Below are 69,828 nucleotides of genomic sequence, written 5' to 3'. Positions count from 1 at the left end.
CCTTTATTAATTCAGCGGCCTTTACTGCGCTTTTGGATGACTCTAGGTTTGTGCTGTCAGTGCAACTCAGAGAATAAATAAATTAAAAGCAGCTACAACTGGAGCTCCAGACACTGATGACTGCAACAGTTCAGCCTCAAATTCCCTTTTCTCCTCCTCAACAGTGAATTTAGCTCTTATTTTTAAATGCATGTGTATAAGCACACGTGTGTTTTCATTTGATCTTCAATGCGGAAAAACAGCCATTGGACACAACCATATCTACATGAATGGTGACAGTTACATGCCAGATATGTTTCTGAAATTTTATAGTAGAAAACTGCATCCAGGATTAAAAAAAAAAAAAAAAAAAAAAAAAAAACAGCAACGTGTAGGGCACACATTTCATCTGCGGGTCTAATGCATCCTGATTTACCTCTAATGGATCAGAGTCTGAGTCAGTGAATGAACTGCAGTCATACCTTTTACATTAATGCGGGTGAAACAAAATGAAACTGTCTGCCATATCCATCACTTTGAGCCCATCAACATCAGTACAAGCCTTCAACCCACCTGATGGCCAGTAAGTGACACTCTTACTTCCTGTTTTACTAAAAGCCACAGAAGAAATTCAAGCTGCTGTAACAAGTTGGCAGCCTCGTGATTTGGAGTCAGTCACAAAAACAGAACAAATGCAAAAGAGCCATATCTAGTTTCTGCATATAGTGTGGTTCACTGTCCTCCATGTGGATAGAAACTGTGCACTATATATCGACTTGAGTCAGCATCTTGCAAGATGTGGTTTAATGAGCAGAGATTTACAATGGCCCAAAGGTTAGAGAAGCAGGCATCTGGGGGAGTGAGTGAACACTTGTTGGCCCTCGCTCATTACACACCTTTGAGGTGCCCTTGAGCAAGGAGCTTAATCCTGTTCAGCAGCTGAGACTGAGGCAGTGGTTGTGCTGGGAAGCTCCCAGGTGTGACTGTGTTGAGTTGTTTGTTTGTGCAGCAGGACATGACCGGAAAATAGCTGCTGTGCTCTGCGAACCTATAAATGAAGGTTAAACGTGTGGCTCGAAAATGTAACGTTGTGTTGTGTGTTATTGTCTTGTCAAGCTGAATTGTCTTTTTGTAGTTTCACTTTCAGAAAAATGAAATGTTTTTCCTTTTCCTTTCAGTGTTTGAATTTATTTTGTTAAAGTTGTGTCAATTAGGATTGGAGAAACTTCTAAACACGTTTAGTTTTCATCTAAACGTGATCTATTTTGATGTTTTAACACTCCAATGTGTAGGGTTTAAACATTTCTGACTCTAGCACTCCCCGGTGGTAGGATCAAAAATCTACCTTTCACAGAGACATGTTTCACACAGTGAGATGTATTTTCTTGTCTCTCTCTATGGACACAAAACAAATTTCTCCAAAACAAATGTGAGTTTCAAATCTTCATTAGGCCAATCGGTGTAAATACTCAGACGCTGGAACAAAGTCCATAAACAAGAATCATTGTCTTTGTAGATACACTTAGCAAATGGCCGTATCACATTTCACTTACAGGCTTGTGACAAACACACACACACACCACCAATCATTAGGCATCAGATGGGCATCCTAACAAATTAGTAAACTGGTTGTTTTGTTTCCTCTTCCAGAGAAATCCCTTTAGTCATTCACCTCAGCCTCCGCCACACTCGACCTATGTGACTTGGCTAAATTAGTCAAATAAAACGGGCAGGCAGCGTTGGCTTTCCAGACTGATTCTTGTGTGAATAGTCATTTGTAGCCCAGAGCACAGCTGAAGTTGTACTTTTAATGGCACTGCTCCGTAGCTATGGTGTCTGGTAGCTATCCCACAACAACAAAAACACTGTAACTCCTGCTACTATAGCAACTTGTTTTCAATACTGATCTTATCCTGTAATGATTACAGCTCACTAGATTTTCTATAAAGGTTTCACTGTGTTGTTCCTGAGGTAAAAGTATTGAGATTCATCTGATGTGTGACTGTGTTGTTATTCTGGCAATTTTCCATTCTTACTACCCAACAGCAATTGATAAGAAAGGGCGACAGATAGTGATAACAGGATCAACTCTTAATCTGTTCAAATACTTCTGGCAGAAGTACAAAAGGGTCTGTGGCTCTTTAACAGTTCATTTGATATGGCTGAAAATCCCCTCCAGCGCTCAAAGCTGACAACGTGAACTCTTAACATCACAGTCATTGTCTCATTTCACAGTCAAAGTACAAAGAGAATGAGGCCAAAAACCTCATGATGTTACACAGTCTGAATACTCACAGAGCTCTGTGCGGATGCCTTTGCAGATGTTTGCCTGAATCCACACAGTTTTTCAACCGGAACTATAGAAGTGCTGAACGAAGACCTGACCTTAGTCATGTCAAACAGTTAGCTGCCATTGTTCCTCTTCTCAAGGAGAAAATGAAATACTAACACGTGTATATTAGTAGGCTTTATGGTACCAGGCATCTCTGAGGACTGTTGTTTAGCTTTAAGCTGTGCAGGAGGTTTGAGAGGATTCTTGTATTTTACTGTAACAACACTCAGGCTGCAGAGCTTTAGGTGCCAGTAGCTTTGGCAGCATGAAACGGTAGAGATGGACTCTCCTGCTACAGAACATTTGCTACTGAATGTGCAGTCCTGTCTGCTCATGTCTTATATTAGGCCTGATGGCCAATATCACAGAACATGTACAAGATATATTTTGTAAGGACAAAAAAAAATGTGATTTCTTTTGTTACAATAGAAAATGATAGTTCAAACATTCAAATCATGAGTGATTTTATGAGTGATATTTAATTTATCAAACAACAAAATGTGTAAATTTAACATTTTTAAAATCAAGACAGACTAAAGAGAGTTTTAAAAATGAATATGAATTTGAATAAATTTGCACTAGATGTTTAAAATTAAAACTCTGCAGTGGTGAAAGAAGTGTTTAGATCCCATGTGAAAGTAAAAGTAGCAGCACCACTATGCAAAAGTACTTCTTTATAAGTAAAGGCTCTACATAACATGGAAAATGGTGCTAGTGGGAGTGATATTATAGTATGTTACATTCATTATAACATCATTACAGATGTGTATCATTTTGGCGTTACAGTTGGTAGAGGGGGAGATAATTTGAATTTATACTGTTCGTAGTTTTAGTTGTATAACAACATTTTTATACACTTATTTTATACTCTATGTAATGTGTCTGTAAAAGTATGGAAAGCACCTCATATATGTCCTTAAGGACAGTTCTTGAATAATTGTACTCCGTAATATTCTACCACTGAAAATCTGTGTGTCATAATATAAAATTACCTGTTCAATATTGAGATTTTTCTTCCCGCACTTCATTAACTCCTGTCTATTTACTAGCAAGATTTCAAATGCGCTATTTGTCATTTGTTGATTTATTTTCACATACATTAGTTGCTAAACTGGTTCTTGGTGCTCAGCAGTTCATCATACACTCATGCAGTTCGGTACATGATCAGTGTAATCTGAGGATCCGTGAATATATCAGCTCTCTTTAAATCAGTCGCTCTCAAATAGGCATGAGGAGGATTGATCGGGTCTTTGAAGGTGTCCAGGCAACATGTATTATCTGGACAAATGAAACAACCACCATAAGACCCTGTTTCCGGCCGCTGCTTCAGTATGTGCACATCTGCGACGCCCCAGGAGACTTTCACAAATGATCGTGCTACAGATCCCTAGGCTACTGCCCTGTGCACCCACCTCCCTCTAGGTGGTCCACCTCCCCAGGGAGAGGTGCCCTGCATGCCTGCTCAGTTAATCCAGGCCTGCCAGGAGACTGCAGGGTTTGTGGAGAGACATCTGTGTGACCTTCCTTGATGAGCACATACTGTGTACATCACTCCTAGCTGTGCCGTCAAGCCTTGATACTCTGTCACCTTCTCATCAGTGGGTCTCCTCTGGCCAGTTCTCCTGGGACAAAGTCAGCTCACTTCAAATACCTGTGCTGATATTTTAGACAGCAGCACAATGTTTGGACTGTGCACAGTCACAGTGATGTGGATTTGAGCTGAAAATACTCCTACACTTTGAACTGTCTGTCTTAAACTGCTCCGTTGACCCTCTCGGCTGTGGCTTCTCTCCTGCTTTGATGGAAGTGGAGCCACGCCATGCTGGTTGGAGTATCTCGCCTTCAGCACCTGGCTGTCACACCAGTGATGACTCTCTCCTCCCAGTGCTTAGAGCATAAGATGTCCCACAGTCTTTCTTTTCTGAGGCACAGAAGGTATAATAGTCACCCAGCAGAAGAAGTTGGAGAGGCAGAGAAAGACAAAATAAACTGACTGAAACATGAACTTGACACATTGAAGCCTGGCCTTTCAGTGCTAAGAGCAAGAGCTCCTATGGCCCATCGCCTGCTTCCATCCAGTCCATGCAGCTTGCTGCTTTATTCCTACCATCTTACCGGTGCTTAGCTCTTGCATTGCTGCTGGCTCTTCCTCCCTGACCAGTTGTCAGTTGCTGTTTTCTGTCTATCCAATGCTGCAGTACAGTTCTGGTTCAACAACTTTACCTAAATGTGTCCAGATTCCTCTCCTCTCTCTGAACTCTGTGCATTAGAGGCTTTATCTAAGTAAAGACAAAATTAACACAGAGCGCAGCTTTGTGTTGTTCTTGTCATCGTGTTCGATCCCGAGACCCCGAAAGTCCTCGACAGTAGAAAGCAGGATTTTGCTGACAAATCCAGGTCTTGAACTCACTTGAAAGCCTTGATTTCCTCACTGCCACCAAATATGGCTCTAACACCAAACCTAATCATCACGATGGATGCTACGTCCTTCACGTTACAGTCATGGGATGGATTGGATGATGGATGAAACCAGTGAAAATGCTTCTCATCTTCAGCAGCAGAGAGCTTGTTTCATTGAAGATTATCTTCGCCCAGGTGATGTGAATCTTGAGGCCCTAGATCACCAGTTTTTTTGAGGCAACTCCATAATATGCTTTTTACTCCTCTCAGGCACAACCCCTTTTTATATATCAGACAAATATATAATTGAGCTTCATATCGATCTTTTGTGATGCTATTTCTAAACCTACAGCTGTACTTTCAATTACATTTCTACCATTTGCATGTGTGAAGAAGAAGTGTTAAAAGACATGGCACTACCCTCAAGCGTTTGTACATAAAGTCATCTTTCTCCATCGAGAGAGAGGGAGAAAAAATCACACACACATAAATAATGCATTGTTTTGAGTTGTTGCAGAGCACTCAGAGAGAGGAGAGAAAAGCAAACGCGACATATTAGAAATATTCCAGTTTGTTCTTGTTCTTGCTCGCCTCTCACAACATGGAGACTACTTTCACACATCTGCTGCTGCACAAGAGGCTTCTGTCAGAGTTATGATAGCAAACAAGTTCAGGAAAAACCGTTGTGAGATACAGTAGGATAATTGTGTCCAAATATGCTGCTCAGTATTCACAAGCAGAGATTCTTCCTGTTTCATACCTCATCTTGATGCAGCTTCTTGATCTGAATCAATACACCATCACAGCCAGCCTCTGACAGTGTGCAAAAAGTACATAAAACAGAAAAATGCCATTACTTAGCCTTGATAGTTATAGCCTATAGCCTGTATATAATCAGAGATGGCTTTAGGCATTTTGAATCAGGGGGTCAGACTGGGGCACAGATTCAACAGAGGAGGACTCATTTGGGAAATGCGAAAAATGTGTTAGGACCAAAGTCCTGGTTCTTGGTGATAATAAGCTGTACGTTATTAATAGTTTATACACTATTAGTAATTATAGTTTATTCAGTGTAAAAAAGAAAGGCCAAATAAACAACTTTCTAATATCAAATAATGTCAATAGATAGCTGCTATTTGTCACTCCAAATAGCCTTCAGTCATGGACAGATTGTGAGACAAGGGGCCACTGGGCACAAAAATTTAAGAGGACCCCAACAAGAACCATACACTCAATAAAATGTATAATTATAGTTAAAGACAGAATGCAAGCAGCCTAAGGAAGATGTGGGGATGAAGTTCGGGGTCCTAAATTTCATGTACCTCATCCCAACATATAGTATGCTCTGCCTACCAATTATTAAAACAACTAATGGTAGATAAAAATATTAAGACAAAAGTTGAGTCTCAATGTACCTTGTCAGACTGTGTTTTGGTCGAAACAGAAGTATGCCGGCTGTGCTGCGCGCAGAGCTTTTAAACATTTGTCTGGATTTCTAGTCACAGCAGTTTAAGATCAGGGCAGGGAGCCGCAGCCACAGTGTTTGTAATGGATGCAGTTTCATCCACATGCTATAAAGTGGATACTCACTCACTGGTTTATTGCAGCATTTGCCGCTTTCTCAAAGGGTGCATCGAATGAAGGAACACTCTGTGTGAGTTAGATTTGCTCAGTGACCCTCTTCATAACGCTAATGTTCATTACTGGCTAATGTGAAACTTTGAAGTTCCCCAGATGGTGTTGGTTGTTATTATTCATGCTCAGTGTTCAGGCTTCATGACCTGTAAATAATACTCTAAACTGTGTTGTTTTCAAAGCTGAAAGTACATATGGGAGCCTCGCTTTTGAAATTTCCAAGTGTCATTCACTGGCTCTTTTAAATACATGACCACACTGGTTTTTTTCTTTTTCTTTGGCAAATTGTGTTTAGTGTTTCATCCACAACGTTTATTTTTTTAGGCTGGTGAAATTTAATGTGTTTAATGATCCCACACTGGATCATGGCAGAAATCTGCAGTCACATTACAACAGTGTGCAAACAACAGAGCATTTATACATTAATAAACAAGTGCACCAGCAAGCCCACATAATGTAATAAAGGGAACACATTGCATTAATAAAGGAAGCTGGTGATAATGCAACTGAAACAATAATTCAAAAATTAATTTTTCAACCTGCAAAGGTCACTACAAATAAAAGAAGACCCATAATAGCGGCAGCTACAAATAACATGACTTCATCATATTTGCTTGGTTTTATTAATCAATATAAGGCAACATATTTACTAAGGTCATATTTGAAAGAATAAAAATATTTTAAGTGATGATCGTGCCAGACATCATGCAAAAATTGGGTGAAATCCAAGTGGTTTTTCTTAAAATAACATCAGTCTTTGGGTTTTGCTTTTATTTGCTTAATAGAAATAGGATCTGAGTTGACTGTGAGACCCTCCTGTTTAAGATGCCAGCAAAATTCAAATAGACCAAGTCTGTGTATTTGGATTTTTCTGAAGAGGATAAAGGTTGAGAGTCAGAACTCATTTCTTATCAGGGCTCATTGGTCATGCTATCCTCTACCACCTTGGATCTTGTCTGGCCTGTTAAATGGATTACTGATAAATCAGTTATGTTTTGGGTGGCGCATTTAGCTTATCACTCACTGCAAATTTGAGCTGTGTAAGTGATATTTTTGGATTCCTCTGCACAGTAATTTGGGTGAATAAAAGAGTCTCTTTAGTATGCAGGTATAGTTATGGTGGCTATTAGAGTAGCTTTACACCTCAGGAATCAGAAAGAGAGCTCCTGATCCTGACTGATCCTGTGCTCAGGGCAGGCCTCTGCTACCAGCACAATGATTCATCCTTTCATAAGATACATTTATGTAAAGGACAATATTTGAAGACATAAATCCACTTTCATTGTCTTTAAACCTACAGTATATTCTGCAAAGGCCAGTCTTCTCTTTTTTATCTTCAAATAACAATTTTATCTGCCATTTTATTGTCTGTTCGTAGTGTTTCACACAAATTCTCAGCTTTACAACTGAAATATATGATCACACACAGTCTGTAAATCTGGTAAGCCTGGTTTGTAGAAGTCTACAGCCGAAAAAAATTCTTGTTCCAGTGAAAATAATCATCTTTTTGATGAAGATGTTACAAACCTCCCTCTTCCCCAACTATACTAAAATCTCATCTCGCTCTACACACACATAAATACATGCACACACAGACACACAGAGACACACACACACAAAAGGAGAAATTATCGTTAAACACGGAGGTTACAAGGGCTGACATCAACAAACAAAGGGGCGGATTCAATTCTCATGTTATGTTTAAAAAATAATTACATCCATTATTAAATGGGTCAGATTGACCCACAATATTTAAATGCACTCACAAACCAGAAAAATCATCAGTACAAATCAGTGAATTTTATTAGACCTTACTGGAGAATTTTTTAAAGAACAAATTATGGCCTTTTGACAATTGTGTTGATGTCTCTGTGCAACTATTTACATATATGAAAGCAGATAAACAAAATAAGAAACACTTGGATAAGGCACTTGGATTTCCTTATGTCCCACCATGATCCTCATAACAAAAGAACTCAAATGCTCACAGCACTAGTAGCTTGTCCTCAAGAATACTGACTGAAGTTTCAAATAAAAAATCTGTTTTACCTCTTGAGTTCACAACAAAAATCATTTTTATTCCTAATTAAGGTAATTAACTCATTAATTAGAAGAGACAATCATGTTCACAAGAATGTGTCTCAGGAGATACAGAGCAACAGAGTCACAGAGTCAGAGTCTCAGATTCTCAGAGTCACAGATTAACAGAGTCACAGAATCACAGATGCCAGCATGACAACATAATGTCCCCCATAACATGTACCGTGGTGGGGAGGCATGATGAAAAGACAAAGCGAGAGAGTCTTTTGAAACTGGGGAAACAACATGAAGCAGGCTGAGTCCCCAGAGTGGTCTAATTCTGTTTCAAGCTATGTGAAAACACTGTAAAGCCAGACAGACAGGATGATGTTTTCACAATTACCACTGAGTAACCCACTTCTGAGAGGGTGTAGTATATTTGGAGCTGCAAGTGTTGACTTATGACTTAAATTACAAACAAAAAAGGGGGTGCTGCATGTCCAGGCTGGCTGCTGGGTGTAGGCTGATAAATCTCTTGTGTAAACTGTCTGACAGGAAAAACAACACCAAAATATGTTCAAAACTATAAAGCCAGTTAAAGCCTGTCTGTTGAACCAAACCAGTGGGTTGGTGAGCTGAATTTGTTCAGTTATTCCATTGTAACACAAATGAATCTCTCCAGCTCACAGATTCTTCATTCATTATGCCTGACCACCTGCTACATGAAATAAGGCTGATTTCAATCTCTCCAGGTTCAGAACACCAACAATTAGTGTCATACCCCCAATTCATCCTTCCCTCCATCTATTGTCTGTACCTGCTGTCTTCTGTTCAGGCAGAGAAAAGGGAAGAGGAAAAAGGCAGGGAGACACCCTGGACAGGTCAGCAGTCCATCACTGGCTAACACACTTTCACACTCGCATTCACACGTGGGGAAGTCTGAGGCTGCGGTCAAGCTGACCTGCACGTCTTTGGACTGCAGGAGGAAAACCGGAGTGCCCAGAGGGGAAGCCTTGTGAAGTCAAGTCAAGTCAAATTTATTTGTACAGCCCAATATCATATAAAATGTCTCAATGCGCTTTACAGACTCACAACGGTGCCCGACCCAGTCTGAGCTCTCCAAGAAGACAAGGAAAAACTCAGCTGAAAAGATGAGAACTGAAGGGGAAAAAAAGAAACCTCAGGAGAAACAACTCAAAGAGAGATCCACCTTCCTCTCACAGCTGGAGGTGCAGTGGGAGCTACAGGTGAGAAAACAGTGTAAAAGTTGTAAATAACAAAGTTGTAAATAAATGCAAAAACAAAAAAAAAAGAAAAAAAAAGAAAAAGAAAGGGAAGAATGAGATTTATGCAAACACCTCTCAGAAAGCCTCAGAGTCTGATCGTCTGGATGTTCTCTTTGTATTACGTAGTCTGAGGTGATAAGAGTCTTTTTAAAAAGTTGAATCAAAAGTTGATTGACCCCCACTGTCGTGACTGAATATTCATCTGTGTGATTATGCCCATTTATAAAGCTGATTTATGGGTTGTTTTGCTCACCAGGAATCAGTTCTTCTGAGAAACTTGTGATCACCTGGCTGCATGATGAAAAACTAAAATGAAAAATTTGTAAAAATCTGTGATTTGTGTGGTAAAGGCTTTACATATTCAGCACAAAGGTCAGGATATCAGCAGTTTATATTTGAGGCATTAATTTGTTTTTGTTTTTTAGTGTGTAGGATTTAGTGACATCAACCCTCCTTGACCCACACGGAAAACAAAAGAGTATATTTTGCCATTCCAATTCTGAACATCGTTGTCCAGTCTGATTTCAGTCAGATTGAAAATGTTAATTTTTTTTTTTTTCAAACTGTAGTCCCTGTAATGCATTCTTATAGGCTCCGGGATGGTTTGCCCCAACGTGCTTTCGTCATACGCACTGAGGAAGTCACGTGGTCCCCTGACGACAAAGCACAGTGCGCATACGCATCGTGTTCACGTTCAAGATCAACATGGCTAGCATTGCAACTCAGTGGAGCAACCCTGTTGTGTCATTGCAGGAATTACCATTCTGTCGTCAGAGCAATCAAGATAAATTGGTTATCAAAGAATTAGGACCACCCAGACCAAATTTAAATATCAAGCAGGTGTCTTCAAAGGGGGGGGGGGAAACCTACAGCCGCGGATTTTCACGGAGCTGGTATGAGCGGAAAACGTGGCTAGCATGATGAGAAGTAGCTAACGCGCTGTTCTGCTACCCCTGCTTTCTGATTCACCGGGATGGAAACACAGACACTGGGCCTGGGACATGGATAATCTCTCGCAGAAGGTGAGAAAACATGAAAACTTCGAAGATGCCTGAAACTTTCGTCTTTTGGAAGAGTTAACATCGCCACACAGTTGGATGAGAGCTACATGATAGCTGTGTGTCATCGCAACGATGAGGTGAGTAAGAACCGCCATATTCAAGGCCGCCTTGTTGACTGTGTCACATTCTGTGGCGTGTTTGAGTTAGCTTTGCGAGGCAAGGATGAAATCGAGGGGTCCAGCAACCCCGGGATTTTTCGTGGACTGGTCGACTTAGTGGCGTCGCAAGACGAGGTGTTTGAGGAGCACTTAAAAACGGCTTTGTTATTGTACTCTCTAAATGTGGAATTGTAAATAGTTGTATTGATTGCACATTGCAAGCTGAATATCACTGTATATACTGAATATGCTCTGTGATGATTTGATTTTAGTATGATTTGTTTTAATTTTCAATATGGCATCATTCTAAGTATGTTGCCATGGTTACTGTGATGATGCCAGTACATAGAGTAAATAGTAGGTTATGCCAGCATTGATTTCATTAATTGAAACCACTGCTACACTTAAAATAAAATGTTGTCAGATGAAGACAATGAGATTGTTGTGATTAATTGTAAAGCAGGTCTTTTTTCACTTTCAGAGGTATAATTGAGGGCAAACTAGTAGATGACAATGCATCTGTTGATGGCCACAGTGGAAGTGTTTCATCGTAGAACCAAAATCCAAGCAGAGGGAGCAGCATTTTTTGGATGTTTGCATACACACATTGTGGATAATCCTGGGATCTTTGATGGATGACTAACTATAGCTATCTACATTTAAGTGTGCTTGTTAAGCTACCCTCGAATCAGCTTCCACTGTTCTGAGATCAGTTGTGATGTGGCACACATCATTATACACATGCACAGATGTGTGTGGAAGTTGTATGTGAGCATTAGAAAATTGCTTCAACAGTCTTTTTTCCCTAAGCGTTAAGAGGTTGCAAGAGAAAGTAAATGAGCAAATTACACTGTGATTTATAATCTTAAGTTTGTATAAGTTGTCTTACCCATCACCTTGGTCAACGTGTGTGACAGCAAAGAGTAAGGTATATTGTGGAGCAGCTTTTAACAACTCTTTTTGCAAAAGAACCTTTCACAGACACATTTATTCAATTTACATACTATATTTAGAGTTCATCACATAATGCCCAAGCCTTCTAAGTCTGTTCTGCTTCGTAGTTATCATAATAATATCTTTTCTTTTCTGTTAATCAAGGTGGAGGCTTCTCTGTGCAAAATCTGCATAATGGAGAATATTTGTGATGTTCCATTTCAATTTATATAAAATGTTTTTCCATAGACACATATTTGTGATGTTGTAATTGCTTTTTAATGACTCTTTTTGCCCCCTGTTGTCTTTTTAAATACCACCCACCTGTTTGTGTTTGATATTTACATCTTTTGTGCCCCATTTTTTAAAACTTTGTGCAAGATTTGCATCTCCTAGCACATGTGAACGTGAAGACATGATTATGTCATTGCTCATTTTGCTATGTGGACGCTTCATTTCCTTCCTCTGGTTGTTTCCCAGAGGAAAGTCTGTAGTTGGTTGAAACATGGCCATCGGAATTAAAGCAGTTATCAATGCAATGATCTGTGCGGTTTTAGTTTTTCTGAACTCTGACAACATTTTTGTTGTTTTTTATTCAACGTAAATACACCAGGTATACATAGAGTGTGGCCACTTATATTTCTCCTACTATATATTTGTAACTAATAAATGGATGTTGCCGGCAGTGTGGGGTTTCAGGTATCAGAAACCACACTGCCTGCTGTGGATTTTAGCAAGTAGAGATGGTTCCTTAGAGGCAGTCAGAAAAACAGTGATTCTTTTGTTGAAATGCAACTGCAGAGAAAATCATTTTACTCATTCTTTTTACACCATGTTTTGTTTGGGTAAAACTATACTTTCTGATTACATTGTTGATTGTTCTTATTAGCATAAGCAGTGGCTTTGGAACAACAGTGTTATCAACATTAGACTCGAACATTACCAGGATGCTGATGTTCCATTCGCAATCAATGTGTTTGCCTTGCATTGCTGGAGGTGATATACAGTATACAGTATAGGAGAAAAATAGGAATTCCAGGAAAGCAGTTTGGTGTAAGGAAATATGGTATTTCTTCACTTTGTGTTCAGTATCCAATGTGTGTATTGAGTGGATATTGATGAAACTAGTCATTTCATGCTTCCGGATACCACAGCAAAGCAAAATGCTTTAACCTGTATTCTATGGCTTGACAGCACAGCTGGCATAAGATATTCATTTGGACACAACTCTCATTATGGGAGAGCAGGTAGAAAAAATGAGTCTGCAAAAACCTGCTTTGAAAAGAAGAACACTATATTCATCATCATTTTAACCGTTAATGTTATTTTTCATTCTTTTGAGTTTATTTTCTTGCTGTACAATGTTTATTTGCTACAGATTCCTAACAGTCCTTTGAGTGCATGCGGGACACATTCGTCGATCTGCTATGCCTCTGCAGCACAGTTAAATTTAATGTATTTCTTAAGGTACATGCAATTCCACATACAGCTGTGTGGTAGAGACAAGAACAGAATATCTTCTGCAGATTTGTTTGTCAGAACTTTTGAATGTGTGCTTTGTACCACTACAATTCACTCTCAACTGTTTTTCAAATATTTCTGATTTTTAAGCCTTTGAATTATGTGATCAAACTGTTGTCACACCCAAATCTGACTAAATGGCAGCAGTTTTGATGTAGATGATGATGTGACATTTGTGCTTGGCAGGTTGAAGACCCAGCAGATGAAAAGCAGGGCATCAGTGATGTCCTGATTTACTAGAGGCAGCACTTTAAATCAAAACCATACATATAGGCCAAAGCAACAGTGTGCTTATTACATTTAATTATTCATATCTCACCTATAATATTCTTTTTTGATAAAAAAAAATATATGTACAGCTAATGAAAAAACCTTTCCCAGCTTGCCTTCATCAGGACCTGTGAGACCCACAGGAGTCCTGCAATTATGCAGGCTGTCAGGTACAATTGAAGTCACATGGGGATACATGTACAAAATGATTGACATGGCCTCACTTGGAGTCCTACGGATGTCAACTGCTCTGGATGTAGGAATGTAGGAGGGGGTGGTATTTCTATACATCAAACAGCGCCGCAGCCAAACAACTTACTACAAATTGAAGGTTTAATGGCCAAGCATTTCGATGCAATTAGAAAATAAAATTGATTTGTTAAAGCACCCTATGGATCACTGCGACTGAGAGTAAGACACAGATAAGACAAATATCTCTGGATGAGATTCTTCTTGCTCATGTATTTGAAGGAGCAGAACGAGGTGCCAGGGCTAGCCATTACCTCAAATTACATCCTCGTCTTTTCAGCGAATCACAGCCACTTGAGATAAAGGCAGATGTATCACAGAGTAAGCAGGATTGTTTTAGCAGTCGTCTCTGGAAAAAAAAAATCTACAGCCCTCATCTCTCCTCTGAGGAAGACACTCCTCCAACAAAGCATGTCTAATTTGAAAAAGAATGAAGGGGGGGAAAAAAGGCGATTTCAATGAGCCAGGAAATGTAATGCATCTGGCCCAGCAGCTTTGATGGGAGTCTATCAACTCCAATATTAATGCGAGGATTTGCGTGGCCATTCATGTGTTGTGTTCTCCAGCTGAGAGAGAACACAGTTGTTCTATTACATGGGTTAGCACTTCTATAGAGATCACCTGAGACCTGCTGGACATTTTCCCTCCATATCCTCTCCCTCATTGTCAGTGCTGTGCTGAGTGAAGTGAAGTCAAACAAATAACACTTGCAATATGCACATGAGACAAGCCTGGAAATGGCCAATACACTGTTTATTTGATTCACTTAAGAGATTTCATGATGTCATCAAAAGGCAAATTATGGAGCTCTTTCACGGCCAGTGAATGGGAGACTGATTTGTAGACATGGTAACAGCACCCCGGTTGATTTTACAGAAAATATGGGGATATTTGCTGCTTCATAACAGGTACAATAAAATGAAGCAAATAGAAAAACTAAACAAAAACGAAAATAAAAAGAAACCCGTCTTGTGCTGTTTATTTATATAAATTAAATATTTTGGCCCTTTTTTGGATTTTAGAGTTGATCGTAATCATCAGTGCATGAATTCTGTGTTTGTTTCACTTTTAGCTCAGACTGGATTAAAGAAGAGCCTGGCTGTTTCCACCTGTTTCCAGTCTTAATGCTAAACTACAGGCACAGGCACAAGAGTGGTATCAATCTTCTCATGTAGCTCTCAGCAAGTAGTGAATAAGCATATTTCCCAACATACTGAACTATAGATTAAATGGTTTATCAGTAATTCATTCATGGTTAAAAGTCTCTGCTCAAGCATTAACCTGTATTTCCTTGCAATGATCTTTCTAATTCGCACATAGAAATGGGAGTTGGGATAAACCAAGCATTCAAAGATGGTGGCAGCAGTCTGGAAATTCAGGAGTGCAAATGTCAAAGGGCGTTTAGGTGCAGTGAGGAGCCTGCAGAGGTTGGAGCTTATCGAACAAGCAGCAGAGCAGCACGGCAGCAGTGGGAAATGGAGGACATCTTGCCAGGGTTATGACTTAAAACATGTAACAGCCTGAGCAGCTCCAAGCCAAGGGAACAGATTGCCGAAATTACAGCAAGCCTCACGCACCAGAGTCCCCTTGACACATGCAACGGTCTATTGGAGTGGACTTAGGGTAGTGGCATGTTGCTCTGGAGCACTGGGGGCCCACACATCCCACTGCCAATCTGTATTCTATCTGAACCCGCAGACGTCTCCTTTTAACCCTGCTTTCGTTTCAAATTCCGTTCAGACTGGGTGTTTTTGGCTGCCAACACAGGTGATTGGCACCTTCTCTCTGAATTTATAACAAAATCAATTTTCTAACAGCATCCCTGAGCACATCAATCTAAGTGAGATGCTTGCTACCCCCTCATTTTCGGCTTCACAGGCAGAGTGGTTATAGATGAATCCCTCAGTATACTTACCCATATCGGCTCTGAGTGCTGTGGCAGAGCGCTGCTTTAATTGGCAGCGTCAAGTAATGCACAACATGTTAGGAGCCAGCAGCATTGGGAATCACCTTGTTAAATGAGGGCCGCATTTGAGGGATTGACTAATTGATCAAGGCCTTTACAGAGGTAGATAATTCATGGCGGCAACACCACGGGGGGAGGATCCTTGTCAGTGATGATTCATGTGTCTCTTGGAGGAGAGTTGGTCTCCATGGTCTCTTTTGTTCAGCAGACCCGGTACGAAGGGGACTGTATCATCAGCACCTCCGCCCAACCCCTCTCTTCTCCCTCTAAATCAGAATTAAAAAGGTGAGGCCGGTGTTGATAGGTTGCCACAAATGATACAGTGTTGTATGTCTGTATGCTTCCCCAGATGGCTGCTGCACTCCCCAAACACCATCAAGATACAGGGAAGATGTATGGTTGTGTTATAATGAAAGCATGAAGGGACCCAAAGTCACACAGGAAATGTCTCTATCACACAGGTAGAGAGGTAATCATGCCCCTGTGTACTGTACTCTGGGAAAAAAAATGAAATGTGTGGAAACAATGCAAAGCTTATAAATTGAAGGAGAGACTGAAATACCTCTGATCAGATCTGTGGATTGAGGTGGTACACCAATGCTGTGGTGTAAATACTATGTGGAGTTTATTTCTTCCTGTCAAAATATTCATGCTGGGTGTGTGAAAGTGGACAGGATGGTGAGCAGGACTTAGGAATGTAGGGTAAATGTTGCTGTGGTGGGGGGTAATGGAAGATTGTGTTCTAGTTTAAGGGCAGATGGATGAGGCAAAAATGGGAAAAAGAAATAAATGGCAGACATACACATTACAGTAGTCTTTACTCTCAGTATTCAAAAATAGATTAAAGAATAAATCTTATTGTCAACAAATCCATTTAAAAGACCAAAGCCATGTAAAGCGTGCTATACAGGAGCTTCTGACAGAGCAGGTGTTTATGTACAGTATATACAGTATAATGTGCTGACACGGTGCTGACAAAAATGCAATGCAAAGCAATGTTATTTTAACTTGTAGCTCAATCTATGTTAAGTAGCCAGGTGTTAAAAGAGCGTATGCTGGAATGTTTGGCATAACATCCAAGCATTTATTATTGGATTTGTCAAAGGATTTTATATCAATTAGAAAAAAAAATAACTACACATATTTTTGAGGTGAAATTACATCATTTGTTTAAGATAGAAGAAGAAATCAAATCTGGTTGTGTTAAGAATGCTGGTATGTGTTTTGTTTGTTCAGGTCTAGATAGGTATGAGATCTGCATCATTCTTCGTTTTCCTTATGAACAGCCGCTACTGTTTTTATTTTCTCCCAGAATTGAACTCATCTCTTCCAGCTCAAATTGAGTAGGGCTGGAGAGTCTCTATATTTAGAGAGACCATCTCAAGGGAGTAAAAATATAATGTATTTTTGCATAGTGGTGATTCCTAATAGTGACTTGGTGCTAAAATTATGGGCAGAACTTGAAGAACTGTTATATTTATTTTGGGATATGTGTATATTTTACTAGCAAAAGCATGATTTTTTTTTTCTCACTTATTTCCATGTTGCAGATTTCATTTAAAATGGGAAAAATTGCCCAGTCTGCACTTGTTTATCCGTGATGATAAAGTGAAAACATCTTTTCAGAAATGTTTGCAAATTTATTAAAAAACAAAAACTGAAATCTCTCATTTGCAAAAGCGTTCAGACCCTTTGCTGTACTGCTCCAGACAGTGGTCAGGTGCATCCTGTTTGCTTTAATTATCCTTGAGATGTGTCTGGCATTGATTGGAGTCCGCCTGTGGGGTCTGAATACTTTAAGCTCCACATATGGTATGCATGCATGTGTGTAAATGTACAAGTGCGCATTTATGCAATTTGTTTGTTAGTTTGGGTTTTTTTTTTTTTTTTTTCAGTTTTGTGGCTTGTATGAGGAGTTTTGTGTGTCTGTATGATGCATCCGCATTTTAACAGTTATTTTTAATTTACCGTGATAATGCCGGTGACTGAGATGATGATGATGATTATAGTGACCACACATGCTAATGTATCATGTCTGAATAATTACAAAATGACCTTTGGCAGTGGCAAAGTATAATGAAGCTATGTTTCATCTTCCTGTTGTTCAAGTCAGTATGTTTTTAATCTAAAAAAAAAAAAGAAAAGAGTGGTAGTTGTTTTTTTTTCTACTTTTCTGTTTTGGAGGAAGAGTCACCGACTGCAGTGAAAATGACTTTGAGTGAACAGCCTGGACTGTTTTCATCCTTTCACACAGGCTACTCTCAGCTACAATATCCCCATAATGAATCCCAGTATGTCTATGTTTTACTTAGCATTAGCATCAAGATTAGAGGGGTATATCAGGGAGAGAGCTGAGTTTGAGACTCCCAGTCTATTCGAGCTAAAACACAAACTAGTGAGGCTTGCCAAGTTTGCCTGGAGTCAGTGAACTGCCAAAACTCTCACATCCTACAAGCAAAGGCTTCATCTCAGTGTTTCAACAGCAGAAAATGTGGCAACTGGAAATGTTTTCTGTGGCCAGACAGAGAATCAAAGGGTCTTCCCACTCACATTTTAACTGTTTTCATGGATTAAGTCCACCAAATACACTATTGATTACTGCAGAACTGCTAAATCCTCTTTACTTTGCTGAAAATGAAGGTAAATTGTGAATCTTGCTGATAAAAGTCATTCTTTTGGTGAAGAAAATGAATATAGATTTTTTTTGGTGAGAGGGTGTTGACTTCTCACATATGCATTTGAATTGCCAATGTCAAAAATGCAATCACTTTAACATGAAACAAACTGTAAGACCCACAGGCAAGGCGGGACAAATCTCCCCCAAGGCAAATCTTCTCTGAACTAGACAGAAGAAGCTAATGAATTGGCTGGGTTTTATTTCAAAGTAAATATAATAGGCTTATGGAGGACAGCAGTCCTTCAGTCAGTTCAACTGTGTCTCCTAAGTGACACTTTAGACATTTTATTAAATCTGCTTTCAACAGATTTTTTAGAGGATACATTATATGGAAGAACGCAGAGAAAAAAAACTTTGTCTCTGTCAGCATTTAATTAAAGGTGCTCATGGTTTGAGGGACCATATATTTACCACCACTTTTTTGTCATCTACAGCGGCTAGCATGGTACATGGAAGTTGTGGATGGCTGAACAATCTAAAATTTTTAAGGACCGGTGCTACAGCCATTTCAAACAAGACTGCAGTTTCCAAGGTTACCAGCTTTGTTTTCTTTGGGGTTTTTTTTTAGGTTGCAGGACTTGGGAATATATCAATTTGTTTTTGATGAGGAGCAAAAGAGAGAAGAAAAATTTGTAATAGGACATCTGTAAAAGTCTGCTGTGGTGGGTGAAAAAAAAAATAAACGCAGGAAAGATGGCAAGACTGGCCACAATTTGTCTGTTCCTTGTTGAATTGTTCTTTAATGGACAGCCAGAAAGAAAAGTGATGTATTTTTTGGTTTGTTTGTTTGTTTGTTTGTCTACAGTACGGAAATTCTCTGGTGTAAATTTCAGTACAGAAGTGGATACGCCATCCAGACATATTCAGACATATTAAAGATTTATTTAGAGGGGTCAAAGTGTCAAAATGTGAACACAGAACTTGGATGATGGATCAGCACCCATTTGACAGCTGGATGCGATAAGAGCCCTTGGGCATGTTCAGGGATGTGTCCATGTATTTGTTCATCGGTGAGGCAGGTGGTTGAAGGACTGCATTATTTTTCTCTGCTTTATTTATGTTTTGTCTTCCCTTACCCACTCAAAAAAAGTTAAAAAAAAAATAAAATAAAAAGCTGACATATTGTTGGAAAGTTATAATATTTTTGCATTATAATAATAATAATGATGATTATTAAAATCAGTGGAAAATACAAAGACTTTCCATCCATATGGAGCATCTTTGTCACTCACACAGCACTGAGCCAGTGAAAGCTCATTGTTCGGTGTGCAAACTGGAACTCATCAATCTGCTCCTCTGGTTTCCTAAATCAATACCATGTGATGACATTTTGGCATTGCTCTACATACGTCCACCCAAGATTCTTTGGCCAAAAAAGAAAAAAAAAGGCAAGACTCTTCCTCTGAATCTGCCACGATACATTTTCCTCTCCCCTTCCTTATTCACCGAGGCAGTTGTTTGTGACAGAAACAGTGGCAGGTCACAGGTGCCACGAAAATTAACCATCTTCTTCCTTCCACTGCAAACAACTGTGAACATTTACTTTCCCATATACTGAGTTGTAACTCTGTGGATGCATTCACCCGGAGCATTAGATTTCAAGTTGCACACAAATGAAGAATAGACTCCTTTTCACAAGTAGAGGTGACTGCTGACCCAGTTTGAAGCTGGTAACATGTGCCAAGGTCAGACACCCACAGCTTTTATTTGTTCACAAACCGCCAAAAGGCATTCTTGACTCAGGTGGATACACCTTTATGTGCTTTTTTGTGCGTGTTTATTTTCAATTCTGGATGTCATTCTGGTCTTCTGTTGCCATTGTGAAACTATGCAACAAAAAGAAAAGTATAAAGGATGTTTTTGTACCCGAAATTGGTACAAAAACATCAATTCTATATATTTTTTCTTTTCATTTTTTATAAAATCTCTTTTTTTAATACCTCAACTTTAAATTCAACAAATATGGTAACAGGACACAGAGACTTATATTCCAGATGCATTTTATTAATAGGATCGGATTCATTCAACTTGTTGTTGGACATTTCAGTTTTTTCAGTGAGTTTTCTATTGGCCATTTTCTGTCTGTAGCTGTAGCACACCTATTTATTTATCTAAAAAATCATTGCTCTGTAAATTGAAAACTGTTGAAAACACCTTATTTTCTTATAGTGTACATAGCTTATGATTGTTTTCTCTGCCTTGACAGAGGTTTTGAAGTCTCAATCTCTGTTTAACAGACTCTGCCTGTAATATTGGGGATGTCATTCATAAATTTGACTTGATGAAAAGCCTTTGGAGTCAAAACACTGTTAGCGAGGAAAGCATGACATACCTGACTATCTCTGTCTCCTCTTTGCATACTATTAAGCTGTAGTGGGGGAGGACTTTGCTGCCACAATACTGCTCTCTGCTGGTAAATGAACTTCTTATGTCTGACCTTTGCACAGTTCCAGGACAGAGGTGGCGAGGAAAGAGCATTCAGGTTTGCGTTTGTTAAAGGAAAGAATGAGTACCATAAAAAACAGGCCAAAAAAATTAATCTGCAAAAGAAAAAAAAAAAAAAAAATCCACAGGTAGATTCAAATCCCTGGATGACAGTATACTGTTAGCATATTATTAAAAATGCATATACTGTATATTTGCATATGTATGAAGAGAGGTTAATCATTTTCCTGTACCTCAGAAGTGCACCATGTCAGACATGCTCTGCAGAGACTATATTTATATACTTAGAAATGTTCTGTCTTCTCTTCATGCAGCTTTATGATACAGACCCTTCACCTTGTGACTTGCAGATTTGCAGACTGTGTGGGGGGCATGCTGCTCCCAGAATGATTCATAGGCACCCCAGCTGCAGGCACTCCCAAACATCTGAAGTAATATCACTTTGTTGAGATCTACACTCACACCTTGTCAGGAGCTAAGATTTTCTTGCAGAGCCCCTGGAGCTGACCACCCACCCTTTTTTAGCCTTGTTAAAGAACCAAAGGGAAATCATATTTCAAGATGGATACCCTCTCTCTTCATCTGCACTATGCTTATTACTGCATCCAAGAAAGATCAAAGCTACCTAAACTACCCTAAGAGCTTGCAGCCCCCTGAAGATTCTTCACAGTACTAGAATAACGAGGTGAAGACTGCCTCCACTTTTATCTTCGCCTTGCTTAGCAAGTGAGTCATATTTGTCAGAAGTGAGTCTTTTTGGCCAGAAGTGCCATACTCATCTTCTAAAAGGGAGAGTTGAAAACAGGGGATTACTCAAGCAGGCAAACACATTCAGTGTCATTATTACTTCTTTTTTTATTTGTCACTAAAGGGTGAAACCGGGTCTAGATATTGATTCATGTATCAGCATTACCCAAAGCTTGCAGCAATAATCAAATGTGACCAGTATCAAGCGGTGAGTGAGGCAGCAGACTAACCTGGAGACCCTCTCCCTCTATGTCTATCCTGAAACAGCTGTTTGAGCTCTAATTAAAGGGAAGTAGCAGGTGTCACCTGAGCCCCAACTGCAGGGGCACACCTGGTTGCATTAATTTGATCCAAAGTGGTTTTGACGGACTGCCTGCACTCTGGCGTCCCACATTAAGCCACTGGAACTGAGCACCTGCTTGGTGCGAGCAAGCAAGAGCGCTCCACTAACACCGCGCTGTGGAGGTACGCCAAGCTGGCAAGCCCATGTCTTCTTCGCAGGGACCCAGGGGACGGCTCCGTCATCCCTGCCTCTGACTTACCAGCAACATCTGTAAGTGAGCAGTCCTGCGACGCTAACCTGTAGTCTCACTGAGCTGAGGGCTGGGTGTGCCCTAGATAATTGTCTGTGAAACCTCCCACAGGCCGTAAAGGCAGCTTGTTTCAGATCTCCTGATGATTTCACAGGACATTTAACTTTACACCTCTCATTTGTTACCTCTTCAGGGTATTTCCAAATATCCATTACCAGGTTTCCGGGGAATGTAGCAACCTTTAACCTCCACTAGCTTTTATGTATGCATAAATTACCTTGGGGACAAATGTGACTCTGCATTCGGGGGTATTGAAGTGATATGTGTTTGTGTGCAAGCTTAAGAAAAGAGATGACCTTCAAAACGGAGCAGTGACAAAAATGCCCAGAATTTGGAATTAGAGATGCAATATTCTGTCGTCTCTCTAACACTTCAATTGCCTAATGAAATTTACATCACCTGAGAACGAAGCTGCAGCGGTTTAAATAGGTCTTGCCTCGGGTCATGCTGTACTCTCTGTTGCAACAGTTTCTTTGTGCCATGACAATACATTAATTTCATGAGTCAACAGGCTACGACTGGCAGTTTGTGTCGAGCTAAACAGTGTTTAATTGGATTCTGATCCATGGCAACACCACCAGAGGCTTGTTTCCTTCTTTTATTTCAGCAGCACCTGGAGCGTAATGGTGGTGATTACATGCCTCCCGCGGTGTCCCGGTGGTTCAGCCCTCGCAGGCCCCTGGGAATACGCTGCTGACAGTCACGGTCCATGCTGCCCTCCTGCTCTGTCTGGCTGCTGGCAAACCCTGCGCTGCTGCTACCGCCGCTGAGATTTTTTGTTACAGAACTGCTGACACAGACTGAGGTTTGAAGGAAATTATGACAATACAAACCGAATTAATTGTTCACTGCACAAACTCAGGTATGGTATAAAGAAAGGCTCCTATTTGTAAAGACGAAAAATTGAAAAACCATTTAATTCAAACATTTTCTCAGTTGGTCGGAATGGACTGAAATTCATTTCACCACAAGCTTTATTCAGGAGCTACTCTGGAGCTTTCAGACACATCACGTGGTCTTCAGCATGTCAGGCAGCTCCATATGCTGAGAAGGATCATGTGATATGATCAAAAGCTCCAGAACAGCAACTTATGTAAGATTTTTTTGTGAACCGGATTGAATATGTTGAGAAAACACCTTGAAATTCTTTTAATAGAATCTGTTGATTTACCAAATATTGTCACTGATGAGGATGCAGTCAGAGTTTTAAATTGTTGAGATTTTGTTCACATGTAAAATCCTAAATTGGAAAAAAAAAAAGTTAAAAAATATCACACGCACACCATTTTAAAATCAAATCCTTCCTTATTTTCTGAGTGGCACCGGCTAACGAGGCCCTGGGAGGAACAGACAGAGTGATCACCCTCCTCCTCCACTTGAATCAGGGAAAGGTCACTGACCCCTGCCGATGAAGATTTGGGAGGACAGCCTGCACATGAAGTCAGCGCTGACAGCACAGGGAGGAATAACATTGCTGGGCCTTTGACCTTCAGTGTAGCCCCACACTGTCTCACAACCACCGAGTCAGACAAATCTGAATAATACATCGGCCTCTCCTGCTGGGACCACCCCCACCGCTCACACAAGCTGAGGTGCACAAACACAGCATTCACATCATGGTGTGAGGATTTCTCCCTCAGCATCCCATATAATAATGAACACAATGTGTTTGACCAGCTGAGACCTACATCTCATACATAGCTATACATGGACAGGGCTGCTTTAGCTGCAATGCAGATTGACATACAGTAGATTTTTTCCCCCAAAAATGTTATTATTACTGAGCACAATTAATCTTTTTTTTTTTTTTTTAAGTTATACCCAAGGATTTATCCTTAATTCATTTTCTTGTGTAGGTCAAGCCTTCAGCTTATCAAACACCCTAAAGCTTTTGTCTGCTTTCCACACTTTCCTTTATTCTTTCTCATTTAAATTTTTAATTCACGTTTCCTTTAAGTCCCTATATTCCAAAAGCAATAGCAAAAGCTTAAAAGAGAAAAAGAAAAAAACAAAACAGCACGCTGCAGTTTTGGCCTCTACAGTATTTTCTCACCTCCATGCAAGAAAGTGAACAATAGATCGAGCCACGAGAATTCTGCTGTTTACACAGTGAGAATGAACAGAAATGCATGAAACATTTTTAAAATCCCCTGTGATTCCTGGAAAGGCAGGCTGTCTCTCTCTTGTTTCCATCTGCTTTACATACAGGAACAGCTCTGCCGTTTGCACTGAGATTGTTTGAATTTCATAGAGTGTTTCACAACTGATAATAGTGCTGTGTGTTTATAGATTCTAGACTTCCCCGCTGAAGGTTTCCTATCATGTTTGTTCAGCCCCTCCCCCCACCCCCACTCCACCCCTCTCCAAAAAGCAATTGAATACAAAAAACTCAAATATCTCTGTGTGACATCAAAACGACAAACCCAATTATTGTTTTAGCTTCGCATGAGCAGATACATATCAATCAGTCTTCCAGGAATATCTGTATTTACATAAAACTTTCTGAGCAGCAAGAGCAATGGAAAGAGGGGGAAAACAAATGTTTGTGTAACAATTGTGCCATCATTTATTATGATGGAAGATTGTTGTCTCAATGCCACATAATGACTGCACCCACCTGTTCAGACAGATTTATAGTTTATTTAATGTGTCTGTGTGTATGTAAATCAAGCTGTGCTGTCACAGGAGCACTGTTTTATTTTAACTGACTGAGCTTTACTACAGCTGGTTGATAATCTAAAAGGAAAGTACTCTGATGAGAGAGAGAGAAACAGATTTTCATGCAGCTTCAAGGCTGGAGAGGTTGAGGACAGATGTGACTGTGTAGGAGCAGAGTGTGGGAGGGTGTGTGAAAAAAAAAATAGGTGCGTGTGCGTGTGTGTGTGTTTTGGCTTGGGGGTCTCCTATACAGCCCAGTCGCTTAATAGGCTGTCATACAATTCAGTGCCAAGCTGGCATTGTTTCACAGGTTTGAGCAAGAGCAGATGACTACCCTCTACTGGACCAGAGAGTGAATGCAAATCAAAGTTTCCTCTTCATAAATATATTACACATAAAGGGCTGACATTCTTGAAATGCTTGAGCTGTAATACAGGTGCTCTGCAGTATTTTAAAAAACACTTTTAGAGAAGTTTTGTTTTGTTTTAGAATCCTTGAACGCAACATGGAACTAATGTTTTCCGGCGTCCTAGTTCCCCCTCGGTGTGTTTTTGTTGTCCCACCGGCAGCAGAGTCGTGGTTGGGGCAGTGGCAGGACTTTCGATAGTGGTTACAGATTTTTTTTCCACACAATATTTTTACAATAACGATGTAGATGTCATAATAACAGGTGACTATAGCATCTAACGAATTTATCTCAGCTTTATCTCGCAGTGTTTTAAAAACGTGTCGGTTTCCTGCACTCGCTAACACCGTGGGTAAGTATTAGCTTACAAATCAACCCCAGTGTTACACTTGTTACTTTATCTACCAGTTTTTGTAAAATTCATGTAAATGTGTTTTGTTTTTTGTCATATTTAAAATGATTACAGACATGTTAGAGCTGTGCTTGTCATCTCTATATTCTGGAGACAAAAAAGTGAAGAGAAATTGCCTGTTTTATTATTATGTGCAAAATTTGACACCCATTTTCAGATTTGATTTTCATTCTATCTAAATCTGTTTTACAAGTCACAGATTTGTGTATCGTATTTTATTCAGATTTCAAATTTAACTTGAATTTTGCGTTTGAAATATCTAATGTTATTGTTATGATCCAGCCTTGCAGCAACGAAGCTGACATCAGGCTCTTCAGAGCATCTCATTATGTTTTTATTTTTGTTCTTTTTTAATTTTTCTTTTTTGTGAGATTGTGTTTGAAACATGATCATACAGTGGTTTGTATGTTTATGGACTGAGTCCAGGTTTTCAGAAGAATATCATTAGCTTCCTCCCACTGCTTTATTTAAAAAAGAGGCGATGCACTTGCAGTGACGCTTCACTCCACCTTCTTTAATGACTTCCTTATTAACATTTGATAGTGAAACTTTATTTCCTCACACATCCTAAACAGTTCTGTTTGTTTTCTAATTTTTGAAAAATGTGCATAAAGTAATGAGTGCACTTCAGGGTTGTCGCTACCCCGACACTGTTGATCACCTCAGGCATGTGGAATGCATAAATGCAGCCATTCAGTTTCACTCTGTTTGGTCTGTCAAAGTTCACAAGGCTCTGTTTATGTACTCAAAAAAAAAAATCAGGTGCTTCAAGTTAGCCGCCTCGTACTTTGGCAACACGTCCAGCCAGACAGAGCATCCAAACATGGATGGAGTCACATGGAGGCCGAGTTGGCAATGATAGAGTGTCGTCATTATGCATGTGTCACACTCGCAGTTCTGGCTCAGGGTGCTCTCACCTGCGTTCTCTAGTTGCCAATTTGGAAATTAGATGTATACATCTGTTTCACTGCAAAAAATAGACTGTCAGTGATGGAAAAAGCAAGCGTCCTGTGTGTGTGTGTGATTATGTTGGGCACTTTTAGCAAATTGTGACATTGGTGGAACCATGACCAGCTGAGCACATAGCAAGTGATTAAATTAAAACCTTTGCCTGTATAAAAAAAAATACAGTGAATTTTAGAGTCAGTGCACATGGAAATTTTGTTTAAAAGGAGAAATGCTCCATCATCAGGGTTTCAGTCTGAACAATTGCTGTCCTGACTCATCATCACTGTCTGTCCCACAGCGTAAAGAAAGATCTTCTCATCAATGGCAACACTGTGGTCTAAAATCTCTGCTGTTCTGCCTCTTAACGAGGAACAGTTTCCACTGCAGTTCAGCGACAGAGTGGAGTCAAGCGTGGTGGATATGCTGAAGCGCTCCAGGCAGCAGCTGTACAGCGACGTTACGAGCACCATCCGTATGCTTAATGCTCAGATCATTTTGGATTTTTCATGGGAGAAGCTCAACACAGGATCGTGGCGCCATGTGGACAAAGATTGGAGACGTGTTTATTCTTATGGCTGCCTGTTCAAAGTGGCCGCTCTGTGTCGGGAAGGTCCATCCGAAGACGAGATCCTGCAGGCCATCAGGACTTGTGACATGGGTTTACTCATGGGTGCAGCCATCATGGATAATATACTTCAGGTTATTGTTGGGATTCTGCAAGGTGAAGTCAGGAAATCTTCAAAAGAAGATGAAACTGAACATGCTGAGGTAAAGGTTAGTGGTCTTTTTTATTTAAAACACATTATTGTGAGTCAGTGAGTCAAAGTTTATCAGAAGTTAATAAGTCAATAGTAGATAGTATAGTATCTAGTTTTTCCATTATATTCTCAATGATTCAAAGTTTGCAACAGAGACATTTCAAAATAAGCCTTTCAGAAGTTTTAGAGTACTATTTTCCTTGTTGCTGTTGTTTATATGTCATGTGTCGCCGAAGATAAAGCGCAACAAACACTCAAATGTCAGAACACTTTGTTGAGATGCCATCTAAACTGAGATGGAGTTTTGAGCAGGGTTAGCAAGATTTTTCAGGATTGCCTTTCTCTTAAAAAAAAAAAAAAAAAATTAAAAAGACCTTCAGCTAATGAGTGTTTTCATTATCTTTTGATCTGCCAGTTGTTTTCTTGATCACTTAATTGGTTGGTCAGTTATAGTAAATGTCAGAAAGTAGTATGTTGAATTTACATAAGGCAAAGAAAATAAGCAACCCTTACACTGGCATTTTTGCTTGATCTTCATTTTAAAATTGAAGGAAATAACTGACAAACCCTTGTTGTTTTGACATCATTAACAGAGAATAAAGATTGAGCGCCCACATGTTCCTCTGATCAAAGAAGAGTTGGCGGTTCCCAGGATAAAATGCCCATCGCTGGAGAGCTTTAACACAAACTACCTGCTGACCCTCAAACCAGTGATTTTAGAAGGGATCATTGACCATTGGCCCGCCCTCAACGAACACGCCTGGAGGTTTGATTCTTTTCAGCTTGTTTTCTTGTTTAATTTCAGATTGCTGTTTGCATGACGTGACCCCATCAAAATAACCCCAGGCGTCAATATTGGATGGTATATTCTTTTTCCAGATTGCATCATCACGTCTGTTTGCCACATGGTTTTAGATTAAATTTTGATTTGGAAAGCCACTTTTAAAATTTTTAGATTCTGCCTATAAGCTTCAGTTGTGCACTGTTAGCGTCAGCAGCAGTCCTCCACCCTGCTTCAGTCATGTACTCAGACTGATTTACACTTGCGATAGCAGATAAGTGCACTAATCCAGCTGAGAGGAAAAACCTGCTGGAGTCTGGTGGTGAAGAACCACCAGCATTTAACATACAATTTACATCACGTTGATACAAAGCACTGAGATGTATAGTGTAAGTTTCACTCTTGATCATTGTCTTAAAATGTGGGAAAGCGAGAACAACATTGAGAGCATAAATTTAGCTCAGGTTTTCTTTACTTGTCACTACATCCCTGATTCCTGACTCTAATGTCTGATGTAACTGCTCCCCATTACAAGAATATTCTTCACTGTCCTCCCTCTCGCTGCCAACTTCTTACAGCTGACTATTCACTCTAACATCTGACATACGGCTTCTGGCATCCGCTTCGCAACTCTGATGGTGGAGGAGGACGTCCAGGGTGCACACGACATATTTTCGAGTAGTGCTGGCATCAAGAATGACAATTTTAATTTTTTGTAGTAGTAAATTGTGCTGTAGTATTACTGCAATGTTTAATTCATGAATTTTCTTCCTCCTGCAAAGCATAGAATACTTGAGGTCCGTGGCCGGTTGTCGGACTGTTCCTGTTGAGGTGGGATCCAGGTACACAGATGAGGAATGGTCACAAACACTGCTTACAGTCAATGAATTCATCGATCGATATATTCTAAATAAAGTGAGTGCATGCTCATCAGTTCTTTCCGTTGCATTGGTAAAGCACAGAGAAAGGTAAAACACTGCCATGTGATTTCTAAGTATTTTCATTTATTTTTCTCTGTGGATCAAAATCACCCAGGATGGAGTGAAGGGTTTGGGGTATCTGGCTCAGCACCAGCTTTTTGATCAGGTATGGTTCAATATTTACCTTTTAAATTAGCAAGATGATTATGAAAATAATAGTCTATTAGTTATGTCAGTTTATCAATTGATTATTCAGCTGATATTTTCAGCACTATGAATACTAGAATAGAATTCTCCTTTTCTTTCCAGCTGTCATCCTCACGCCACGTTGCTTTGAACAGTATTGACTTCTTAGTGCTAATTTTACCGTAGAGGTCAATACGTTGTCTGGATTGAACTTTACGAAAAGGGCACCTTGTCAAGTTAAAAGTTGTTTGATAGATCAGAATGAGGCCAAATGAGGAGCCATCACATGCCCAGATATTTCCCCATCTTTCAGGAATCAGCTGTAATAAGCTAAGTTTGTATGTATCAAGGAACGACCTTTAGAGCATTTTATTTCCTGAAAAAGACAAATTCTTCTAGATTTTCCTCTAGATAATTTTATTATAATGATGATGTTTTCTAAAGAATAATTTCATCTTCCTCTTTTTGTGTAAAAAAAATATGATAATATTATATAATGAGAAGAATAACTTGTAGACTTGTGGCAATGCCGTTAGTTTTGCAGGTATTTGGCCATAAAGCAAAGTATATGACAAATTCAAATCCTGTTGGGGTTATGAACGTGAGCACCAAATTTCATTTCAATCCATCCAATAGCTGTTGAGATCTTTCTCTGTCAACAAAGTGGTGGACAGACTCAGAGACCAGCAGTGCCATCCTTAGAGCCACGCTGCTAGCATAGCTAAAATATTTAAAATACCATGAGGAAATGCAGAGAGGAGAAAAAAACTTTATTTAAATTGTATTTAATGTTATTTAATATTTCTTGCTGGGAAATGTCTGCAAATGTTCGGGTAAGAAACAGCAGGGAAATTATTTAGTGAGTGAGTGCCCCTGATGTCCTTTAACTTTTTTGTTTAATGTTGTTTTAGATACCAGAGCTGAAGGAAGACATCCGCCTCCCTGACTATTGCTGTCTTGGTGAGGAAGACGAAGATGATATTACTGTAAACGCATGGTTTGGGCCTGGAGGTACAGTGTCTCCTCTTCACCAGGACCCTCAGCAGAACTTCTTGGCTCAGGTGACAATGACAGCGCTGCTTTACGATTCCAGTTGATGTCAAAGATCTGTCAGGTGATCGCAGTTTGTTTACTACATGAGATTTCCCCTGTATGTGCATCAGGTTGTTGGAAGCAAATACATTCGCCTATATTCCCCAGAGGACACAGAAAAGCTGTACCCTCATCAATCACAGCTGCTTCACAATACCAGTCAGGTGAGATTGACAGTCCATAGAGATAGTACATGTTGAGCCTGCAAATATATGCAGTATTTCCAATTTCTGACTCCTTCCATGCAGGTGGAAGTGGAGAATCCAGACACAGAGCGCTTCCCAGAGTTTGCCAAGGCTACATATCTTGAATGTGTGTTACAGCCTGGAGACGTGCTGTTCATCCCCGTCCAACACTGGCATTATGTCCGATCTTTGGAGCTCAGCTTTTCTGTGAGCTTCTGGTGGTCATGATTGCAGATCCTAAATAAAAACAGTTATTTTTGTAGCAGATTTTGAGTTCAACTTGTTTTCTGCAGCTGTGAATGGAAATCAGTCTGAGGTTCTTAACTAATGCGAAGCTAATTCTCATAAATGTTAGGACAACCACTGATCACACAAACCTTTGATCCATGAACAATGAACACACACTGCTGAATGATTAGTTTAATTGTGCTGCTGATGACTGCAACAACATCTATTGTGTGGAAAGCTACCAGCAGGGGAAAAAAAACAAAAACAAATGAGGAGTTAAAACTGTTTGTGCTCATTTCATCCTGCTTATAATTTACAGAGGGTTGTCATCCAATTTGATAGGATATGTTTCTCTTATTTAATTGTGTTTATTGGCTTATTTAATTGTATTCTCAACCTTATTCCTGCAAATATCCTCAGATGTGTGATTTCCATAATTCATGGAAATGAGGCAAGTCCTCAAATTTAATAACCGAGTGAGCTACAGGTACAGAAATGTGAACACTGGCTTGGTTTAACTGGCAGTCTGAGGCAATCAAGCAGGTCACAAATGAAAATTAATCAATTAAATGAATTAATCCCCTGGGCACAGACAGACTTTGAAATTAAAATGGTCTCGTTGGTTAAGTACTCTGACAGTACAACTTTTGTCAAGCGCAAAAACACAACACCTGACTACTAAGACAGCAGCACTTCATTTCCAATTTCAGACCTCTGACAAGCCCCAGTCGTGTATCCCGTAGGTCCATTTCAATCAAGCCTGCTAATTACATCCATGAGGTATGTGGGGATGTGACAAAATTAAATACACCTGCACTGATGTAGACATTTGATGTGCTTTTCAGCCAAATTCACAGTCAGCTTAAGTACTGTTCTGGGAAATCAAGGCGTTATAAAGAGAATATTTCCAGTGGAGGAGCTGCAGAACTTTGTGGGAATATGTTAATAAAACAACACCAAAAAGGGTGTTAAATGTGCTGATTTAGTGATGACTGAGAATTTGTATGAGTTTGAAAAACAAAATTACAGCTTAAAACATAAGAAAGTGCTTTAAATAAGCAATTTAATGCAAATGTAAGGCATACTGTATAATGCTGCCCTCCAAGGCCAGAATCCAATTTTTTTATATCAAACTTTACCACATAGAAATGATTATGTCATAGAAATGTGTAATTTTTGTGAAAAAAAAAAAAAAACCTGCACTCCAGTTAGTTAGCTAGCTATTGAGAAAGCTACAGCTGATTTTGGAAGCATTTTTTGTACATAAGCAATGTAGTCTAAATAATGCAATCTAAACTTAAACTAAATCAGGAAACTACATGGAGTAACAAACAGCTGATGCATTATACATGCCAGTGTCCAGGTAATAGACTTATCCAAACCTAGTTACTTTCCTTACAAGGTTATCTCTAAACCAATAATATGAACCCCATCAGAATTTAATTCTGTGAGTAAATGCTGTATACTTCACTTAGTCCATCAGTGCATTGTTGTTGTCAAGTAAGTGGCACAATTGACTTAAGATCACACAAAACTGCTTACTCTCATTATAATGGAATCAATAGTCAATTACCAGTGAAGTAATGTGGGACCTCTGGGCCTGTAACCCTTTCTCTTCCACCTAGACCCTCTCCTCCTGCTCCTCTTTTGATTAAGGGCCTCATGGATATTGGCAGGTCAGGATTAAATCCAATAGATTTATCTTGTCTTGTGATACGAGAAAACAAGTGCTGGAGGTCCACTGGCTAAATTATGGTGAGTAAAACCCAGAACACGGACTGACATTTTCCAAGTATTTCCTAGTTTTTAGAGGTCTTGACTGGCCTTGTTTTACTTGAATACCACATGAACCTGAACTACATGTTTGTTAATACCTTTGCCCTCTAGGTTTAATTAAATTACTGAAAATGCAAAATGCATAGAACTTTATTCATCAAAGATTCAAAAAACTGGGGAAAAACACTGACATTAACATGCAAGATTTACAAAAAAAGTTAAAAACAATGATTGTCAGGCATTAACTAGTTGGACTACAATAACAGGAACAATAATGAATTATTTTCATCTATTTTTATCAAACAGTCAATCATTCTGATAAACTATAAACAGCTTTAAATGTTAAAACGTAACACTTTTAGAAGCATAAAATATTTTCAGCAGTGACACCATCTTTAATAACAAACCTGAGCTGGAAGCACTGCAGATAAAGTAAGGGATAAGTGAGTGGTTATTTTTACAGTCCTACAGTAAGATCAAGTGAAGTAGAAAAATAGTTTAAATGATCATGGTCATACTGTGTAGTTCCAGGAAACGGAAACAGAAAATGTGCAAAGTACAATCCAGGCTGAGTGATAATCATGCAATAGTATTCAAAGGTTTTCTTAAGGCACCTTGGTTTCTAAAACTATTTTAAGTGTAAATGTTATCCAAATGTGTGTGACCTTCAGTGCATTATTATAAAAAGAGATTTTAAAATAACCCCTCATAAAATAAAAGATGCAGAATTGTTGCCCCACAAAACAAAGAATGCTTGAATCAAAATTTCTTCTATCTAATATTCTTGCAGATCTGCAGAGATGTTCTGCATCCTCTCCACCACGAAGAAGCAGAGTGTTCCAGTGAAGCCCAGGATGACCATGAGCAGGAGCTGCCACATCAACAGGACGTAACCGCTGTAGAAGAACGCCACTGCTGCAAAAACAGACTAACGACGGATAACAGATTGTAGTTAGTGGTTTAACACGCAGTTACTCTCACAAGACTGGACAACCAAGATTCCCTGCAACAGCTACGGTAGGAAGTAACACAAGTTGGCACTTCTTTGTTAAACCAACAGATCCCAATGGTACATTTACTGTCAGCTGACCATTCACAAAACCCCTCTCCTGAATAGCAATTATCCAATCACAGTTTAGCAACAGTAACTACGCATGGCAGGTGTGTCGAACTTTGTTCATGGGGCTTTAGCATGAGGGATACTCAGTATATTGAGAGTAAGGAAGTGTCTTTTTAATAGCCTTTACAAAACTAAAAACACGACTGAACACGGCGTAAGGAGCAGATTAAAGTCTGTTCTAACACAAGCTTCAATTGTTAGCATGTCAGGCTAGCTTACTACTACTATGACTAAATAATGTAGTTAGCCAGCTGCTGTTATACTGTTTAATACTGTACACTTGCATTAACGAGCTGGTCACGATCACTGCAGGTGAGCACTGCAGTGACCACTGCAGGTAATGTTGTTATTAAGAAAGGTCACATGAGATTGCACACATTTTATAATGTTTATTAGACCCATGTAGTAATATGCTTATTATTTAACATCTATTTGTTTTTACTGCATACACTTCATCTAAATAACTATTGTTCATGTTTTAATGTCTATAAAACATAAAGAAAATAACACAATTTCTAGGGTGTATTTCTGGTTAGATACCAATTTTGCAGAAAAGAAAAAGGGAGAGATTAGGAGGCATATGTGGGTCTTGTTCTTTTCTTTTTTAATAGGGCTTCAGGTGAATTTATTTCACACTTGACAAGACAACATTTTAACCCAGCTTTGCTTGGCTCGACTAACAATGTCTGAGAATTGGCAACTGAGGATTACCTGGATGAATTTGAAGATGGCAAATGCAGGCGTGCTGTGTTCAGCATAAACACGGCCTAATATGCTGTAGAGCTGTGTGTTGAAACAACTGTCCCCAAGGCCAAGCAAGAAGCTGCACAGCAGGGCAATGGATACACTGAGAGAGAAAATATAGCTCTTATTAAAACAAAACAGAACCATGCGCTCCGGATGTTCATACATTTTATTGTTAAATTATCAGATAAACTAACTACCTTGGAGTAAGATATGGTTTCTTCTCAGTGGTTGTTTTAAAGACAACAGGAGCATCATCTGGGATGTTGAGGAAGGTCAAATAGAAAGCAACAAAGTGGACAACCATTCCCAGGAACACCACAGAGGTCCGTCTGAAGCGGTTGTTCTTACACAACAATCCAAACAAGCCTCCACCTAATGAGAAAGAAAATCTACATGAACCCTGTGACGTTCAGTGACTGTAAATCAACTGAACTCGTTTTGACCGAGAAATGTGAACTTACCCACTATTTCTCCGACGCCTACCATGATCCCAGAGATCCCAATCAAGCCTTTAGCTGCTTCCCCAAACTGTGTAGTTGCTCCAATGCATGTCCCATACACGCCACTGTAGAAACATAGCTCGAGGCCTGGAGAACAAGGAGGGCACGCTGTAGCTGCAAGCCTTCACTGCAGGCTAAAATACTTTTTACTCTGTTGAACTTACCACTGTATGCCATGCAGGGACTCAGGAGCAGTATAGTTTTAGTCTTCAGAAGTTGCAGGATATTTTCTGAACAGGAGGAGACACAAAACACTGATTTTTAGCACTAATAGTCTTCCTTTACTGCTGTGTTGAGCTCAGATAAAAATGCAGATGTTAAGGCCCCATTTTCTTCTGACAAAGTTAAGAGCAGGTACAATATGAGACCAAAAAAAAAAAAAAGTTTAAATGCAGGTTGAAAAACACCCAAGAGAGACTTTCACTCAGAAATCCCACAAGGTTTGTTTATATATGCCGGGATGCCCTTTCTCGACATAAATCAGCATGCATCTTTGCCGTACTGACAGCAGGTGCAAGTGAAGCAGAATTTCCAGTTGACAAACAGAGATATAATCTGAAATAAATAAACTCTTGCACAGGCACTTTCTGTGTACTCTGTTGTAATGCTAGAAGATTTTTATCCACATGAAAGCAATTTTCACTTGAAGAAAAACTGCCAGTGACCGCCCGCTAGTTTCAGGCGAACAGCAGTAGAATGTGGAGAACTGGAGGTTACCTGCAGTATGCCAAACAGCCAAGAGAGAAAAGCAAAATAACACACCCCTGTAAGGTCTTTAGGGCCTTTTTCAGTAGTTTTTATATCAGCTGTGAAAGACCTGTATCTTAAATGACAAGCACAATGTCACTTCTACTGCATGTGCATTTTCTCAATGGATGGTGAGGGTGGTCAGTCCGCTGGTGCACCACTTTGAATGCCTCAAAAACTACTGGATGGATGGCCATGAAATTTTGTACAGACATTAGTTGACACACTAGACAAAGATGGCGAACAGGGTGAACATTACACCTGCTAAACGTGATGCATGATGCAGATGTCAGTCAGACTGTGACTTTGGAATGCCACTAGTTAAATTTCACAACTGGAAATAAAAAAAAGTTTTTTTGTGTGTATTTTCTAGTGTTTTACACTTTTTCTGGTTTGTTTTCTTTTGTTTTCCAGATCTTTCTGGAGCTTCCAGCTGAGAGCACATCTTCAATTTCCTTTGTGAACTGCACCGTGGAAGAATAGTGTGCATCGACAGCACGCTCAAAAATCAATCATATTTAGTAAGCACACATATGTATATGGATACATAATGAATACTGTACATGAGCAAATCCCAGGTGTTATTTTCACAAAGCAGGAAATACACACTTAAATGTGTTGTTCCAAAAACATTGATAAAACTTACTGAATTCTGACTTGGTATCTTGCATGGCAGCGCTTGCTCTGTGCTTATACCTAAACAACAGAAAATAAATCAATGTTAACTTCTAAACAACAATATTATTTCCTTTGAGTGAAGAACAGGTAATCTAATCAGACAAAACTTTGGCTGCAAAGATATCACAAGACTCAAAATCCCCACAGAATACAAAACAACACTTTCATAGAAAATGATTTCTGCCTATAGAATCCCCCATAGAATGGAAGCAAGGATCAAATACTTGCATCTATCAGATAACCAAAACAGTTTCTAAACACAATCTGCTACCATAGAACAGACAGAAACAGGCTGAGAGAGTAAGTTAAAATTAGGATGCTAACTAGATTTGTATTTCAGTCTCATCATGTTTTTCCCAGAGCTTATTTCCTGTCCCATACATGAGTTTGTATCTTTTTTTTTTTTTTGGTCACATACTTATTCCATGACTTTCAGTGGTCATTAATGCCAAATATATTTTTCTTCTTTTTTTTTTTATTTCATGACTTGGTGTCAAACTTTGTCAAGATTCTAGTCATAGAAATTTAAATATGTCTAAAATAATGTGGAGGGCTGTGCCTGAAGTAGTTGGAGTGTTTAACTGCTGTCACACGAACAGAGACCGTCTCTGTTCCAGCTGTCCCAAATCCGTCTGATTGCACCCTACTTGTATGAAGTGCTATGATTAGGCTTGACTCTGTCAAAATTGCAATGATCTGGAGAAAAATGGTCGTTGTCATTTTTGTGAAGGACAAGAGTGGTTTCAAACTCCTGCAGAACTGTGGCAGTAAGTCATCTTGAAGCCTTTGTAAGATCTAAGGTAGATTATTTGAAAAATAATTATTGCTTTATGTGGTATGGTTATAGCTTAACATGGCCAACAAGATGGAAAGTAATTTAACTTTTTTTGTCATGTTCTCTTTAATATATTTTTACATGTTACATAAATCACGGTCTACTTTTTTTTCATCAGTTTAGGTTCATACCCGCTGTGTCCTTTCAGTAGTGGTTCAGACATTTTTATGTATTCTGAGCAATTTTGAGAGACTACAGTGAAAAAGGTGCAATTATCTAAAGGATTTACATCATGCGAGTTGAGAGCAGTGACCGCCCTTCCTCTTCAGAGAGCATATCCTCTTCATGATGGCTCTTTCTCAACACGAGGAAGCTGAGTGTACCGAGCATAGAGGTGACCAACAGGGACAGAAAGATGTTTTTCCTGCTGCTGTCTGAGAGCGGAAGATTAAAATAAACTACTTTAATTAAAAAACACAAGATATATAAACATCAGGTTAGAGCACTTTCAGAAGAGCCAATCGCTTATATAATCCTCTTGATATTTTGATTTCATAACACATTTTCCTCTTACAGTCATGATAGTACTAACTTAAAGTAAACCCTACCTGATATCTCTGTTCTTCCATTCCAGTCAAAGTAAATGTAAAGATTGCCAAACAACATGCTGTAAATGAGATAACACTGGCAAATCAAATGTGTCAACATAACATTAATACAAATTAAAAAGGAATTTCACATCACTTTTCACAGTTGCTGTGTGAAAAGCTTGTAACTTTGGAATTTTTCAGGTATGTCAAAGAAATGGGTTGATTCACTATTTAGTATTATGAAGTGGTAAAAACTCTTATCAACCCCGCTGTAAAACAAAGCCCAAAATAATATAGTCACCACTTGTACCAATCAGGGAAAAGATAATTCATCCCTCAAAACTTTGTCATAATCAGAGAAGCAATGTCTAACATTTAATTACAACACCCTCAGTGCAATTTGTTGTGGACAGCAAGTTCTATGTGTTTCAAATCTCTTGGGGGCCTTTCAGAAAAATCATGTTTGATTGACAGAAAAAGAAAACAAGAAGGACTGTGTGCTCTTCTTTTTTTCTTTTGGTTGGATCAAACATTGATTTTACAAACATAATAGTCTGCATTCCTGCCTCTGAGGATGCGTCTTTCATTTCCTGAAGCTGTTATATTTGCCTTTTGTGATTAACACATGCAGTCCTGTAAAATGCTGTGATCTATTCCTGTCTTTAATTACATATCACCTAAACTAAAAAAATGTAGAAATGCAACTATTCTGTCCCAAAGCCTCAGAGAGAGATAACAGGGGTTATTCATAACAGACAGCACTGACTGCATTCTGCATCCATGTGTCTGCAGGCTGTGAAGAACTGATTCATAAGTTTACTGTGGCAGGGATCACCAGTGCGGAGTCAGATTAGCATTGCCCTATTGTGAGCTTTGGCGCAGATGACAGCCAATGTAATTATTATCCTAATTCAATTTGCATATTTTAGCAAATACAAATTAGTTGTCCAAGCCAGTGTGCAAGAGCAGTGGGCCAAATGAAAGAGATGAAAAGGCCAAAGCTCTCACCTGCAGAACTCTCTGGTCTAAGAGGCTTGGGTGTTTTTTTTTTTTTGGGGGGGGGGTGGGTTTGTTTTGTTTTTTGCAGTAAAACTTGTGGCTCACAGGCAGATGTGACAAGCTGTCAAATGATTTATCAAATATATTTTAAAATAAAGCATACAGTAATATCTTATCAGGCTAAAAATACAAACAGGACAACGTTTTGGCTGCTGCAGTATAGTTTTGATCAATTGGAATAGCTGCATCAAACATAAAAAAACAGGAAAAACATGGGGATAAATAGTTTTATGCACTGAATGTAAAAATGGGAAGGAATGATATAATGAGATTTTTATTAGTTAAAAAAAAAAACTATTTCACTTAAGGTTGCAGTTCAATCAGTTCATTGACTCACATTAGTAAAATCCAAGTAAAATGCAGTGTGGTTTGAGTGAAGCTTTTCAATTAAGTAATGTATGGAATTAATAGTACCGGAGCTGCATCTATTGTTAGACAAGAGTCTAACATTAGTGTCAGTCGCTGCGTACCTGCACTGTAAGAGAGCCCAGAACATCCCAGTGTTCCTGTTGATAGTGGAGGCCTCTGAGTTTTCCACCAGAAATTGTCCTTGAGCTGTCCACAGCACTGCAGGAAAGTGAGGGAGACAGGGTCATTTCAGGAAAAAAAATTAACCAGTCAGTTAATTACCCACATGAAGTGAAAAATTATCTTTCTGCATTGGTAAGTAATGCATCTAACCACACAGTAGCCCAGGGACATGATATAAATTCATCGCACTGCAGCGATTTCAGGCTGCATTAAAAACAGCCCCAAATCATTTCTCTTCATTTTTTCCAGTCAACGCTCAGCTGCTTTCTCTGTATTTTCACAAGCATCTTTGAGCAAGCTCAAAGATGTTGCACACTATTTACAGAAACAGCTCCTAACCCATTTAAAGTCTAATTTGGGATATACTGTTTATATGCATCATCACATCCCAGTCATGATAATCCCTGTATGCATGATTAAACACTATTTGGATTTTAACACTGAAACTGAGCTTGCATAGGTTGCAAAAAACAACAGGAACCAAGCTGAAGTATTTATGTGCCTCAGCATTTTACTGTATATTCCTAAAATGTTGATATGCACATTTTTGTAAATTAAGTATAGTAAACAAAAAAAGTGAAAAACTGCCAATGCAGAACAAACTGCCATATAAATTAATCAGTTACTCAACGTCAAGAGAAAATGAATTAACAGCTATTGTGATTATCGACTAATTGTTTCTGTTATTTTCCAACCAAAAATGCCGAACATTTCCTAGTTTCAGCTTCTAAGATGCTTTTCTTTGTCATGTATGTTAGTCTTTGGATTCTGGACATGACCTTGGGATATGAGAAATTATAATGAGCATTCATTCATTCATTGTTTCTGGCATTTTATAGACAAAACAATCAAGAAAATAACCAACAGTTTAACTGAAAATAATCATTACCTGCCTCTTGCAATGTGGTGTAAAACTAAGCAAGATAAAATTCAAAATATCCTGATAAATTTGAGAATATGTAACTAATATTCACACAAATACAGTTTAATAATAATGATAAAATATACAAACAAATAATAAAAATGAAAGAATTGGCATTATAATCCAGGTTTAAACTCACTGCATCGTAATGTAGGGGAATGAAATGTTAAGTAGATGAAGCGCCAGAGCAAAAGAAAGTTGCAGGGCTTTGCTAAAATTTAATTTTTGAAACAGAGTTTGGGGTTGTAATACAAAGATGAGAATAACCAATAAGAACCAAGTGCTTTAACTGAAATGTGCATGCAGCATTGCTGTAACTAAAAACAATTTCATATGTGAACAGATGATCCAGGACACTCCACGGGAGAGGTACTTACTGGCTGCTCCTATGCCGATGAGTACAGAGGTCAAGTAAAAGGACCACGTTGAAGGGATGATGAACACAGCAATGTACCCACTAGACCAGAAACATGAGGAACAGTCATTACAGACATGTTTCAGCTTCCATCTTTGTCAGCATCCTGTATGTAAGTACCATGACAATGTTTACCTGTAAAGCAGGCCACTTAAAAACATAGTAATTTTTGGTCCGATTACTGTAACGACTGTGGGTGCAAGTAAATTTGAGAAGGAAAAGACGCCATAAATGATTCCTAGACTGTAAAGGAGAAAAAAAAAATAATTAATTTTGCAGTTACAGGTTTATTAAAGATGAACAACAAGATGTTCCTTGATGTGAACCTGCCTGACCTACCTGTGGTACCCACTTCCTGTGAAAGTATCATTCTCCAGGCTTTTCACCACAGTTTGCTAGATAAGATTTAGAAAAAAAAAAGAGGTGAAGCACAGGGTCAGACCAGACAAAATGGGTCGTAATTATGCCCTCAAGTCATTCATCCGGTTTGATAATTTCACTGACCATTGAAGAAAATTAGAAACACGAGATGTCCATGACACACAGACTGGCCTGTTTCCTGCTGCCCATGAGACATCTGCTGTTGGACTTTATTGTGATTTTAAATAAATAAATAAAAACTTCCAGCAATAGAAAAGCATTACTTTTCGGCATCAAGGTAAAATAAATAAATAAATAAATAAACGTAAAGCATTAAACCCATAATAAGAACTGTATCGTTTTTTATATGTAAGATTCAGATTCAGAGTAACTTTATTAATCCCCGGAAAAAAAAAAAGCAAAAGTAAGATGCATGAGTTATAGTATGTGGAAACAAGCATTCTATAACACATGCATATGTGTGCATACAATATTGTACATACATACATGTGTACAATATATATACGTGTATAAGAGCAGCATGGGATTATCTTGGCGTTTTGATTGCGTTTCGCGGAGGTGGGAGGCAGGAAATCTGTGCCATCCACTCAAAGAATCAAATCTTAACTAAAGTCTTGAAATGCTTTGCTTTTCAGGAAACAGAGCAACCAGATGTGCCTGTCGGTGTAAGAAGGTTTTGGTGAGTTAAAACTCAGTAATAAAGTTTTGGTTTGTTTAGTTAGTTTGTTTGTTTTTTAAACTTACTTCAACGTTCCCACAAGTGGTGAAGGCGGTGAAAATGAACAAAAATCCCACACCCAAAATCACAACGTTGAAAGTCCTTCTGTCTGCCATGGTGTTTTCTCAATCGTCCTGGCAATATATTTTAAATTTATTGCCGCTCGGTAATGTTGTGCTATCGATTCATATGAACTACAAATCTAGGAAAAGCTCCCATGTGGACTCTGTAAAGACTCGGATAAATCCATATTAACAAAGTCGCGCCAGTCAAGTTGACTTTACTAACTGTTTAGTTGCGGTGCAATGCGCAAATAGCAGGAAAAAAAGGAATAAGCTACTGGAGAGTATGGGACACAGAATGCAACATCTGTCATAAGGACACTTCCCTCCTATCATACCCAGTACGCATGACAACTTGTGACTTTAATTAAAAGCACTTTTTTTGCAGTCTTCCTTTTTCTTCTTCGACTTCTTCGTCATGGTTGTCGTCACCCTGTCCTGCTGCTTCTGCCTCTTCTTCTTCTTCTTCTAGTTCAATTTGCGATAATTTCCACTCATTTAGCTTTGCTGCCTTCCAGAGGTAAACAGGAGGAATATTCTCCCTTTACGGGAAAAACTATGGCAATAAAGACTTTCAAACTTTTAGTGTCATTGCACGGGGTTTAACAGTGGTGGAGTGTAACTAAGCAGCTTTACTCAACTACTGTACTTATGTTCAGATCCGAGGTATTTTTTTATTTCTTTGAGTATTTTCATCTCATGCCACCTATACTCCCCTACATGTTGTGCTTTTTAACTAATTATTTGACAGATTTGGTTACTTTCCAAATTAAGATTTGTATTGCACGTATTAAGTGCCTTTTTTTTAGGTTTGTTGCCTAAAATAAGTAGCTAAAAATGGGATCTAAATAGTTGTTCTAGTTGGAGGTGTGTCATAAAAAATCCAATAGTTGGCGACAATGCACCATTTTAAATCCAAAACGTCACACAATGTAAAGGAAGAAGAAAAACTTAACCAATAGCCATGGAGTAAAGTGCCAGCTATCGGTGTCTGCTTGCTGTCACAACAACAGAGAAGCGTGGCGAAGCGAGAGGATTCACTACCGCTCACTTCCGTGTTTGCTAAATATCCCGTCTGTTGCTGCATTACACAGTTTGTATTTTAAGCGATTCTAATGAAAAACTTTGTTTTGCGCCAGGCTTATCTAGCCGCGTTATGTTTACACAGCGTTTGAGTCCTCATAAATTCAGCAACTTATATTATTAAACAACTTTGGGTGCAGTTATTTTTCATTTGCGCATGCGCATTTCCTTTCTATCGCCTTGTTCACCGGCTAACTGAAACTAGAAATGTTTTAACGCTGTGACGGTAAGTAACGTTGTAGTTGTTGTGTCAGTTTAAAACTTGTGCTGATTTTTCTTTGTGTATTTTTGTTACTCGTAAATGTACACTTGAGCTCGGCTTTGGCTCTGGTGGACTTTTGCTTCCCGAGTATCGGATCTCATCCTGCTGTCTGTAATCTCTTTGCCACAACCTACAACAGATTGTACACAATCATCATGGCGACCCAGGATGGTAGGTATTGAGAAAACACAGCAGTATTTCCTTCATATCTTTACATTGAGCTCAAACACTGTTAATGAAATAACACGTTCTTCTAACCGGGTTGTTAATTTACGACGCTATTAATGCAATGTAATGTAAATTTACATCTATCCGAAACGTTATTCTTAAAATGTTCACCAGTCTTGTAGCTAGCTAACGTTCACGATTGCTAACATCAGTCATATTTAACTAGGTTTGTGAGAGGCTAAGAATAATGTTAAGATTTAACTAGTGTTGGGTCTGAATTGGCTAACTTTAGCTATTAAAGGGCTAACTAAATATGGCTAAGTATTGAATGGTAACGACGAAGTACCAACATACTCTATGTTACGTTAACGTTACCAGTTTTATAACCAGTAAGGCCATCGGTAGCACAAGAGCCAGTGCTTTGCGAGTACATATTTTTTGGTCAAAAATCATATGTCTTTCGGTCGAGACGTGGCTTGCTCTTATTTAGACCTTCACCCAGCATAGAAGTTAAACGTGGCCCCTAGATGAAAAAAAAGAGCAATGGAAAGACCTAGAAAGACCACGAGAATGAGAGGGTGAGCAGCAAAGCGAAACTAGATTTCATTACACACTTTGTACTGTTGACTGTAGATACAGTTCCTTAATTTAGCTGCTCGTTGTTTGGAAGTTTGTGGAAATTCATACAAAGCAAACATATTTTTATTTCGTAGAAGAAAGCCTTAAGAATTGTAAACAAAGTGCTAATCAAGACCCAACGAAACCACTAATTACAGGCTCCAAACTTTTATAGATTTGGTTGTTTTTAAGACGGTAGAAATCCTGTATAAAAAATAAATTCTACCTGGAGGTTTTTTAAAATTACAGATGGAAGATGTTTAAAGTTACATATTGTTACATAATGAAATGTTAGTAACATATTGGAATAAATTTCAAATTTACTTTCAAAAACTAAACTGACATGTAACACAGTTGGCCCATATTTAATTGTGGTTACTACACAGAAATAAAAGCAGTTACTTTTCCTAGAAGCACATAAATCAGTCTTGTATAGATTGTGTGTACTATACACAATTTTAAAGTAATTACTGCTAGACACACATGCACACTGACCATCTCTGTGGTAAGGAAGACATGCCAGATGTGTATTATTGAGCTGCATCCTTGGGAAATGTGGGATAAAGTTTTCTTAGGACTAACAGCTTTGTGCTTAGCAGCTACATAGAATTTCATTTGCTGGATCTAAATCACTTTGTTTCATGCTCTTCCAGGAAGTGAAGAAGTTGTGATGGAGACTGAGGCAAAGCCAAAAGAAGCTGAACCATTAGGTGAAGATGCTGAAAAAAGTGACGCAGAAACTACGTCTCACACAGATGCAGGAAACGCCACATCTCAGGACTCTAGTATTAGCAATGGGGACGACGCAGATGATAAGCAGGAGACAGTGGACTTGAAGATAATCTGGAACAAGAATAAATATGACCTGAAAATTCCTGTCGATAGCACTGGAGCCAAACTAAAGGAGAGGATCCATTCACTCACTGGTAAGAGCACAAAATAGTTTACTGTAGACTAAATGTTACAGTGGGCAGTAAGACTAAATCACAATAACTTGATGCTTGATGACTGTTCACCTTTGCCGTTTTAGGTCTTCCACCGGCAATGCAGAAAGTGATGTACAAAGGATTGCTTCCAGAGGACAAGACGCTACGTGAAATAAAGATTACAAATGGTGCAAAAATAATGGTGGTAGGATCTACAATAAACGATGTATTAGCTGTGAATACACCCAAAGAGGTCATTCAGCAGGAAGTTAAAGCCGAAGAAAACAAGAAAGAGCCTTTATGCAGGCAAAAGGTAAGAGTAATGACATTTCTGCACAATAGAGTAACATATTATCGAGGTTTTGTGATTTTTTTTTTTTGTAAACCTGCACTTTTATTTCAGCAACACAGGAAAGTTTTGGACAAAGGTAAACCAGATGACATAATGCCAGCTATTAAAGGAGCAAAGGTGAGAGAAGATGAAGGGAGAGCAATCTCTTTGTCTTGTATTGACTACCATAGAAGTTCGAAGCAGTTGTCACAGATATGTGTTAAATATGTAACCAACTGTTATGAGTAACTGCTTTGTCCCACTAACAGGAACGATTACCAACAGTGCCTTTATCTGGAATGTATAACAAGTCCGGAGGAAAAGTTAGACTCACATTCAAACTGGAGCAGGATCAGTTGTGGATCGGAACGAAAGGTGAGATCATGACTCGTCTAAATTTTGCTAAATTCCCTGTAACACAAAGACTCTGCTGATTAAGTTTTCTTAATTTTTGTGTATTATCCTCCACAGAGAGAACGGAGAAAGTCCCAATGGGCTCCATTAAAAACGTAGTATCTGAACCCATTGAAGGCCACGAGGACTATCACATGATGGTAACTGTTCTTTCTGCTACCTACAAATTTATCTGTTTTATCAAAAATCAAAATGCCAAATGCTCAGAGGCCAAAATAGTTGTGTGAATGGGTTATGCCAGTGACCCAAGTTAAGAAGCAAAATATTATAATTTTGAAATTCATTACAATACACTAAATTCATTTAGTTTATCTATAAAATGTATTCTGTAATTGAACAGTTCAGATTGAGCTGTTCACTGAAGTCCCTGCAGTAACTGCAGTTAATCAGGTAGTGTCAAGCATAACTGTGTTTATGTAGAGATTAAAAAGTTTAGTAGTGCAGAGATATTAAATTCTGATGCAGAATTGTGTAGTGATACACAATGATACATATCTGTGTTCTTAATTAAAAAAACAAAGTGTCAGCTACTTGCTCAGAGCATGTTTCTGAATAACTGAGGAGTTGAAAATGTAAAACTAAGTGTTTATATTTATAGACTATTTTTCCCACTTTTGTAGGCTTTTCAGTTGGGTCCAACAGAAGCTTCTCAATATTGGGTCTACTGGGTGCCTGCACAGTTTGTTGATGCAATCAAAGACACAGTCCTTGGGAAATGGCAGTATTTCTAATGTGCCTCTTTTTCTGACAATGATGAACTGGGATTGAGAGGAGGAGCCAATGACAAATGAAACTGGAGTCAATAGTGAAGCTTAAGGAACTTCTTGGAATTTATTCGAAGGAAATGGGACGGATGCCTGTGGACTAATCATATTCTTTTTAGGTTAAAAGTGCACTAAGTGGCAGCATAACATTTCTCAGCCCTGTTGATCATTCAAGGTTTGCAGCAAATCCAAGGGAAAACAATGAAACAATTGTACAGAAATTGCTAACACTTTTCTTCAGTTATTCTTAAAGAAATAAAACTTATTTAATGAAATGAAGTCGACAGGACATTGTTTTTTGTTCTGTCTGTATTGTGAATGAATACAGACTTTGTTTGTCAGGGACTTTGAGTGAACAGCAGTTTTCTGGTCTTGCCACAAATTATGGATTGGATTAAAGTCTGGACTTGACCACCGCAGGACCTTAAATACTGGTCTTTTAAAGAAATTCCTGTGTAGTTTTGGATTTATGTTTTGGGTCGCTTGCTGAAAAATAAATCTCCCAGGCAGCAGTTTCCTCACAGGCTACATCATATTTTATCCTTTCAGCACAGCATGACAGATTAATAAAACAGCCCTCTATTTTAAAACATAAAAATTACAGCAACTGTTTGTTTTTAGAGCAGCATTTTACCGAACAGGATTCATCAAAGTGAATTGGTGTTTGCTCTCTCTACCAATATTTAAATAATTCAGTTCATAACACCTTTGAGACTCATGTTGCAGAGACTGATGATGAATAACACAATACACTTAAAGCTGGTACTATTTCTGCAAACACATGCTGTTTGTATCTCATAAAAAAACTTTTTTCCTGTGGTAGATGAGATGTTCCTTGGCCTCATATCATATTTTTCAAAATCTCATCTAATGAAAGTATATGCATTAAATCTAAAATGAAGTCAACATTTAAAGCCATAGCTTGCAACAATTGTTACCCTGAATTTAATGTAATTTAGGTCAAAAACTGCTACTAGTAGGGAAAGAGCTTAATTAACTGTCATCATGTATTTAAAAAAAAATAATAGTAAATATGGTCCTACCTGAAGCTGTGCTGTAAAACTGCCAAGTGATAATGTAATTCTTAATGCACAATTTATCCAAATATACCTTATTTTACTCTAAAAAGGAATTGCAGAATGAATTGTACACTGGCAAGGCTGGATTATCTATTAGGTAAAGCAGGCAACTGCCCAAAAGCATCAGGTTTACCACCTATAATTTGTGTCTACATAATTAGATCAATTTCGTATTTGTTAGAAATTTGCTTCTCTAAAACACAGTATCATCTGGTCCTCTATCGCATAGCCCCATCTTGGAAGAGAGACGCTAGTTTTAAGACCACAATTGTTAAGATTTCATTTGAAATTCTTTGTTGTAAAGTTGCGTTTTATCAGATTGCTGTAAATTATTTTGTGTGGCAAGTATTTAACAGACAGGGGGTTCAGCAGGAGTTTAATCCAGCCATCATCTACAGTTTTATGGTGGACATTCGGAGCTTGAGGAGACGCTTTTACTTTGAAAGATTCCGGGGAGGCGGGGCGGAAACTGAAGTTGTTGCTGCCGGAAAAGCACTCCTACCTCTTCCGGTTAAACATTGCACTTGGCGGGACGCAGGAGATACAAACATTTCACGTGTAGAACCACAGAGTAATGACAACAGCCGTCGGTAATGTATAAACCAGCGAAAACGACCGTAGACAGGAAGCGTCCTCCGCCCGTTAAAGTTTTGTCCAGCCAGCTGAGAACGGCGGAGAGCCAGGGGACGTCTGGCAGCGGAGACGGCTATGTTATCAGACCGGGCAAGGGTCGCTCTCTGCCGGTGTCACTGGTGTGGATGCAGGGAACTGTGCTGGAGGCTCAGCTCGACCGAAACACCGTGCTGCTGATGGATGAAACGGGGACGTTTGCTGTTCAGGGCGTCAACAACATCCCCAAGGGGAAGCCGTGTTTGTCCCAAGGTAAGTAAACTATACTGAAGTTTGTTTCTGATGCATGCGGGGATAAATCAGAAAAAGACTGTTTAAGATGTTACTTTTCAGGTGTGTGTGATACCTTTGTCTTAGTTTTGTCCTGGGGGAGTACGATACCACAAATTCTGTTTTGATACCGCGTAATACCAGGGCCAGGATCACCGATATCAATTACAAAATTTCTATTTTCTATTCATATCGGTGATCCTGTCTTTTATTGTGTGATGTTTATTTTAATTTAATTTTACTTTGATAAAGACTGTTCTGAAGCACCTTGTTACTTGTATTGAAAAGTGCAATGCAAATGAAGTAGTGTACTGTACTATTATGAGGTAAATGATTTATTAATTTTCTGCTTCTGAAAATATATTGGCACCAATTAATTTGCCTATCATAAGACATAGCTTTTTTAAAAAACTATTCTCTTAACCACGTACATGTTTAAACATATTTTTAATGGTAAATAACAATAGACCACATTGGTTTTGATTTGGTTTTATCTGCTCTTGTTTTGTTTCTGTAGGTTGTAGGTTTTTTATAATAATATCTGGCAACAAATGCAAAATTGGTGATCTGAATTTATCTTTCATGTAGCAGCAGATATTTAAAGTTGTAGCAGGTGTAACTGAGAACACTGACCGTGGCTCTGTTCCATTTAAGTGCCATGCCACAGAGCCAGTGTGCACAAAAGCAGGAACCTGGAACCAAACTCTCAGCTGTCAGATATCTGTTAAGGCTTTAGCACTTGTGGATGGGGTGACTAAAGAATTCTTTTCACCTTCTTTGCCAAATCTGTAAACAAGACTACAGTGCTTTATATTGTGTGTCATTCAATTCATGATCCGTAGTTTATTTATGTGAAAATCTGCAGCAGCCAGGCCTGAGAATTGCTAATTGTTTCCCTAAAGCAGGCTCATTAAGCCTTAAAATAATGACTGCACATGAATGAAAAACACCCACATCTCCCCGTGTCTCTCTCTCTCATATCCTTGTTTCTTTGAATCTGTTGTCACTGAACAATTGCCCACCTGCTGCTGTTGTTACAGGCAAGTATGTCATGGTGATGGGTGTCATCCAGGCCATCTCCCCGGAGCCAGTCATCCGCGCAGTGAAGATGGCAGACCTCTCGGAGCTCGCCGCGCTTCACAGACAGATGTGGAAGCTGGAGGTGGAGGACCTGCAGCAGGTGCTGGCCTGAATGCAGAGCTGCTAGTGGCGGGTTGACCTGCTCCTTTCATGTGTGTCCAGCTGGCTGAGCAGTATATATAAGTGATTGCTGACAAATGGGAAAAACTACCTCATTGGACTGAAGAGAAGAATCTCCAAGATGTCAGGTTTGGCTGGGAGGTAGGATTCAGGGGTGACAAAGACTTTGACGTGGTAAATACAGACTTTGTGTGTATTTTGATGATGGAATGTGATGCAGAAATAATAGATGTTTTTCTTTCCTGCTTGGCCCCTGCTCAGTGTCATAAGGAGCCAGAGTATTTTTACTTTGACACTGCTAATACTATCTACAATGTGGGACTTTTGCTTGTAAGGGGGTATTTTTACAATGTGATATTACTGCTTTTACTTAAAGATGTGAATAATTGGTGACAGTTCTTCCACTGCTGGTTACAGATGTGTAGTTAATAAAACACAAAAGTTTAAGCACAGGTTAAAAAAGAAGCTTTATTTGGTGTGGTGCCCATTACACTGGTAACACTATTAGATAAATGGAAAATGACCTAAGTTGATGGATTAAAATAAAAGAATGTCAACTGAACTCTCAATTTAAGTATGCCATATTGAAAACGTATTGAAAAGTAAAGGTCACTAACATATACAAACTGCTTATGAAAAGAACTTAAATTTTATTTTTAGGTCAACTGTTAAGTATCTGAACACGTCTCTGATCGATGTTTACAACATGCTATTTTCATCACCGTTTTCAGATATTCTGCTGAATGGTGCATAGCAAAGCTTCAAGTGTCTTACACAGTATTTGCTGTCAACAATAACACTCCAGATGTTCTGATCAGAGTAAACCAGCCACCAATCAGAGGGCCCGTCCTGAACGCCCTCTTTAAAATCATGCTGTGATCAGGCCATTTCCTGCGCACCTCAGAGGCTCTCAAGGATCACCTGACTCAAGACTGTTTGAATACTGCATTATTTGCAAGTGAGTATGAATGTTGTCATCGTATCATTATTATTTAATGTCTTTAAGCAGAAAACTGTATTTTCCAAAGTCATTGTCATTTGGTGCTATAAGATGGTCTTTTCTGGCTTTGGCAAGTTTCATCAAAAGGAATTCCCTGCGCTCCATCCACTCTTTTAGCTCCTGCTCCCCGTGTGCCAGCTTACATAGGTCATCCTCCGTGCACGTGCCTTTGAGGAACCTGTTAAAACATGAGATCGAATGTCAACCACCAAAATCTACTGGAATCAGACTGGGAACCAGACACATAACATATGCTGTGTCAGATAATCCTACCTCTCACAAACTTTGAAAGTGCCTGTGGGAAATCGATACTGCCAGCAGTTCTGATCATCCTCAGAGTTGAAAACTCTGTCTTTGTGTTTTTCTGAAGTGATATGCTGCTGCCACTGCTTTTCACTGTTGCAGTTTTTGCCACAGAGCCAACAGTGATTACCAGCCTGTGGGGGGGGGAGAGAACAGAAAACAGCGATCTCATTTTCACAAACGACTAATTACCATCCTGTTTTTAATCATTCAAATGTATCACTGTTTATTTTAATCACTTTGCAAATAAGTAGATTAAAACTAGATTCTATCAAAATGTTATGTTCTATCACAGTTTACCCATTAGGCGCTAATAGTTTTATAATAATAGTCTATCAACAAACTTGTACAATACAACACTGCTTCTAATGAGTCTGTGTTTTTGTAACAGGACAGTAATAGCTGAAGATCCTATGTTGATTAAAAAAAAATTGCAAATGTGCAACCAAAGTGAAGTTGTAGGGTTTTAGTTTGTGCATTGAACAAAATGCCACTGAGCAGTTTATGTGCACACCCTGAATACATTGCCAGACAAAAGCACTGTGTCTTATTTGCCTTTGCTTTTACACTCACCACTTCCTCAGCATAGTCTGTTGGCATGTGGATCTGTTTGCCGTTTTCCCTGACAGAGTTACTGGAGGTCTCTTCACCCCAGCCAGGCTTCTGAGACTGCAGCCACTGCTCATAAAGCTGATCCATATCTGGAACTGAATGAGGGGATAAAATGAGTGTGCATCACACACTAATTAAATTCTACTAATTAAATTCCACCAAGCAGGAGAGCCCAGCTCCTTGACAGAACTCACTGTTGTTTTCCTTCATGTAGGTCCAAAGGTCTCTTTCTTCTACACTGTGGGCAAATGTGCAATTCCCAGTGTACTGACACTTCTTGCCAGCTGTCACATGCATGCAAATCTGAGAAATAAAAATTACATTTGGTGATCCTTGCTGGGACACAAAGAACAAATATTTGAAGTTTTTAGGCAACTTCAGGGCAGCAATGTTTGGCACAGACCTCAAATTGAGACGGGATCGGCTTTTTGGTTGGAAGCGGTCTAACTGTCGTCCATTTTTTCCTTTCATGGGAACTTACAAGCACCACCCGCCTGTCTTTTGCCCACCTGAAACAGAAGAGCAGGGAGTGACCTCGTGATGATGTACTGCATTGCACTGTTCGTTTTTCATACACACAAAGACCTCTAAATACTTACGTGTGCCTTGCCTTGGCTGAGCAATACTTCTTGTTTTTGTCAGCTTCGCTTAGTTGGCCATTTCTCCAGCACTGGCCACAGACGAACATCATCTTCAGATTTGGAGGCCCGAACCTCCTCTGCGCATTAGGAAGCTGCTGATGTAATTTGAAGGATGGTTTAAAAGCCTTGTAGCTGACACAAAATTTGCCACAGCAACAGTGATAAAAACTAAAGGAGACTGGGCCATTATATTGTCAAGCTGCAGAGAGTAACCTCACACTGACAAGTGGCCAGCAGCGAGCAATAAAGAAGAGAAAGCAGTGAACAGAGTCCTGATGGCTTACCTGAACTCCCTGCAAAGAAGCTGTTGCATTCCAAAACTTCTTTGCCTCCTGGACAATACTTTCATGAGTGATGCCTATTTGATACAAAAAAATATATATATATTACATTTAGCACTGACAAATACTGTAAGCGGTGTTTGTGTTGGCTTGTGGGAAAGAAAAGAACATTTTAGAGGAGCTGTACTTCATGTGTAAAACACCAACCAGCTCTTTGAAAAGAAATCTTACCAAGCTCATGCTGCATCATCCAGACCTTCAGCTCGATAAGGCTGTGAGCATAGAAGCAGTCATCCTCTCTCACGCAGCCGTAGCGCACTTCATGCCGACAAAGATCCAGCTGGCACTGGGGACTCAGTGGTCTGATCTTGGAATAACGGACTGTATTCTCCTTCAGAATGTGGACTAAGCACCTAAAAGGTAAGCAGGACTTCAGTGCTCACAATTTTATCCTGTTCTCATGTCCTAATGTTCTTCCCTCACAAGGGCTTGTTAGTAATGAATATATTATTAACTCTAAACTCAAGTGTACTGTTAAGGTTTTTACGTTACTTCAAGTAATGATGGATTCAGAGTTGTGAAATGTGAAATTACTTACTTATGATCCTCAAAGTCATGCTTCGTCACTGGGTGAGAGCAAAGTGAAGGGTCATCTTTGTTGGTTTTGCTGATTATTCTGGGTTTGTGGTCAAAGCACACCTGCACAGCACGTTAAATTTAAACCCACGTTATTATGGTAATAACAAAAGGCTGACAGGGGTGACATTCATAGAAAGTCTTTGGATTGGTCACTTGGGCTCCTGTGGCGCACCGTGACTCACTACAGAGGTTCTGCTACAGTGCTGGGTTTTGTTTTGATGTGAGCAGAAAGGCTAGCACATTAAGCTAATCCTGCAGTAAGCAGTATTTATGTATTATTATATTGCCCTATTCTTGTATCCACTTAAAACTCCATAATAACTGTTCCAAGTCTGCCAGCTACTAATGACAACAATTATTACATAGAAGAAAAAAAAACCTCCAGTAAAGGCGAATTACATTTCTCACGTTCTGCTCATCAGATTCCACTTTTTATATGTAATTGCCTTATTTTTCAAACTTTGTTTTTAAGCGCGGAAAAATTACGTGTCTCATTCGGAACAATCATCTGTTGTCTCGACAGCAGAAAATTATTTACTATAAGAAACATCTTTGATGGAAAACATTAATTTACAATGAGACAAGTGTATTTTTTCTGCTCTCTCCTCGAATCACGTTCCAGCAGCACTTTACCACTGTAACTATCTTAAATGCAACCACCATACTCACACACCATTCTCTATTTTGATTGATAGATTAAATAAACACTCACCCCACAGAGAAACATGAATATCCCGTGATGCTCCTGTAAGATCTTGGGGACAGTCAACCGTACATTGGAGTTGGGTCCAAAAGGATCAAAGAGCAGTTCTCTGGAGATAAACCCTTTTCTCTCCAGAGTCCAAACATCAATCTCTTCCTGGCAGTATGCAAATGTGCAGTGACCAGGATACAGGCACTCCTTTCCAACAGCCACCTCTGAAACAACACATTTTAGGCAGTAAGGCAGCTATTCATGATCACTTTTTCCCTCTGGGAAAATCAAAGTGATCTGATTTACAGGTAAAAAAAAAAAAAAAAAAACACATTTATAAATTTTACCTTTGCAAATGTAATAAGGTCCAACATATTGTGTTTTTGTTGGTCTGGGCCGAATGAGCTTCCACGTTTTGTCTGGCGAATGTTTGATTCTGCCGAGTAAAGCGTCCTTTTTGCATTTATGCTCTTCAGTATGAAGTGTGTAATCCAACACACCAGGCCCTGTGGATTTGAGAATGGATAAATTACACTAAACACCACTTCTCTTGCCTGAAAAACAACAAACGAACAAAACAATTCCTCACCAGTTTTGACGTAACAGATTGAGCAGGCTTGTTTGAATTCATGTGTTTCTGCTAAGGGGTTCTTTGCTAAATCCACAGCAGCAGGAAGACCCTTCACCTCAGGCATACCCACAGCCATCCCCATTGGGGTTTCCTTATTGTTTAGCTGTAGTAAAAAAAATAATAAAATTAAATAAATAAATATACAAACACACAAAATAAAAGCCTTTAAAAATGTCTAGACTGAAAATGCCTAATATTTAGTAGCATGTAGAATAATTACCTGTGGAACGAATGGACTCGAAGCATAATCTGAAAGTTTGACAAAGGGAGAAAAAAAGAACATGTCAGCCAACCAATACTTAACCTGCCTATGTGATCTGATATCAATTGAGTATTATTAATCGAAACCTATAAAACTTACGTACATGACCAAGGAGGAAAGGTAGCAAAGTATAGTATATACATGTATAGTACCTGTTTTAAAGTCTGTTATGCTGAGACTGTCCAGGGAGTCCAGAGGTGGAGGCAGGGCGTCAAAAGTGTCCATACCAAAATAGGTACTTGACCCTGACTTGTGATACAGTGGGGGCAGAGTCACGGTGCATGGCTGGGCACCACTGTGGAGAAATGGGTTGATGTGAGATGGCATCAGGAATGGACTCGACATAGAACTGCCCGAGGCAATACTGGTAGGCAAAGGCAGAGGCCCCTTCATTGTGGGTATAACCTAAACGAAGAGAGACAAAAAAATAAATAACACTTCTGTTCAGATATCCAGATATGTCCAGTCCCACCCCTTATTCCTCAATGAGATCCCGCCGTGATATCTGTTCACTAACCATGCCTGGTTCAGGGCCAGCTTGGTCCAGTAGATCATCTAGGTCATCCCCTATAATGTCTGCGTCAAAATCTTGACTGGTTTCAAGAATAGGGCAAGGCTTAGCGGCTCTGCACCCGTTTACAAATGTGAGCGCAGGAAGAGCAGCCGGCGTGGGTACAGACACAGGCAAGGGAACAGTCTCGAAGCCTGGAGGCTCAGATGGGGTCACAGATGAGATACTGTTGTTGGGAGGAAGTTCATCCACCGCTGCTTCGTTCAGAGGCGGGTGAACTGCCACCGGAGCTTGGATGGGAGCCGGGGCCGGAGCCAAAACATTGCTATCCTGGGTCAACTGAGGCACTTCTAAAACAGATCGGGAGGGAAGACAGGATGAGTGACTTTTGTTCTGCCCTGCTTTGATTGTCAGATCAAAACTGTATTACGCGTAAAACTTACCAATTTCTATATCTTCAACAGAAGACGAGCCATGGGAAAACTGAAAAGAAAGGAATTTCATCGGATAATGTATTTCTTGGTCCAGTACAGGTACGTGTTTTAGACGGTAATGGAAAAAGCTTTGTTGCTTACCTTGTCACCTGATGCATCTTGATAATTTGTACCACGCAAAACATTCAAGGCAGGCTGTTAAAAGCAGAAAATACCCAGTGAATTTGATAAAAATTATGATTTTATGTTCGTGATTTAGCAGAACAGCCCTACATTTCTGACCGTACAAATTCAAACTGGTTCTTCGAAAATGAAACCTTAATTTGCACAGTTGTCAATTTGTTTTAGTAAATATGAAAAGTGTCATGAGGGTTCAGGATAGTTCCTGAGACACACGTACCTTACTCCTCACATAAGCTTTACGGATTTTCAATCCCAGAATTTTGGCAAGGTCCTGAGTCAGCTGTGTGACACTGGGATCCTGTGGAAACAACACGGTGATTACTGAAACACACTCTGGACAGTCTTCACCTCGTGATGAATTGGACTGGACTAGATTGGCCTCTGAGACAGCAGCAAAGTGTCAAACCTGATGTTGACATCTGTAATGCAGATGTCATTTGGTTAAAATTACCTTACCTGAGGCACTGCTAGAGAGCATTTGGCAACAGTCTCGTAGGCCTCTTGATGTCTCCCCATCTCCTTCAAGGATTTTGCTTTTCTGTACAGTGCTTTGTAGTTCCCCTCATTCAACTGGAGAGCCTTTTCACAGTCTTCTAATGCTTGGTCATACAGTCCCTAAGAAAAACAATATGCTGCAGGGTTAGAAAAGCTGTACTTAGCCATGGTGCTGCAGTGAACACTGAGAACAAAGTAACTGCTCTTTGATCATAAACAAACTTTTCATCGCCAGTGTGGTGCAGGAGGTATGGGCGTGGTGTGTTTTGTCACTGCCGTGGACCATGACTCTACAGACTGTATGCAGACAGACACTGAGAAGGAAGAGAGACAGGACGTTCCTCTGAGAGCACCACTTCTTTCCAAATCGAAGTTCTCGATTAGCCACAAGCTTCTCAGCTGATTCTCAGGATCTGACATGTGATATATGCCAACAGTGTCTCTGTCATATGACACCAAAACATATTGATGTGAGAATTAACCTCTGTAAAACATTTGGAAGTATAGAGAGTGCACAGCTGTGACTGCTGACCACATCGGGCCTGACTCAATCATTTGTTTTGAAATGACACTTGGAAATTGAATGTGTTACATGTGAGAGAATTATTTTTGTTATTATCATTATATAAAAAGTTTACTGAATGTACTCACTATATTACATTGTTTTGTTTGATTAATTTTGCTTGACAACCACATTACTGTAAATCTGTGGAATATAAAAGCATCTCAATATGTTCAGACAAGTAAGTCTGAACAGCAGCGAATTTAAAAATCTCAGGTGATGTGTTGGCAAAGACAGTAAGTGAAAACTGTGATCGCTTAGCAACCGAGCCAGCAAACCCTTCACCATAATTACATCCTGAGATGTATGCAAAGTACCTTCAAAGTTAAAAAAAAAAAAAAAAATTGGATTTGGTTACACAAAGGACAACATCAAGGTGTCCTGCCCCACCCAGCTGTGTCCCCTTCACCTGCTTGCCCTGAGGCTAAGCAAGACCGTCAAACTAGAAGTGCACAGAGTGCCACTGTGTGTGAGAGTTGTGGACACAAATAAGCTACAGTATTATCTTTTATAGGAAGAGCTGGCAAACGTTGAAAGCAACACTGGTACACAGATCCTCTTTTTGGTCTCTCTATGATGTCAAGCTGATAAATGTGCATACGAGCCAAAAAGGATAAGAGGTGATGCAATGGGAGATTCCAGCTGACATACAGTATTAAGTCGCTTTTAAGCTGTGGTCACAACATAATTTTGTGATAACGGATGGCTGTGATATTTTTAAATGTAATAATAAAAGCGACTTTTTAAAAAATGAACAGATAAAAGAGCAGCGAGTCTTTAAGGAGATAGAAACACCTGGAATTTTCTCACATAATTCGTATACCTTCAACAACAACAGGTCTAGACTAGGGATTGTGTAAAACTGCTGAATGAGTGCACAGCTTGAATGACTAGTTATGAATGTTTGGTTATGGGGAATATTGGAAATTTGTTTCTTTCAAGACACTGTGCTGTTTTGTCACACTTTGACATAATGACATTATTTATGGCTCTGTTCTATTTGGGTTTGTCATGCACATGACCATGGCCTACAATTGGAAGACATCACCTGAATGCGGTCATTATTTATACTGACAGTTGCGCATGTGTTGTCTGCCGTACAAAAGGTCTATCATAGTTTTCATAGTTAATAAAGATCTTGAATATTTTATGCGAAAGACAAACAGCTGATTTTTTTTTCCAATAGGCCAGAACCAGAACCCTTGGAAATGTTTAAGAAACTAAAAACAGTAGAGTTGTACAAAATAGAGCTCTGTTATAGAAACTGCAATAACCTTTAAGAACCTACTTCCTATTTCACTCTTGACATTTTGTTTATTGTGGTTTGGTATAGGGGGTTTATACAGTAGAAGCAATCCAACCTGTGGGAAGCCTGGGGCCCTCATCACATGTGGTGAGTAACGATGCACAATTTAATTATAACAAAATTATTTAATCAAGACCCAACTCAGCTTCTTGTATTTTGGACTTTCCTTGTTCCATTTGATTGCTTTTGTTACTCAGTGTGCATATGTAAACGGTAAAAACCAAAGGGAGTGGGAATTAAAAGGGTTTCAGACTGTAACTGAAAGAAACCCGAGTGTGTGTGGGGGTCAACACCTACTTACCGGAACAACATTTAGGTATGCTGCAGCTCGATTTGCATACAGTTTTTCCAGTAAACCTGCTGGAACACAGATTTCTTCTGAGTCAGCGTAGTCTGCTATGCTCAGGGCTTCGGTGTACATCTCAATGGATTTTGTCCATTCCCCCTCTTTAAACACATCATTCCCTTCTCCAAAAAGATTCCACACAAGGTCCTTAATGAACACCTGGAAATTAGAGAGAACCACATCTGATATGTCCCTTTATTCAGGCACCTTCAATTTGGAAAAAAAAACGAAAATAATGGGGTTTTCTTTCATGTCATGCTAAATAGAGGCTGGAAATGCAGAGTAAAATTTACATAGCTTACCTCATACTGCTCTTGACTTCCAGGAAATGGAAGGGTTGATCTGAGAGCAAAAATAAGGTTCACGTTACAACCTTTCATAGCACCAGCTGTACAAAAATTACAAATCTCAGAGACAAGTGGCAGTGTTGACTGGAGTTCAGTCAAACTGAAAGTTCATGACAAATATTTGAGTACAAATATTGCAAATAACTTTGTCATTTGGTAATTCTATAAATCATATTATACAGATTTATATCAAGTAAAGTTTTGATTTTCAATTTATTTAAAGTCCCCCAACAATACATTTTATTACACTTGCAAAATAGTTGGTATTTACTGTTTTGGGTTAACTGTTAAGATTTACTGGTTAATATATGTAGTGTTCATCTGATACAAGATATTTTGTTTTGGACTCATTATAAAACAAGTCTGAACTTGAGACACAGGGACATTACAGCAGGAAGACTGTGTGTGTGCGCGATAGGTGTGACTGGTTGCTATGTGTGCAGGCACTGACTAAACTGCTCCTTTTGCACACTGGACTAGGAGCATAACTAAGTTTTAGTTTAGACCATCACGCTTTCATTGTGACATGCTGAGCTCTTGTCATTACAGATAATGGAGAAAACAGCACAGCACAAAGGCTGTCCGGATACAGAAGCCTTATCTCACAGATAACACCAGCAACAGGCTGGGCTGTACACATACTCATTAGATTTAAAATCTCTCAAATGGTGAAATGTGGTGTCTAAACCTAAATAATGCTTTTACTTGTCTTAAAGGCACTTTTGATTCTATTCCAATACATTTCTATCATCAGTTATTAGTCTTTAGTGTTTAGGTTGATATATTTTAAATTATTTACTTAATTAATATGGCTAATTAAAGTGGCATTACATGTCTTAGAAGAGTTTACACACTGTGACATCAGTGAAGCGATGACGTGCATTGTAGTGTTTTAAGTATCACTTTTGTTTTTAGAATAATGGTACTTGTCAGATTAGATGAAATGCAACACCGCTCGGCCTGGCACAGCTCTAAAACAGTAAGTGGACAATAAGAGTCCTGATGCATGAATACAGAACTGAAAACGAGACTTAAGTAGAGCCAGTTATCAGCTGTCTCACTGAGTCCCAGCTGATCTGAACAATACGTGATGCAAAGATGACAAATCATTTTTGCAATGTGCAGTCCCTAGAGGTTACCAAGCTTTTTAATCAACAGGACTCGGAAATACCCAACTACTGACATAAGCCTAACCCCTGTTTGTGCCTCTCATGTAGTAGTAAACACTACACTGAAGTCACAGAGGTGAGCATCAGTTTCTCTAAAAGATAATTAAACAGCAATGTTTGAGAAAAACAGAGATGAGAGGGGAAAAAACACTTTCAGAAGTATTTCCAGAATCCTCAGATATTTCTAGCTATCTGGATAAATAAAACTCCCTCCACTGAATGATAAAAGACATTTAACCTGTTTCCCAAGTTGTGCTGCTGTTTCCAAATCAAAACAGAGTTGCAACATGGGCAATGGGTTAAAAAGCAGACAGTTTTTTTTTCTCTTCCAGATGATCAGAAGAGACTTTTAGGATTCTGGAAATCAGGACAATGATAAGTGTTTTCAAACGACCTCAAGGATTTTTCAGACATCACCAGTTAAATGTCTTCTAGAGAAACTGATGGTTGTTGCCTCTTTGATGCAGATGTTCGCTAATACATGAAAGGCACAAACTGGGGCTGACCTATGACAAACCATGAAACTTACTGAATGAACTGTAGGCCTTTCTGAATCTCCTGCCAGCGAGTCCTTCTGTCCTGACACGCTCCGGACATGTTTGCGTGTTGTGATATCTACTCCTCAGTCAGCACCTGAAATGACAATAACACAACTGTATTGACCGGGAAAAGTGACAAGGGAAATTCCCAACAGTGACAACATTAACACGCCCCTTCATTATAATTAATCAGCAGCAGCAGCAGCAGGTTGTTCAACTGGTAAACTGGAAGTTCATTAGCTCGGTGTAAACAGTCATACCCGTATTACAAAAGCTCTACATCAGCTTCATCCTGCTTGGCTTCAATTTTTTTTCGCTTCCGCATTTGGCAATGATGACTACACTGAGGTTCCGGAAATATTTTGTTAGCTTGAGAGCTAATGGCGTCAACAAAAAGGTATTCGCCGTTTAGTGTCAAAAGTTAGGAAGACTAACTGAAAGTTAGACTCTAAATTAAATATGTGAAACTGTGGATGAAAAGGTGTGAGCTTACTAGCACTGAGGAACTGTGTAAACTTAGCATCTGAAACCTGGAGGTCCATTATCGGACACATTTCAATGACTGATAACTCGGCATTTATTGGCGCCTACTTTCTAACAAACTCGAGTGTTTCAACACATAACAATAAAAGCAATTTATCCACAGAGCCCACATTGTTTGTACTGCAACCTATAACAGTACTGTCAGCCATTTTTCAAGTTTTGACGTGAAGGATTCCGATTACAGCGTAATGAACCGCCAAATTAAAACGGTCAGCCCTGCTTCGTCTTAGCCAGTGTTTAATACCTATAACAGGTCTGGCCTTTTTACTTTACATTTACTTAAAACTAGTTGCTTATCAGATGAGGATGCGGGTTACAGAACCATAGAATGATCAATTCATGGGGCAGAAAGATGGAGTTAACTTCATGTCAGATGTAGGCGGGTGCGCCTGTCCTGCTTCGGTCAGCTAAGCCAAAATTAACTTTATTCTAGAAGCATTACTGTGTCCAGAAGCTAAACGGCCATGTCTACTCCAAGAAGACGGACTGACTATGGAAAACAGAAATCGCGTAAGTTGAGTTGCATGGGAGAGAATAAGTTGTCCGATAATAGACGCATACCGGTTAGCGCACGTGTGTTACCCGCGGCCGGGGACCACCGAATAGACTTCTCGTTAGCACCCATCACCTGCTAGCAAAGGTTAGAGATTTGTGGTCCACACAGTCTGACCGCTGCCGATACACAAATAAGCTTAGCAGTTTTCTCCGGTGCTGAAGACACACGGAATGAACCAGTTACTTAACATTACCAGACCAAGTTTCTAGGAAGTAGCCTGAACCTAACAAAGCAAAGGCATGCCCAAGTTAAACTAGTTCCCCAACGCAAACAATAGAGAGCTGTAGATGTTTTGCTACTGGCACAACAAGCGAGCCGCCAGTGACCGCTCTGCATACTTACATGAATGGATCTTTATTCCAAACAAACCCTACGTCGGTTATCTAAAAGGAGGAAAAGTGAATTTTCGTTTTAGCTAAAATAACTTAGCTAGATATGCTGTTTCGCTGAAGGCCGCCCTTTGCTTCTTCTTCTAATGTGATGGGTGACGGCGCATACGCCGACTCCACGGCACTGCTGCCCCCTTAGGCAGTGGCGGGATATGACAGCATCTCACAGACAAAATGACTATGCAACTTCAACAAGCATAGATCACCAAAACCATAATTCTGTGTTTGGAAATACAATACTAAAAGTAGAAATAAAGTGAAAACCCATAAATTTGAATAAATTAGTTTCATTAAAAAACTCAAAGTTGTGTTTCATTTGTTTCATTATTGCAGTTTCATTTCATTTGCCTTTAGCATTGTGAGGATCCACCCAGCTACTTCCCAGCTGGACGTGTAGATCAAATGTCTTTCCCTTTGTGCCTCACAATGTGCATTGTTGTTTTGTTATTTGCAAACAAAACTAGTATGGGTGAATTAGATTACAATTACAATACTTTCTTATATTCTCTGAATATAAGCTTTTTTTTTAACGCTAAATCAAGTCAGAAGCTAACCTTCTAATTTGGGACAGTGCATTTATGAAGTTTCCTCCCTCCTCCTTTCATTATTATCAAATGCTAAAGAGGAAAAATAAAAGGGCTGACAATAAGTTACAATTATTTAGAAAAGATATTTACCCATCCATATTTATGATAATTCATTCATTTGGACGTTTGTCTGATTTTCCTTTTTCGACTTTATTTTAAGTTTTACCTTTTCTTTAGGCAAGTTGGTGATATATACTTCAATTCAAACCAAATCTACAAAGAGCATTCTGTTTTTTCCTCTTTGAATTCATAAACACACCAAGAATCTCAGATACTCTCCTGCTTCAAATGTGGAACTGTGGTTGAGATCTACTGTTTTAGATTAAGTGATTTGTAAACAAAAGTCTGTGATGGGAGTAACCAAGAAAAGAAAAAAAAACTTACCAAACAGGGTTCCATTTCTTAACACTGAACCTCACATACCTGTTTGGGTATTCAAGCTCAAAGTTGCTCTCCAGCACTAATTATAACCTAGCTAACGTCATTATTATTTCTTTTAAAAAGGAAGAGGACATGTCTGTGTCTGTGCAGAGCAATGACAGTTTCTTTCTTTGTTTGGGAAAATGTTCATGTCGTGTGTAGAACATTGTGAACATTATTTTTATTTGCACATAAATGAACATGAAAACAGACAAAGGTAGCAAAATGTAGTTTTAAGAGATTCAGAAATAAACTCAGCCATTTATACTTCTCTTTTTTTCTTCCTCCATAAATCAGTCTTTCATTTTGCCATGTACAAATTATGTGAATGGTTCGTTTTTTTAGTTAGTTTAGTTAGTTTTTTCTTTAATCGAAATTTTGGACCTATTAATGTTTGACACTGGAAGTTTCTTTGACTTAGTTTCTTTGACTGAAACTCATCTTCCTTTTTGTGTTTCTTTTTTAATCTGAAAATTGTATTTTTGGATCATTTGCCTATACAATCTAATCTTGAGCAAAACTAGTTTTAAAACACTATAAATTGCCTGGGATTTTGCTCTCTGCTCAGTTCATTGCACACTTATTGCTTATTCGGGCTTCAAAGTGACATTAAAATTTTCAGTCATGGTGTGTTCAGATATGATCTTAACTTTGGCTGGATGTTTTGTGGCAATGGATAGGCTGAGCTGAGAAAAATCAGATATACAGGGAGCGAGGGATGTGTCTCCTCATGCAGTACAGTCATCCTGGCAGCCATAATAACTGCCAGGAGGAGGCGCTTATCTCACATTGTGCAGAAGCATCACTGAGGAACTGAATCATTGAATGGCTGTGAATACGTCCCCTGTTATCAAAACCCAAAGCGTGTGTCTTTTATGATTTAGCTGCCCTGACATTACCACATTATGGATGACAATGGAGTCCAGTGCGACAGAGCTGAAAATATACTTTCAGAAACCATAATAAAAAAGATGAAAAGCAAAGATATGACACAATTCATGTCATTTCCTGTTCAGGTCTGCAATTTGTCAAATAAACAACCTCTACTGTTAAACTTAGACACTTGGAGTGCTGCTCAGTAAATCATACTGACAATAATGATAGCAACAGCATGTCCAGAGTGTTTGTTTTATGGGATGAAGGTCTGTTCTGTTTGCCCCACTGACATGTTTATTTACTAGAGAAGAAGATGGATGGGACACTTGAGTAGATCTCTTCACGATTATGGAGGGAAAACTGTGTTATTAGAGTATAACAACCATAATTATCAAGCCTGGTTGCATTTGCTTTGAGAAACTGTAGCCATATATTGTGTTTCTTAGAGTAACTGAGAATGTGTGAGCAACAATGAGCCCTGATGTTTACTGGAACTGTCTGAATGTAAACTCATTTAGCACCTTTTATATTCTAAAAAAAACTTTTTTTTAATTAATCAATTTTCCATGTAAATTCTGTACCCAATACATACTGTATGAATATAAGATATTTGTAAGGCTCAAAATTATTTTGGTTATGTTGCTAACCATCAATCTAGAATCAAAGTTGCCATCTAGAGTGACTTAAAATATATAGTGTTTGTCTGCTTTTTTCTATCCTCCAACATCCTATGGTTTTTTGAAGCCACAGCAAAGACAAAAAGAACATTTAGGCAAGAATTATTCAGGTTAATACACAAATAAAACAGGTCTTGAATGATAGATAGGTGTGTTTTCCTCAATAACTGTGTACATTTGATTTTCATAAAGCCACTGAATGCCTTGTATCTCTTGAAAAGTAAAAATTTATATTATATATTTCACCTAGCACAAAAACATTGTTGCTAACACCTATCCTCAAGACCTGAGAAGAAGCAGTAAAATAAAAATAAAAAAAAACTCTAGGCTGTTTCCTCTAGGGGGCGTACAGTTTTACAAACACTGGATTAGCCTCTGGCCAATAGTGATGCTCAGGAGATTATTTGAACAGCATCTAAAAAAAGCTCTCCACTCAATGCCCCACTCAGACTGGAAGTGAACAACACTTGGTGTGGAGCTGGGCTGCCTGTTGCATGCCATGCCTGCGTTTTACCGGATACTTCTCCTGTTATCTGGTGAGTTGGTCATTTACTTTGAAGTGGAGCTCCAACTGGTGATGAAACGCTGAAGGTTTGAAAAGTTATTTTAAGAACAAGGAGGGAGTCAGTGCAGGTAACAGCCTCAAGGAAAAATTGCTTGTGTTTACATTTGCGCAATGATTCAGAGAGAGTGTTATTCTAAGGCAGCAAGTGCAAATACATAAAACTGATGTTGCTCTACAAGATTATCTGCTTTCCCATCATCTATGAAGCTGGCTGAGGTGTTCAGGTAGTGTGTAGTTTTCTGGTGTTTATGAGGAGTAAGATGTAAGAACTTTTCATATCACCTTATCAGTCTAATTCATTATTAAAGGGGTTATGTGGGTTTCAGTGTTTCTACAGAAAGATGCAATGCATGCATTCACCCTTATAGAGAAATATCTTATAAAGCAACACTCCTTCAAAAATCACTTTTTTGACTTGAAATTGCTAAGATCATGTCAGTGACTCTGCAAGGTTCCTGTCCACCCACAGTGTATCAAACTGTATATCAAAATCTGAAAATAAAAACAGAAGTGTCAGAGTAGACAAAGAAAACTAAGACTTGTTTCCAAGGAGTAAGATAAGTTTTTTCTTCCTCTTTTGTTGTTTATTGCTATTTTGCAGTGGCCATGGCCTCTGTGGCAGCACGCAGATCCCAGAGGACAAAAAGAGGGTTACTCGAGCTGGCCGGAGCCATCAAATGCAGCACAGGGAGATCTGCCTTGGCTTACATGATATACGGATGCTACTGTGGCCTGGGTGGTCAAGGCTGGCCCAGAGACAGGGCGGACTGGTGAGGGAGAAGCTTTAATCACACTCTTCTCAAACCTGACAAAAGAAAACACAACTGAGTGTCAAGGCTGGACACCTGATGATAGTGTGTACCAAAATGTAAACATTCAATCGACTCTCTATATATGGCCTACCTATACATTATGTGGTGCAAAAGCTATACTTCAGCATGCTTTGCTGGTGATTAGCCCTCCACTCCAGGGATGGTGCATACACATTAGTCCCTCCCCCTGGAGGCCTTCTGTTCTTCTCAGTCGTTCTACATCCTGATATGTACGCACAGTTTCCGTTAGCAAATGAGTCGACTGAACCACAAATGCAGTGCGATGGGATGGAAGGAGGGAGGAAATTCAGCAGACTCACATGGTCCAATGGTTGCTTCAAAATAGGTCCAAAAATTCCACACCCAAATCCTAATTGGCGTCTCCTTCTTTTCCTTCTTCACCACAAGACATTGAACCCCCACAAACCAGTTAGCTGCTAACTATCTGTTGAGAAAACTCATGTGGTGATCCTACCCTGCCTTTAAAATAGCCGTGGTATGATTGAAACCACAGCGCTGTGACACCTACTGATTTCTTGACCCTGTGTAGTCTAGACTGAGTGCAGCCTTCACAATAAAACATTTATTATGTTGTTAATTTTTCTGTATGTAGGTGTTGCCACAGGCATGATTGCTGTTATGGAGATGCAGAACTTCTTGGCTGCCATACCAAAACAGACCGGTATCTGTGGACTTGTGAGGATAAGACAGCTGAGTGCGGTATTGCATTTTTAATGCTTTTGCATCTATATGTAACGTTTTTGTGTTTGTTATTTGAAAAATAAGGTAGCTGCTGCTTTTTTGTTTTTGTTTTTTGTGGCAGCACACCAGAACATGAGGTTACCTGTATAACACACTGACATGGGTGTCACACTGACAGTGAGACACAGATCAGGCTGTGTGTGATCTACAAATAGCCACAGAGTCCATGAAAACAGTAAATAATAATAATACATCAAATGTGTGTAGCGCTTTTCCTGACACTCAAAGACGCTTAACAATGGAAATAATAATAATAATTGTTATTATTGTACACGGGGAGCTGATTGGAAAAACAAGATGTTTACAGTATATATTTCATGGTATTTTAAGCCCCCTATAAACCGCAGTACTTTATGATTAAAAATAGCAACAACCTTGATTAGACATTAAAGTACTAAAAATAATGGGCTGTTTGTGATTTAAAAATAATAATAACAAAGTTAAATAAATAATTAATTGTAAAATTAATTCATAATATTCACATTTACCGTGTGTTCCCTGTGATTTTCTACTCAAGAGTCAGATTTCTTCCTTAGGAAGTGCACCAAATTAACCATTAGGAAGCAAAATGAGTGTAGACAGATCAGTTTGTACCACTAACAGCCAAGTTCTTGAAAACATTAGAACAAGTAATCACAGCAAATTTCACAATGTTAATGAGAAAACAAAAAGAAAAAGATATGCATATTTCATGAAAATCCTCTTTCCAACTTGTCACTGAAAGAAGACATTTATGTTCTTCATTGCAGATGATTTGAAGGACAAATGTGAAAAGCTGCTGTGCAAGTGTGACAGAGACGCGGCCAAATGTTTGAGAAAAGCACCTTTCATCCGAAAATATGCCCTATGGCCAGATTTTCTATGTGGCTACGAACAACCAACGTGTAATATTTACTGAAACAATAAATGCATCTCCATGTCCTGTGTACCTTTCATAAATACAAGATGTTACAGTAATAACAGTGAAAATAATCACTATATGGTGATTGACACTATCTTGTGATTTCTGTGAACTGTTTTAATTCAGTTTTTGATTCATTATCAGGCTCTCTTAATTAAGTAGTGTGCAGAGGAAAAGAGTGTTATGTTTTCAAACTTTACAGCAAGTGAACACCTAATTTTTGACAAACACCCCATGACTGTCTAAAAAGTCATGAGGCTTAAAGTAGCTGCAGTAGATTCAGATAATGGGAAGGCAACTTGAGCAGTCAAAGCTCAACAGAGGGTGAAATGTTAATCAGCGAGGGAAAGATCAGATAGCTGGTCCTCACAACAGTACGTTTATTTGCTGAAATACTATGCAGGGCTGTGCACGCCTAAAAACTCTGAAATTGGCTCCCTGTTCTCTGGCAGTGTTTCTGACTACACGTCATTCACTGGGGTTTAAAAAAAAGTATCTGGAAATTTATGGAGTTAATAGGCAAACTGAGGTTTTTCTGCTTTTCTATTTAAACTCTGCTGTGACACAGATGTCTTTTCTTTTTTCCCAAAGGGACTTTAGATGAAAACGGTGTTTTGTAATATATGAGGTCTAGATATTGCCTGTAGATGGTGCTATGTTCACAGTCATTAAACTTGAAGCCGCTGACACTACAGGACCTGAGCATCTATGGGTTTACACTCAAACACTAAGAGTTTTTATTTAAAAATCATAGTTCAATCATAATTATTTAGATTTAGATATATATATATATATATATATATATATATATAAAACAGATTTCATGTGTTGAAGTTCCTTGAAATGAGGCGCCTGTTGACAGTGAATTTAAATGTTGACATGCAGCAAATTACTCTTATTTCGGTCAACCACTGTTGGTTTTGGGTTTGGCTTGGAGATCTCTTTTAGATCAAACTGGTGAACTGTCAACTCAAAACCTTAATTTCCCCTCTGACACCCAGTAAACACTATCGCCAGCATGCCTGTGATCACAGTGAGAAAAGCCCTCCCAGATGTTATGGCTCTGGTGAGCTTTAACACTCCTCAGCCCCGTCCATGAGTTCACACAGGAGACACGGTTTCTTTGTTGAATGAGTGCACCACTCATGAGTGCGGACTGAAATGGGAGATGATGCTTTGGTACAGTGTCCAAAGCCCAGGACTGGAAATAAGTATCTGGGTCATGGCCCACAAACACTTGCCCGATTGTGTCCAACCTTCACTGGGTATGAGCTCTGAAGTCATACACTCCATCCACCACTTGGCAGACAGAACAAGCGGTTCAAAGTCCCATATATTTGTTTGCATATTTTCTTCTACCTCCAACGTTTTCAAATGAAAGGGGCAAATTTTATCTGCTGTAAAGAAGTCTTTCTGCACTGCTCTGTTTGTTACTAATTATATGCCATGAATTTCATTTCAGATATTTATATGTAAACATCCATTAGTATATAAGTAATAATAAGAAAAATGCACATGCCTTGTTTTCGTGGTACTAAAATTGAAAAGAGCTTTTTAATTTTTCTTGACTGTAATACAGAATGAGTCAGTTCTGCAGCTGTCTGAGCTCAACTGCTTAACAGTTGCATTACCGTCATCTATTTAGCCTTGCTGATGGTGTAACACAAGCTGTGCCTTCATAACCAAAAAAATTATGATCATTAATGTTGAAAAAATAATGTTGCAGTTTTGCAGAGGGGAATCAGAGAACAGCCTGATTCATTAGGACTGCTGAAAGATAAACTTTCACTAACAGAATTCTTACATGTCTTACTGCTCGGTTGGGAGTGCTTGGTGTAACACTTGTGAAGGGGTAATGAATTGCTGAAGGGTAAATCTCTGAACGTTTCTTTGCATCACACAAGGTTTCCATTCAATTTCTGCCCAGGTTCCTGCCTCTGGAACTTCTGAAACTCTCTGTGAAAGTAGCCTAAATCCTGGTCCTTTCTTTTCCCTGCTGCCTCTGAAGGTTGATGAGAGGTTTTCTGGCAGCACACTCCTCTCTTCTGTTCCTGCTGCCTTGAAGTGGTATTTCAAGGATTCCAGCTCTTGACTTTGTTGATGATCTCTCACTGGTCCTATGTACTTTCACCAGTTACCTTCATTATACAGTCTGTGTCTATGTTAGTCTTTGCAAAGTCAGTTACAAGGCAAAGTAAAATTACTGTAAAAAGACACAATCACAAGACACAAAG

At 39.1% G+C, this 69,828-nt stretch overlaps 6 protein-coding genes across 11 annotated transcripts; 4 read left to right on the top strand and 2 right to left on the bottom strand.

Moving 5' to 3' along the window:
• The first annotated feature begins 25,441 nt into the window (after positions 1–25,441).
• kdm8 (lysine (K)-specific demethylase 8) lies at positions 25,442–30,817 on the top strand. Of its 2 annotated transcripts, none has more exons than XM_041062917.1 (8): positions 25,442–25,627; positions 26,934–27,403; positions 27,987–28,159; positions 28,957–29,089; positions 29,210–29,260; positions 30,192–30,341; positions 30,444–30,536; positions 30,621–30,817. In XM_041062917.1, the coding sequence occupies exons 2-8, from the start codon at positions 26,957–26,959 to the stop codon at positions 30,783–30,785; spliced, it is 1,212 nt and encodes a 403-aa protein (XP_040918851.1). In that variant the 5' UTR covers positions 25,442–25,627; positions 26,934–26,956; the 3' UTR covers positions 30,786–30,817. The 2 variants fall into 2 exon arrangements, with proteins under 2 accessions (XP_040918851.1, XP_040918850.1); XM_041062916.1 differs by having other exon boundaries at positions 26,934–27,409.
• A 1,878-nt stretch (positions 30,818–32,695) lies between these two features.
• LOC121199096 (UNC93-like protein MFSD11) lies at positions 32,696–42,243 on the bottom strand. The gene is made up of 13 exons (XM_041063570.1): positions 41,771–42,243; positions 40,985–41,040; positions 40,781–40,888; positions 40,608–40,687; positions 39,248–39,344; positions 37,737–37,795; positions 37,418–37,562; positions 36,322–36,371; positions 35,093–35,158; positions 34,890–35,015; positions 34,626–34,800; positions 34,393–34,528; positions 32,696–33,489 (listed from the first exon to the last, which is right to left on the bottom strand). Exons 1-13 carry the CDS (start codon positions 41,858–41,860, stop codon positions 33,337–33,339), a joined length of 1,341 nt encoding a protein of 446 aa, XP_040919504.1. The 5' UTR covers positions 41,861–42,243; the 3' UTR covers positions 32,696–33,336.
• Positions 42,244–42,865: 622 nt separating this feature from the next.
• On the top strand, positions 42,866–46,788 carry ubfd1 (ubiquitin family domain containing 1). Of its 3 annotated transcripts, XM_041061699.1 has the most exons (8): positions 42,866–43,115; positions 43,291–43,322; positions 44,591–44,863; positions 44,968–45,176; positions 45,267–45,332; positions 45,464–45,569; positions 45,666–45,748; positions 46,229–46,788. In XM_041061699.1, exons 2-8 carry the CDS (start codon positions 43,307–43,309, stop codon positions 46,337–46,339), a joined length of 864 nt encoding a protein of 287 aa, XP_040917633.1. In that variant the 5' UTR covers positions 42,866–43,115; positions 43,291–43,306; the 3' UTR covers positions 46,340–46,788. The 3 variants fall into 3 exon arrangements, with proteins under 3 accessions (XP_040917633.1, XP_040917635.1, XP_040917634.1); XM_041061701.1 differs by lacking the exon at positions 43,291–43,322 and having other exon boundaries at positions 43,055–43,115; XM_041061700.1 differs by lacking the exon at positions 42,866–43,115 and having other exon boundaries at positions 43,305–43,326.
• A 1,178-nt stretch (positions 46,789–47,966) lies between these two features.
• rmi2 (RecQ mediated genome instability 2) lies at positions 47,967–50,006 on the top strand. Its single transcript, XM_041062945.1, has 2 exons — positions 47,967–48,333; positions 49,392–50,006. Exons 1-2 carry the CDS (start codon positions 48,045–48,047, stop codon positions 49,541–49,543), a joined length of 441 nt encoding a protein of 146 aa, XP_040918879.1. The 5' UTR covers positions 47,967–48,044; the 3' UTR covers positions 49,544–50,006.
• Positions 50,007–50,438: 432 nt separating this feature from the next.
• zc3h7a (zinc finger CCCH-type containing 7A) lies at positions 50,439–62,082 on the bottom strand. Of its 2 annotated transcripts, none has more exons than XM_041062941.1 (23): positions 61,948–62,082; positions 60,497–60,600; positions 58,754–58,793; positions 58,407–58,610; positions 56,199–56,357; positions 55,960–56,040; positions 55,701–55,754; positions 55,569–55,608; positions 55,132–55,475; positions 54,767–55,019; positions 54,573–54,601; positions 54,311–54,455; positions 54,069–54,227; positions 53,740–53,945; positions 52,987–53,087; positions 52,620–52,801; positions 52,392–52,465; positions 52,066–52,202; positions 51,870–51,975; positions 51,661–51,769; positions 51,428–51,561; positions 50,825–50,988; positions 50,439–50,729 (listed from the first exon to the last, which is right to left on the bottom strand). In XM_041062941.1, exons 2-23 carry the CDS (start codon positions 60,562–60,564, stop codon positions 50,540–50,542), a joined length of 2,979 nt encoding a protein of 992 aa, XP_040918875.1. In that variant the 5' UTR covers positions 60,565–60,600; positions 61,948–62,082; the 3' UTR covers positions 50,439–50,539. The 2 variants fall into 2 exon arrangements, with proteins under 2 accessions (XP_040918875.1, XP_040918876.1); XM_041062942.1 differs by having other exon boundaries at positions 52,066–52,199.
• Positions 60,859–67,612, top strand: pla2g10 (phospholipase A2 group X). Of its 2 annotated transcripts, none has more exons than XM_041062944.1 (4): positions 60,859–60,903; positions 65,721–65,889; positions 66,545–66,651; positions 67,443–67,612. In XM_041062944.1, the coding sequence occupies exons 2-4, from the start codon at positions 65,726–65,728 to the stop codon at positions 67,589–67,591; spliced, it is 420 nt and encodes a 139-aa protein (XP_040918878.1). In that variant the 5' UTR covers positions 60,859–60,903; positions 65,721–65,725; the 3' UTR covers positions 67,592–67,612. The 2 variants fall into 2 exon arrangements, with proteins under 2 accessions (XP_040918878.1, XP_040918877.1); XM_041062943.1 differs by lacking the exon at positions 60,859–60,903 and adding an exon at positions 64,999–65,090.
• Positions 67,613–69,828: the final 2,216 nt, after the last annotated feature.

The sequence above is a fragment of the Toxotes jaculatrix genome, chromosome 18 (genome assembly GCF_017976425.1).
Source record: "Toxotes jaculatrix isolate fToxJac2 chromosome 18, fToxJac2.pri, whole genome shotgun sequence".
Taxonomy (NCBI): domain Eukaryota; kingdom Metazoa; phylum Chordata; class Actinopteri; family Toxotidae; genus Toxotes; species Toxotes jaculatrix.
This window is presented reverse-complemented; position numbering and strand designations above follow the sequence as displayed.

What these genes read in the sequence shown, in the direction of transcription:
- kdm8 (XM_041062916.1), top strand. Translation starts at nt 26,957, where the DNA reads ATGGCAACACTGTGGTCTAAAATCTCTGCTGTTCTGCCTCTTAACGAG. An exon ending in AGCACCAGCTTTTTGATCAG is followed by an intron (nt 29,261 to 30,191) that starts GTATGGTTCAAT and finishes ATGTTGTTTTAG; the next exon opens with ATACCAGAGCTGAAGGAAGA. An exon ending in AGCAGAACTTCTTGGCTCAG is followed by an intron (nt 30,342 to 30,443) that starts GTGACAATGACA and finishes TATGTGCATCAG; the next exon opens with GTTGTTGGAAGCAAATACAT.
- LOC121199096 (XM_041063570.1), bottom strand. Translation starts at nt 41,860, where the DNA reads ATGGCAGACAGAAGGACTTTCAACGTTGTGATTTTGGGTGTGGGATTT. An exon ending in CATCGGCATAGGAGCAGCCA is followed by an intron (nt 39,345 to 40,607) that starts GTAAGTACCTCT and finishes ACTTTCCTGCAG; the next exon opens with TGCTGTGGACAGCTCAAGGA. An exon ending in TCCCTGCATGGCATACAGTG is followed by an intron (nt 35,016 to 35,092) that starts GTAAGTTCAACA and finishes CTTGTTCTCCAG; the next exon opens with GCCTCGAGCTATGTTTCTAC.
- ubfd1 (XM_041061699.1), top strand. An exon ending in AGCCTTTATGCAGGCAAAAG is followed by an intron (nt 45,177 to 45,266) that starts GTAAGAGTAATG and finishes CTTTTATTTCAG; the next exon opens with CAACACAGGAAAGTTTTGGA. An exon ending in CAGCTATTAAAGGAGCAAAG is followed by an intron (nt 45,333 to 45,463) that starts GTGAGAGAAGAT and finishes TCCCACTAACAG; the next exon opens with GAACGATTACCAACAGTGCC.
- rmi2 (XM_041062945.1), top strand. Translation starts at nt 48,045, where the DNA reads ATGTATAAACCAGCGAAAACGACCGTAGACAGGAAGCGTCCTCCGCCC. An exon ending in GAAGCCGTGTTTGTCCCAAG is followed by an intron (nt 48,334 to 49,391) that starts GTAAGTAAACTA and finishes CTGTTGTTACAG; the next exon opens with GCAAGTATGTCATGGTGATG.
- zc3h7a (XM_041062941.1), bottom strand. Translation starts at nt 60,564, where the DNA reads ATGTCCGGAGCGTGTCAGGACAGAAGGACTCGCTGGCAGGAGATTCAG. An exon ending in CGATCCCGTCTCAATTTGAG is followed by an intron (nt 51,770 to 51,869) that starts GTCTGTGCCAAA and finishes TTTATTTCTCAG; the next exon opens with ATTTGCATGCATGTGACAGC. An exon ending in CTACATGAAGGAAAACAACA is followed by an intron (nt 51,562 to 51,660) that starts GTGAGTTCTGTC and finishes CCCCTCATTCAG; the next exon opens with TTCCAGATATGGATCAGCTT.
- pla2g10 (XM_041062943.1), top strand. Translation starts at nt 65,054, where the DNA reads ATGCCTGCGTTTTACCGGATACTTCTCCTGTTATCTG. An exon ending in CCCAGAGACAGGGCGGACTG is followed by an intron (nt 65,890 to 66,544) that starts GTGAGGGAGAAG and finishes TTCTGTATGTAG; the next exon opens with GTGTTGCCACAGGCATGATT. An exon ending in GGATAAGACAGCTGAGTGCG is followed by an intron (nt 66,652 to 67,442) that starts GTATTGCATTTT and finishes TCTTCATTGCAG; the next exon opens with ATGATTTGAAGGACAAATGT.